General features: G+C 38.8%; 4 protein-coding genes across 4 annotated transcripts in view; 3 read left to right on the top strand and 1 right to left on the bottom strand.

Moving 5' to 3' along the window:
- The first annotated feature begins 45,811 nt into the window (after nucleotides 1–45,811).
- On the top strand, nucleotides 45,812–50,020 carry gjb9b (gap junction protein beta 9b). Its single transcript, XM_077196120.1, has 2 exons — nucleotides 45,812–45,874; nucleotides 48,468–50,020. Exon 2 carries the CDS (start codon nucleotides 48,483–48,485, stop codon nucleotides 49,275–49,277), a length of 795 nt encoding a protein of 264 aa, XP_077052235.1. The 5' UTR covers nucleotides 45,812–45,874; nucleotides 48,468–48,482; the 3' UTR covers nucleotides 49,278–50,020.
- A 1,906-nt stretch (nucleotides 50,021–51,926) lies between these two features.
- Nucleotides 51,927–59,224, top strand: pef1 (penta-EF-hand domain containing 1). Its single transcript, XM_077196119.1, has 5 exons — nucleotides 51,927–52,001; nucleotides 53,010–53,271; nucleotides 54,961–55,116; nucleotides 55,308–55,451; nucleotides 58,464–59,224. Exons 1-5 carry the CDS (start codon nucleotides 51,984–51,986, stop codon nucleotides 58,691–58,693), a joined length of 810 nt encoding a protein of 269 aa, XP_077052234.1. The 5' UTR covers nucleotides 51,927–51,983; the 3' UTR covers nucleotides 58,694–59,224.
- A 270-nt stretch (nucleotides 59,225–59,494) lies between these two features.
- smim12 (small integral membrane protein 12) lies at nucleotides 59,495–61,316 on the top strand. The gene is made up of 2 exons (XM_077196121.1): nucleotides 59,495–59,564; nucleotides 60,001–61,316. Exon 2 carries the CDS (start codon nucleotides 60,023–60,025, stop codon nucleotides 60,296–60,298), a length of 276 nt encoding a protein of 91 aa, XP_077052236.1. The 5' UTR covers nucleotides 59,495–59,564; nucleotides 60,001–60,022; the 3' UTR covers nucleotides 60,299–61,316.
- A 10,467-nt stretch (nucleotides 61,317–71,783) lies between these two features.
- Nucleotides 71,784–72,089, bottom strand: part of gja4 (gap junction protein alpha 4) — a 5,039-nt gene continuing 4,733 nt past the window's right edge. Inside the window, exon 2 of the mRNA XM_077196008.1 lies at nucleotides 71,784–72,089. This exon is cut by the window's right edge and continues 1,227 nt beyond it. The gene's annotated coding sequence lies outside the window, so the exon portion shown is untranslated.

Raw genomic sequence — 72,089 nt, 5'->3', positions numbered from 1 at the left:
ATAATTAAAACATAGCAACAAAACAATTATAAGTCTACTGAAAGTGACAATTTTACATGGAGGATTGAGGAATTCACTAACTCAGCTCTGGAAACACAGAGGGTAAATCAGGAAGCCACATGAGGATTTGCCACATGAGCCACACATCAAGCTTTTCACTTCAAAATTAATCCAATTTCTTTTTTAAGAAAAAAACATACATTGTATCATCATTTACAAGGGCCATTCAAAGCATGGTAGAACGGATTTAACACATTTCGGAAATTGCTATCAATTCATAATTCCTAAACAACACAGGAGTACAAAAAAGGCACATACTCACAATGTAATGTAAAATTGCCAAAAAAAAAAAAAAGTCCATCCATTTAAGAAAAATCCATTTAAGATTCAATAGCACCAGCTTTGTCTTCCATTCTACCATGGTTCTTAGCTGTAAACAGAGTAAAGTATGTTGAGCTGGATCACAGCCTCACGCTCATATCATTATACTGGAGCAGGACCAAATTTGCATCACAATTGCAACCAGCAAAATTTCTCAACTCCAGCTCTAGCATGTTTGCACTGACACACAGTCACACAACTAAATGCAGCCGCATAGAAGAGCACTTTAGAACTGAGTCTAAATCTTCTCTCTTGCGGCTGAATTTGTCCCTATTTCAGAGGCTTAAATGAATAGTTATCATAGCCTACCATCTCTGCATTACTTTGTTTCTTTGTGAAACACAAAAAGAGAACATTTGAGGACTTTTTCCACTCTCTTTTATGTAAAACACAATGGAAAGGGACTGAAGGTTTAAGTCTTCAAATTGAACTATTTAAAAAAGCACCATAGAAATATTATATCATAAAAGCATTCCATAAAAGCGTAGTCCATTCATTTAATAAAATTATTATTATTTTACAATATTTATTATTTACAAATTGCAATACCTTGTAAAAAAAAAGAAGTGTCCTTAAATTTATTAAATGTGTACCTGCAGTGTATGTCATAACTTAAAAGTATATTTAAAAAAAAAAACTGTACCTGCAAATAATAAAATATTAATTAAATGAAAGGCCATTGCATGTACATGAAGAGAATACATTTTCAGGACTTTTTTGTAACACACTTAAGTAGGGATGGCCCGATACCGGCATCGGGGATCGGGTCGATACTTTCCTCATATACTCGTACTCGTACTCATAAAAATTCGCCGATACCACGCCCCGATACCACTTACATTTTGCGAAACGAAACTGGCCGCCGCGAGTGCTTTGTCGAGGTGAACTGAGGCATAGGGACGCACTCCCAACGCAAAAGAGTGCGGCGCGGCACTAGATCTGATGGCCGAGCGCGAGCGCGAGCGCGGGCGCGGGCGGTAATGCACTCACTCTGTGTGTGCGGGTTCCGGGAGAATAAAACGATTCGCGGGACTCCCGCAAACTAGAAATATCTATGAATACAACATATTAAAACTAATAGATTTTCATTCCTCTGTTGCAGAAAAGCAAGAAGAACAACTAAAACAAAATAGAAACGATTTACAGGCCAGAGTTTCTATTCATAACATGTTTGCAGCGTTGAGCGATGTAGCCAATCACAGACATGTGTGTTGATTTCTTGAACGCAATGGCTTATCAGAAGCATTTAAGATAGACTCCCCTCACTGCTCAACTTTTTTGTTCAGTGCTGAATTTTGTATGCTGGCAAATCCTCTAATTATAACAAACAAAGTGTGGATATTATGAAAGATTCATTGTGCAGTCAGCTTCATTGATAATAACAGATGTGTGAGATCGCGATGAACTGTCAGCTTTTTAGGAATTAGACTATTAAGGGAGCGCACTTTGGGCGCATTCAGTCATGTCAGACCATGCACGCAGTAACTGCTTGCTTTTATGTTAAATTAACAGTGGTTTGTGTGTTAATACATTTATTATTTTACTCATTATTATTTATTTTTAGACTTGTTAAAACAAGCAGAGAAGAAAATAAAAACAGTCTTCTAACCTGTGTTCTAAAATAGTCTTCTGTCTTCTTTTCTGGGAGCCTATAGTTACTTTTGCGGTAGAAATATCGGTATCGGTACTCGATATCGGCAAGTACACAAATGTAAATACTCGTACTCGTATCGGTTTGAAAAAAAATGGTATCGGTCCATCCCTACACTTAAGTAAACTTTTACATGTTTTACTTTAATGTACATTTTAAATCATTGTTTTAGTAATTTTATCATGCTTTAAAAATGACTTATTTTGATGTATTGACTAACATACTAATGTACATATAAAGTATTTTATTATAATTTTAACTGTAGTGTGTAATTTTGATATGAAATATTTGGATTTAATGTTACATTTTAAATGTACTAAATTGCAACTTCATCATTACAAATGTGTAATCACAAATATATTTAAATAAATTATATTCATGTTTAAATAGAAATGACATTGAAGTCTATTTAGTTTAGCATAAATGCTTGTCAGAATTAGACAGTACACTTATATTACTGTATATAAGACAATATAAGTATGAAATTACATATAAATATGTTTTCATGTCTTACTTAATTCAGTCAAAAAAGCACCAAGTTCAACTAATTGCATTTCATATAATTTAAACTGTAACACATTTTATTTTATAGTAAATAATATACAATTAACTGTCATAACATTCAGTTCAAACTTGAAAATTGTTTAAAGTATTTACATAATAAGTACTCTTTTTTTTAAGTATGCAAACGTTTACTTTGTTCTCACAAGTATAGGCAAGAGACAAGACTGCAAACAATAAACTAGTGCTTCCATGTGCAGTCAATATTGAGTGTGAGAAAAAGCCAATGTGTCTGTTCACATTTAAATAAATTTAAACAAATGATTTATCTCTAAGAGCCAGGAACTGACATTCTTATTTCTTATTGCAACATTAACATTTGCTTCTTGTACTAAAAGGGTATTAAAGACTTCCTTATATAATGTAAATGGACCTAAATATACCCAAGCCTGCTCTCAGGGGCAGAATCGTTATAAATTGTAGATGACAGTCCTGTTCTGTATTCCAGATACCACAGTTACTTTCATTTGAACAGCTGACAAATAAAATCACACTTATTTTCTGGCCAGGACGTAAGTCTGTCATGTATAAAGAGCTTGGTGGATGCATTAAGGAGCTAGGCAGGCATTGCAGAGATGGAACTTTATTATATACCTTCACTTTATATACATACCTTCAGTTCCCTTTTCTCTTCTTTGATCACATCCATGTGTGTGTGTGTGTGTGTGTGTGTGTGTGTGTGTGTGTGTGTGTGTGTGTGTGTGTGTGTGTGTGTGTGTGTGTGTGTGTGTGTGTGTGTGTGTGTGTGTGTGTGTGTGTGCGTGTGCGTGTGCGTGTGTGTGTGTGCGTGTGTGTGTGTGTGTGTGTGTGTTTGCGTGTGTGTGTGTGTGTGTGTGTGTGTGTGTGTGTGTGTGTGTGTGTGTTTCAGTCATGAAACTCTTGAGCAGATGATTGGTTTTCTTAAAGCTGACCACTTCGGCCAATCAATCAATGAATCAATCAATGAATCAATCAATGAAAAAATCAATGAATCAATGAATCAATCAGTCAGTCTGTCTGTCTGTCTGTCTGTCTGTCTGTCTGTCTGTCTGTCTGTCTATCTATCTATCTATATATGTCTGTCTGTCTGTCTGTCGTGTTTCCAAATATTTGGAAGTTTTCTTAAAAATCACTGTGATATGCATAATATCTGATTCATTACATTCAAATTAGAATTAATTGGAAATTTAAAGGTGGTCTCACTCCAACCTCATAAAAGTGTTCGATGAGCTTATTCCTCAACACATCACACTATTACCTCACCTCACTTACTACAGGGAATCAATTTATCCATTTACTGTAATGGTGTACATCCCCCTTGAAATATTTAAACTCATACAGCACAGGATGACACCATTCAATCAAAGCAACAGGGAATCAAATTGCCCCACAAAATCAAAAGGCAAGAATAACGAGTGAAGTGGTATCAAACCTCCACGTGCATGAATTTCTCGATCTACAAGGCACATGACACACGGTTTTTATATATCATGTCATACTGTAGATTAGGCAAGCAAGTACATAGCAAAGAAAAAGCAGAAAAGAAGCCGTGAACGGACTGACAGACAGATGTTGAATGACACTAGGGCATGTAAGCATGCAGGGAATGGGTCTCTGATGACTGCTGCAGGTTCTCAAGGGGCTTCCTCTCCTCTCTTTTGTGAATAAACGCAAGCTGCTTTTCACACCAACAGTCATGACAACCGACTGTTATTACAAACGTGTGTATTGGTCTGTGTTTGTGGGTATGTGTGTGAATGGGAATGCGTTTGAGTGACTGCAAGGGAGAGAGAGAGCAGGATATAATTTCACACCCTGTGACTCAATAACAGGCCATCAGGACATCCACTGATAGACACAGAGCATCTTTAATTCTGTCAGACCTGAGCCCACGGCTGTCCCACAAATTACAGATTAATTTCAAGATTCAACAAAAATGCCTACTTTGGCTCAATCTTTTCTTGATGTAGAATCCTTGCAGATACTTAAACCCATTAATGAATTCGGTAGCACTTTATTTTGCAGTCCCGTTCCACATTATTCCAAATCATAGTAATTATAATAAATGGGTAATTAAACCTAACCTTAACACATGCAGTTATCTTATAGCCCACTATACTTTCCTACACTGTAAGTACACGTAAGTTAAAGTACAACCATAAATTATCTCAGACTAATGTACACATTCTTTTTTTTTATGGTAAAACACTTTACAATAACATTCCATTTGTTAACATTACTTATGATGAATGAATTAAATATGATACTTATAAATCATTTATTAACGGTATATTAATGAGTTAATGTTAAAAATACATTAACATGTTAATACTGAGATAACATGAAATAGCAATGAATGAACAGTTGATTTTTTAACCAACATTAACCAACACAGATTATTAATATTATTCTATCTGTTAATGTTAGTCAATGCATTAAATAATATGTTGTAAAGTGTGATCTTTGTCATTATTTGTCCAACAATACAACTCACTAAATACCACACGAAATTAAAAACTGGTTTTGGAATATATGTGACCCTGGACCACAAAACCAGTCACACGTAGCACAGGTATATTTGTGGCAATAGCCAACAATGCATTGTATGGGTCAAAATGATTGAATTTTTCTTTTATGCCAAAAATCATTAGGATATTAAGTAAAGATCATGTTAAAAATATATTTTTGTGAGTGGATGCAGCAAAATCGTGCACATAAATGGACAACTTTAGAGGCGATTTTCTCAATGTTAAGATTTTTTTTTTTTGCACCCTCAGATTCCAGATTTTCAAATAGTTGTATCTCGGCCAAATGTTGTCTTATCCTAACAAACCATACATGAATGGAAAGCTATGTATAAATCTCAATTTAAAAAAAAATTTACCCTTGTGACTGGTTTTGTGGTCCAGGGTCACATATTTAATACATATTGTATTTACTTAGATATAATGAAGAAAGTATCAGGTATAATTCATAATTGAATTGAAGAAATGTTTTCCTGAACTAACACTGAACAATTATTCTAAAGCATTTACTAATCTGGGTTAATCTTAATGTTAACATTTACAAATACATTAATAAAAAAAAGTTGTATCTGTAAAATATTGCGATAACATGAACTAACAATGCAGTTGTATTTGTATTAACTAACATCAGTAAAGATTAACATGTGCATGTCTCTAGGCACATTTTTGCAATGTTACTTATGTTTAGAAAAATATCAGGAATAAATAAACTGCCATCCTGGTGCATCATACTGTACAGTACATTGCCGATATGGAATATATTATTATGGTCAGTAAATATTGTCAATTCACCTGCTACTGCCCAGTGTTTCATTTAAGTTTCATGTAGATGCTGTTTGTGTGAAGTCTGGCAGAACAGCTTTCACTGTAATTTCTGCTGATTGTGAAATTCATATATTTCTTTTAAATTGTAAAACAGCAGCATGTCGTAGAGGGAAATGCTGATATCTCAATGAAAGAAACTATGAAAGAAACCCCCATTTTAGCAGTTTTGTAGAAACATCCTCATGTAAATCAAGCAACCTCTTAATGTGTTTCAGCCTTTGATATTTTCTCATTTCCCCTCAGCTCTGAATCTTTCACACAGACAGAAAAAGTAATTTAATCCCTTCTCATCATTTATATTGTGCTTTCGCTGTTGTACATAATCTCTGCTTGGGTAATGCCTGAATATAATGGGTCAGATTAATCTCTTTTACACCTAAAGACAAATGTCTGTTTCTTTTGTGCATGGAACAATAGTGACACAAATACTTAACAAAAGCAACAAGCTCTATCCTCAGGTGAGATTTTGTTTCATTAAGCTTGCATGATTGACAGTTTGTAGCTCATTGTGCAAGTTCTATAAATGGTGCATATTAATATTATGTAAAAAAAAAAACACTTGTTTCTTCTTGACAAAGAGCAATCTCACTTTATATCTCAAAACTAGTATTTTTTAACATAATATTTTACAATTTACAGAAACAGTGGAATAGACAATTTGAGGGCACAGTGATTTCAAAAAAATAATGTAGTCTCTAAAATGGTACAAAACGAATGTTATAACTCAACAACAACCTGTAAAAACAGGTTTCTGTAATGCACTTATTTTCCTGTGAGAGGAAATGAACAACAGGTATTCAGTCCAACTCCAAACTAATTCTGCTGTAACAAGATTAACAAGATTGTAAATATATATCTAGTTCAGTTATGAAACTCTAGAGGGTGCAGTCTTATTGTCCTTTACATGCAGTCTGCAAGCAATCACATCAATACCGCATGGTACAAGCTGATTGGCCTCTGCTGATCCTGAAGCCAATGAGATTGCTTGCTCAACATTTAAATAGTCTGCTTAATTTGTCGCTGTAATCTAATCTGGCAGTGCACCATCAGATTTCCTCTGAAACCATCCTCCTCCCCCAGCTCCACCTGCCTAGATTTGCTACAGGATGTATGTGTATTTATGCAGCAGAAGCATATCTTACATGCTCACAGCGGCGTCTGTGTGTATCTATTAACAGTAGTGATTCCATACTTGCTCTGCAGTATTTGAATTAAACATTCATGTTTATTAAAAGTACATTTTAGATTTGTGTACACACTAAAACCCTAATCAAGCCCTTTAACAATAAAATCAGGCAACTAAATATTATGATGTAAAGATGTATAAAAAAGATAATTGTTTAGAAATAGAAAATGAACACTTAAATTTTAATCTTGTTATTGGATCCTGATATGGACGTAAACAGAATAATGCTGGAAAGTTTCAATTACACAACCGCAGTATTTCAAATGGGTTATGCATCCTGACTATATATTAAAGGGGACATGTTTCTTCTCAAAGATGACAGTTTGTTCTAAAGAACTGTGCATGTCAAATCTTTAAAATATATAAAACATATCCAAAAGATCCGATTGCAATGATTCCAACCAAATCTTATATTCTGTATCTAAAAAGTTATTTCAGTTGAAACTAAAATCGATGTGTCATATGTCCAACTGCTGTAGGAGAAAAAGTACATGCATAGAGGATGTCAGGGATACCGGTGGTTTGAGTGACTGCTGCACGGTATCGAAGCGGAATCATTTTCTAATGAGACATTTGGCAGTCAGATATTTTGCTGAAATTCAAATGAAACTTGACACATTCTGGGCCAATAACTGTCAGTTTGTGGGCCAATAGCATGGCTGAATGGAATAACTAAAGGCAGACTTACAAGTCAACTGTGCACATGAAATTAGTGCCGTATTCCTCCAGAAGGAGTGAGGAGATCGTTGAGGGTGGACGAGGGAGAATGACTCAGCCTTGTTACTCAGCATGCATGTTATTTGCTGACGCCAGTAGGAATTATACTCCACGATACCTGGACCTTTCAAAAGCCTGAAATATTTAACCAGACAACACATTCATTGTCAGATGTTACTGGTGTTTTTTCTGTCACTGAGGGTGTACAAACAGAAGACAAAAGACCGGGGTAATAAGGTCTGGATCATGTAAAAAGCACCCATCAAAGACTCTTTTGTCTCTGAAGCGAAGGAGATTTGCATATGCCGGACGCTGGAGTAAATCAGGCCTCAAAGCTATTGTTTTTACTCTGAAAAAGTGTAATTATTAGTTTAAAACTTTTTTGTAGTCCAACAACACTGCAAAAGATAGGCTAATCTTGATGAGCCTGTCAGCAGTAAAAAAAAAAAAAAGCAAACATAAAAGTTGATTTCTAGCACATAATATCAAAGCACAACCCACCAAAATTAGCATAAAAAAGAAGCATATCCAATAAACACTGAATTTAAATGAGAGCATGGATAATTGTACTGCTTTTTGGTTTTTGCTAATTTATTCTTTAAATGTTCAGCATAAAGCTGTGAAACCATATTTCAAACATCTATGGCATGTTTGAAAAATCCCTTTAAGGTCAGAACACTGTAAAACCCAATAAGTTAACTCAACTCAAACTGATTGAGGAAACTGATTGCTAAAAACGGTTTAAGTTTAAAAACAAATACAATTGAGTATTGTGGACTTATATATATTGAGTCATATTAACTCATAATTTAGTGTCTTTTTGGTCAATCATTTAGAGTATAGGTAATTAGTTAATATATTAACAAAACATTCCTACTAGATGCATCTTAAAATCATGTAGCACAGGTTTTGTTTGCAATATTAGACCACATGAAAACACACAGCAAGCAAGATAATGATGATATGGAAAATTATTTAAATTAACTCAACATCCCTAATAAACATTTTTAAAGGGTCCGGTTTTATTGTTAGTAAAGTTTATGCACCAAATTAATTCAGCTGAATATTTGGTCATAATTTAGTTTATCTTAATATGGATTTTTTTCCACCCTCTCTAACAGCCCCTTTCCAAAGCCTGCATTAGATTGTGACTGGTTCACAAAAAAATATTCACTGAAATTTGATGCATAAACTGTTAAAAGTTAGACTAAACTCCAAAATTACAGAGAGTAAGGTATTTAGTTTCACTTTATTTTCATTCTCCTTTTAACACTTTCTGTTGACTATGAGTAACATTGTCTGTTAACTCCCACAATAGTATTATAGATTGGTAGGGCTAGGGTTATAATAAGTTGACAATGTTCTTGCAAAGTTACTTATAGTTAGTAGTAGAATGTCTGTTGAGGGAGTATCACAATATTTAGCAGATATTAAGCAGACAGTCTACAGTTGCAAAGTTATTTATAGTCAACGGACTGCTCAAAAGGGACCATCAAAATAAAGTGTTACCGGTCATTCTTATTCAAGTGAAAACAGGTTGTTGTTGTTGTTTTTTAAACTGTAATTGTCATTATTTTGGATTAAATTGCAACTGTACAGACCTTAATGAGTACAGGATGAGTACATTGTGCATTAAGTTATTACCAATGTTACCCTATATGTCCCTATAGCAGCTTGGTATTTGATGGTAGGTGGTATTTTAATGAACATTATTATTTTAATTATTTTAATTATGCAACCACAATACGTTGTCAATACGAAAAACCTTAATATTTGCAATCATTCTACAGTAAAAAAGCAGTTATCAACCATCACTGGTGTGGGTCTGTAACTTTAGTAAAACACACACACACACACACACACACACACACACACACACACACACACACACACACACACACACACACGTTCTAATGTGCCTTTCTTTCTAGGAGCTACAAAGCCACTAAACACTTAATGTAGAGTCACAGATGTGCCAAGCCCGTGTGAGCAATTTATTTTGAACATATGTCATGGAGCTTTTTTGATTATGTGACATTTTCCTCATTGCTGAAGCCATGTAGCCTCGTTTCATTTGCTTCCTTTTTGATAGTGTGTAACGCTGTTTCCCTTGAGCTTGACTGGCCCCTGAACGATTCCACCCCCCTGGCACCACAGGCCTTTATTAGAAACTCTATCGGTGCTTTTAATGTGAAAATGCAATAAAGTCATTTCACGCCGCGTTGAGCAACCTCCACTTGTTATTGCGGGCCCTCTGTGTTATTGCAGGCCCTCTGTGACTTACTTGCAGGTTGAGAAGGGGGGGGGGGGGGGGGGGGGAATCGCCTCTTTTCTCTCTTTCTCTTATGAGTCGTCCATCAGTGAAGTAGAGCTAAGGTATGTTTGCGCAATTAATTTGAACCAAAAGAATAATCAGCTTAAACTTTACATTAAACTTAATGAGAAAATGTAGATTAGTCGAGTGTTCTCATAGCACTTGTGAAAAGTTGTTTTCGATCCAAACCAGAGTTTGACTCCTCCATCACCTTGTCTGCCATGGATGTACTGCATAATATGCAAAGACTGCAATAGCTTGAAGGAATTTATTTTTTGAGACAAGCAGCTGTGAGAACTGCACTGTGCTTAGTGTGAGAGGGATCACGCAAAGACGTAAGTTATACTTCTTCAATAGCTGTTCTGAAATTTGCTTTCATTCTTGCCTACTGTAAAAGAGTTCACATGAATTTACTAGACCACTTATTCTATAAAACAACAGGGTACTATTAAAAGAAAGGACTTTAAAATATAGATTTTTAAAAATAGACAAAATAAATTATTGTCATTTTACAATACATAAATTATAAAAAATATCAATATTATTTTTATAAATATAATATAATATACTATAATATAATATAATCATCATTACTCCAGTCTTAAGTTACATGATCCTTCAGAATTAATTTTAATGCTGATTTAAATCGTGCTAAAGAAACATTTCCTATTATTATTTTTTTTTTTTATTAAAATGGCTGTGCTGCTTACTATTTTTGTGGAACCCATCATGCCCTATTCAGGATTCCTTGATGAAGTGTAAAAGAAAAGCATTTATTTGAAACAAAAACCATATAAATGTCTTTACTGTCACTTTATTTCAAATGAATGTATCCTTGCTGATCAAAAGTATACTTTCTCTTTTCTTTTTTTTTTTCTTTTTTTTTAAAGCTTACTGCCTCGATATTTGCGGTCTACTATTTTACGGTAATAAAACAAAATAATATGAGCAAGTTGTATCCGGTTGTGTGGATGAACATACGGTGTGCGTACATGTACACAAAAACTCGAGACAGAGGCAGATTTCTGCTGCAGTACTCTTTACTTATCTCACTCACTCTTCTCAACAATATAACACTCTTTCCTATTTCCAACCCGTCAGATATCTCTGCAAACTGCTTCAGTTTAAGAGGAAGCTACTTATAAATCATGTTTATAAACCACAGAACCAACTGTAATAGCTAAAAAGAGATAAAACTGTAATATTGTAATGCTATGCTAATAATAATCATTTTTTTTATTTTTTTTATTTTTTATCATGTCCAGTAATAGAAGTTGAAAAAAGATCAGATTTCTGGTTTGGAGACAAAGAATGACATCTAATGGATCTATAAGGGCATCTAAGGTTGCCTACAAACAGACTATGTGAAAGTGCCCAAAAAATAATCAAGATTCCAATTCTTTTCCAGTTCATTATTTTATTAATCGTAACAAATGTTGAATTGCTATCTTTTCTCATTATCTATTTTAAGTTAAAAGTACAGCACAGCCACAATAAACTGATTTCCTCCTTGAACAGCCTTTATCTATTTCCTCAAGCTTTAAGTGTGTAGATAATTCTGTGCTTAACACTATCTGCATTCAGCACTTTCAACAGTCAAGGCAGTTTGCATAATTTGGTGACCAGTAACTGCTGCACTCTCTAGAACTGACATTAAGAAAGGTGACAGAAAAAAAAACGAAGAATCTGCATAAAAATACACTTCATCAATGACCCTAATATAGCAAAAAGGTACAAAATAGGTCATCCTCCATGATTGTGCACCACAGTGGAGTTCTTTTAAATTTGTATTATTATCTCAGGACATGGTTATCCAATGTGACATTTGAGAGCTCCCCACCTGTTTTAGTATTTGAGCAAGCATTCTGCTCAACACAAGATGTCAAAATCCTTTAGTCAGTAACGTTGACATGTGATAGCAAAAGCTACAGTTTCGGACCCAGAAAGCTCCAGCCGTCTGAGCTGACTGCATGTCTTTTTGGCCGTTGCATCAGACAGGACAAATAGGACCGAATTTGCTTGGTTTGAATGTTCATGAAGGACTAAAGGAGGGGCAGAAACTGATGTCACCAAGTGCAAAATTTTTGTTGATCCTGGAACAACATTCTAATCAACCAATCAAATTTGCGAGACAAGATTACAGTTTATGTCAAGTTTAGTCTTATAAATAGGGTTATGTGCTTCTACATCAGTGCTATTCACTTATCATTTCCCTCTGAGTTTAGGGATAGGGATACGTTTAGGACTACATTTTTGGACAGGAAAGTTGTTCCAGGATCCTGTCCCAGGAACGCGTCTAACTCTGCAAAATCAGGACGTGCAAAGAAGGGCATGGTATGAAAAATGGCACCAACAGTTGAAATGCTCCTTACAGAAAGCTGTAAAACTTTTATGGAAAGAAACAAAATACAACAATAAAAGACACAAAAGTCATTACCGAAAATGCTTTAATTTGTGGAAAAAGCCTTCTGTTTAAATACAATATAGACTTTAGGGGACAAAAAAATCACCTCTCTGGACCTTGTACCCATAAAGTGGATTGATCAAAAGAGAATTGACATTGAACACCAGCATAAAGGTCATCAATTTGTTCCTAAGTACATCAATCCATTGTTCAACTCCATGTAAGTATATAAATACGAAGCCAGCAAAGTCCCAAAGCTTTTCAGCTAACATTAGAAACACTATACTAAATATCATTAATGAAATGCACTTTTTATTGATTTTTACTCTCAGACTGCGCTAGATCGTAAATAGGGACCCGAAAAACAAGCATATTACATCTAATTTGATGAAACTGCTCCTTGTGACCATTCAGCCGTGTCTGTCAGAACTGATTTCAAAATTCTTAAATTGTATGCACAACTTTTAATGGTTTATGAAATTCATGCATCTTTTATTGTCTTCAAACTATTCATATGAGAATCAAGCTTATTGGAAATCGATGGAGCTGAGCAGAATTTTTTCGCATCAAAGGGAACGTAAACCAAAGGTAAACTCGCAATCATTTCATTTTTAATTGACTTGATATTGTCATTTTATTGTGCTTTTCAATGCTCTCTCAATATGCTTTTGTACTTTATACTTTAACATGGTTCTTAGGGCTGTTTTATCAATTTCTATTTTAAATTATTTACAAATGCTTCTCTTGTTGCTGATGTTTTTAATTCAATAATTGTGATTTAAGCCTTGTTGTCAGCACCTGAAATTAACATCTACCACTGACCATTAATTATAGCAAGAAAAAGATGTCCATGATTAAATAAATTGAATAGAATTTAATCATCTCTTATTATTGAACGGCCTTGATTCGGAATGATGTAGAGAGGGAAAGTGAATGACAATGGGAGAGGTGAGGGGTTGAAAGCTTCTGGAGAGGGAGCAGAGGCTCACATCAGTATCGTATCATGGCAACAGAGACAGATGGAGAAGGGGTGGAAGACGTGGGTGTCAAAAAAGTCCATGCTTTTCACCGAGCCTGGGTTTAGTCAGCAAAGAGACACTGCGACGGATAGACGCACATACGCCCAGAGAGACACACGCTCATTCGCATTCAACACGACACAAGCCGCACGACCAACTTTGAGTCACTGTCTTCCCTGACCATCACCAATTCTTGGAAACGTTCTTAAGAAAAATAGTGACACGAAGAATGAGTAAGAATGCGCTTGCTGTTGAACCCCCCACTTTAAAATTCTCCACAAAACCCATCTACATTTACAATTAAAACCCAAGCAGCATTAATTGTTCCTACAAATTGTTCCTAAATTTGTTCCAGTAAATCAGCGCCAGACACGGAACAAAAAAGCAGACTAGATGTTTCCACTTTCGCTCTCAAAGATTTTAGGAAAAGAAAATGCAGAAAACAACATCTTGCATTTTAGAAGGGCTCGTTTATTTAGAAAGGACTGAACGCCAGTGGACGGGGTCTATGATGCAATAATGTTACTATTCTAGTCTGCTTATAAGGGTTTTTCTTACAACTGTACATTCATGACTGATTTTGTTATTATGTTTTATTATTTGTTTTAGCAGATGTGTGCAGTGTTCAGCTATTTATAGATGCAATCATTTATATACTGCATATAGAACATACACTATTAGGTAAAGGTGTTTGTACAAAGTCGTGTATGTGTTTTTCTCTTTTTTTCTGGTATGACTGTTTGCGTGTTCCTTCGCAGCACTGTTTATGGAGACTGTTTGCTCGCTCATATGTGCTGTTCCCTGCATTTTGAACCAGCGGTCCCCTTGTGGAAGCATGTCTGAGGAAGCCAGAGAAAGGAAAAAAATAGAAAGGCAACTAGGCCTGTCAAAGTTAACATGTTGGCGTATACGATTAATTACATTTGCTTGTCAGGTGTAATTTAACCATCATCAAAGCTGAACAACAATGAAATGTCAGATATGAGTCAAACACAGCAGGTCAGCTGCAAAAACAACTTGTCATATGCAAGTCCATAAAGTGTCGGAAAAGTACTTGTTATGTTCTTTAATTATTGGTTTGATGCAGTGGCATCTTTATAGACATACATTTAACACATTTATTTTACTTTTACATTACTGTAAAAAGTAACACAGTACAAAAAAAGCAAGTTGAATCAGTTATAATCAATGAAGCTGTCTACTCTGGATAGAGTATACAGATGCCGATTCAGTTTCTGACATACTCCACGTACTTGAGTCTGCTGACAACAGGACAAATAAAAGAGTAAAAGTCTTTATTTTGACAAGTCTTGTTTAAACAGCTATTTGCATCTCACTCTGTATATATTTTTGAAGGACCTCTGTGTCAGAAACAAGTGCATGGTTTAATATGAATTGAAAGAAAAAGCCAACGATAAATCATATATAATATAAATCAACTTTATAAATCATGCTAAATTATGTTTTTTGAAAATGTAAAATGAAGAAAGTTTTCTGTGAGGGTTTTGTGTGTGTGTGTGTGTGTGTGTGTGTGTGTGTGTGTGTGTGTGTGTGTGTGTGTGTGTGTGTGTGTGTGTGTGTGTGTGTGTGTGTGTGTGTGTGTGTGTGTGTGTGTGTGTGTGTGTGTGTGTGTGTGTGTGTTTATATAAATATATATTATAAGCACACACTACTCCGAACAATTACATTTTAACGGGCCTTTTTTAATAATAAATATATAACAATTACTGAACCAAACTTTTAAAGGGTGGACCGTTAACATTTAAAATCTTATAGTAAAGTGTTACCCTGAAACTATTTGCACATATTATTTTGTTTTTCTTTCATTAAAAAATCTAAATGTGTTAACACATTAACTAAAAAAATTGTTTTAATAGACTGACGGCCCTAAATAAACACTATGCATCTAATATCAAATTAGCACTGTTGCACAAAAATTCAGGCTTTTCCTCTTCCAGGTTTTAAAAGCTCATTACAGCTCTTACAACTCCACCACCCCGTCTCATTTTCTCGAAAAACTATGTTGAGTCACATCTCACAAAATGTGTCTGAAAATGAGAAATCATTTAGTTCATAATGAAAACCATTTCTGAGCCACATAATTAAGAGGGCTCTCTTTTAAAGGGGACACATGATTAATTTGTTTCTCAGAAAGCATGCAAAGGTAATTAAAACAATGACACTTTTGCCCCGATGAACTTGTAAAAAATTTCCTTGTACATGGCTTGAGGGAAGATGTGCGCTGTCGGAGCTCGGGGCTGGCCGGTTTGATATCATTCTTCGCTTTAGCTATGACCTTACGCTCATTTAATTTAGCTAGATAATATTTATGAAGCATGAACATTTCTGAGGATTTTTTGCTTGTATTCAGCGCCAAAGTCATTGGTGGTCGTAAGTTTTTGAACGTTACCTTAAATTACATCACTTTTCCACTGCCCTGTGAAATAGGATATGAACCAAGACAACTGCAGTGGTACTTCCAGTAGTATTTCAATCCATAATGAAATTATGATTTGATAATGCAAAGAAATGTTTAATAAAAATGATGCAGTATCCTCAAAAATACATGTTAATGGAACAAAATTGGCATAATTTAGCTACTCACCCTCATGTTGTTCCTAACTTGTATGAGTTTCTTTCATCTGTGAAACACAAAATATAATGTATTCTTGGCCATACAATGAAAGTCAATTGCAATAATTTTTTTACGACCCATTTACTTTCATTGCATGAATAAATATATTCATACATATATTTACAAATGTATATATAAATAATATATAACACAGATCTGCAGATAAAAATTCATACAGGTTTGGAACGACATGAGGAGGAGTAAAAAAAATGACATTATTTCATTTTGGGGAAAACTGCGCTTTCAAACCTACGCTTTCTGCAGATTTGTCCCAGAATTTGCTGTATGCGAGCAACTAGAAGACAGGAGACATCACAAGCGAACCATCAAATGTCTCAAGAGTGAAAATGAGAGAGTGTGGACATAGATTTGTGAGGACAAGCAAGATGAATTAAGACTGGGAAGGGCTGAGATCCCAATAAGATCCTTCTGTCGTGTAATTACATGCTCTCTGCTTCTTATGTAGTGGATCCAAAGACTCTCAGGCCCGGTGGATTTATGAGAGGCCAGTGTGGCAGTAAGAGGCACATGTCATCCCTGCTTAACAGCTGCGACCACATCCACATCTGGATTTATGAGAACGGGCCAGCGTCCTTAGGGCTGACCCCGGAGGAGGGAAATGCAGGTGAGCGGAGACAGACAGGAGAAGTCATGAGGAACCGACCCCGTGCTACGATGCACATTCCGATGATAGCTGTCTCCCCGTGGTATGTCGGGGACTCGGCTGAGAAATCAAGCTCGATGATGATGACGAGAAGTGGTTTGGCCGGATATTCAAACATACTCAGATGCAACAAGAGGAGAGGAGGAAAGCGGTTTGAGAAGTGTGAAATGGAGGTTTAAAGAGAGGTTGCTATTCCAGGGCCTCAGCGTGGATGTTTGCGTGGTTTCCTAAGATGCCACTTTTGAAAAAGCCATCCCTGAAGGGCTTTGACGCCTCGTGCCTCCTATAGACTGAGGCCAAGGAGAGGTGTACGGGGTCCTGGACATCAGAGACAGTGGGAGAGGACGACTCTGAGACATTTGGCTGAAAAGATAGCTGAAGATAGACAAGAGAACGGGGAGAGATGCGATGAGAGAATGGGATTTCGTGAAACATGAAAACTGCTAAAGGGAACAGATATGGTGTAGGTAACGAGATTTGGAGGGAGAGAAATGGAGAGTCTCACAAAACGGATAGAGGCAAGAAATGCGAATCTCTTCCATTATAATAACCCACCTCTGACTCTTGGTAGTGAGACTCCTTGCTTATCTCATCTTCAACCCAGAATAAAACCCATTTTCAAGCCTTAGAAACAATATAAAAAAAGGTTACCCTGCCCAACATCCGTGACACCCCAAGTTAGAGCGAGGCGGAGGAGGAGTATAAAAATGCATGAAGTGCCACGGTCCCGCGTGTACCATCCTGATTGTCGGGCAGCACAGAAGAGCAACAGATATCAAGCTGTGTCACAGTAATTTGGCGCAACAGACATGGCGAAGGATAATCATGTTCACAAATCCATCTCATTTTAGTATTTGATTTTATTATGTAGGTCTTCCTTTTTGTCCCCGTTCTCTTTTTCTTTCCTGGATTACAGGCATTTTTGACATTAATGTCTCTTTAGGCTAAACAGATTAAGGGCTGTAATGATTCTCGACAGTGCCTGGGAGCACGTGAGTCACATATTTGAGCAGGGATGGCAATTTTGGTTGAAATGTTCCTACGACGCCAGATACACCGCAATGATAAGTGCCTTGTCTTTTCTCATCCGAGCTGGATATCAAGGCTGCAAACCCTCTCGCCCCAGGGGAAGATGTTCAAGCATTGACATGGGGGCTGTGGCTTAGACGCCTTTGCTCATCTATGCCCACAAGTTCTCCATTTTCTAAGCTGCTCACAGAGAGTTAGAAAAGAAAGTGGTGTACATGCCAAACAACTCTAACTTCCAGGCACAGAGCCTGCTAGCGCTGATAATTCTGCCCCTGAAGTGCAATTGCCATTCAGCACCCTTTCTCTTCAAAAACCAGTCAGATGAGAGCAGCATCACGCCAGCCAGTAAAGCAACCAGATCTTTGGACCACTATGTTAAAGACAATTAGTGCAGAAGAGATTGGTTACGCAAAGAAGCGACATTCACATTGAATTGAAGTATGGCTACTTGCAAATATGAATAGGAATAACTATTATTGCTAATATCGCTAGAAGAAATGGAGCTGGTCATAAAAATGTGAGTTATGTTTTAAATGTGATGTGTCATTTCTACACTACTAGTGCCATCAAATGGATGTCACACTGTGTTTACACTTTTTGGAAGAATGAAAGACCTATGAACGGCTTACTTTTAGTTGTCTTTGTTTATTTAATATCAAATCCTAAAAAAAATGTATCACGGTTTCCAAAACCAATATTAAGCAGCACAATTTTGTTTTTTAACTTTGATATTAATGAGAAATGTTTCTTGAGCAGCAAATCAGCATGAATGGTTATTGAAGGATCATGTGACACTGACGACTGGAGTAGTGGTGCTGAAAATTCAGCTTTGCATCACAGGTAATAAAGAGTTATAAACTGTAATATTTCATAATATTACTGTTTTTACTGTATTTAAAATCAAATAAATCCAGATTTTGTGAGAATGTTAGACTTCTTTAAAAAGCAAGAGAAAAATACCACCAACCTCAGACTTTGTAAAAGTAGTGTATAACTGGTTAAAAACCTACAACAATTTCAAAAATGTACTCAATAAGAATCTAAAGAACATTGCAAACTATATGTTTTACTATCAGCCAATTGCTTGGAAAGAAGAAATTAAAATCCCAAGAATAAATGCATAGTTCTTTGAATTTTACATTGTTAATGTAACAATACTTTAAAATCAGGGACTTTATTTAGAGATTCAATAATGGGGCTCTGTGTTTTCCCACAGGCTATAATTGTGATCACTTATGCATGTCCTGATAGCAAGATCGATATAAACCAAAACAATATTAAGATTGATAATAAGAGAGATAATAAGATAATATTAATATTTGTTAAATAATACTAATCTAGAACAGGAGAAAGTATAAGAAATAAATAAAAGATACACTTCACCCTTAGAAGATTGACTTTTTACAAATTCTAATTATGTCTCTGAAACCAACATTATTTAACTTTCAAGGAGAACATCAAATTATTTTATTACTAAGTGAAGACTGTGATAATACAGTATATGGAGTGTTATTGGACTTGTGATTTCACAGTATGCCACTGGTTTAACAGAAACCTTTTAAACCACCTTTATGTTGAAATAATCAATGACATTTTTAACAACAGCAGGAAATAAAAAGGCACTGAAGAAATTATTACTTTTTACTGTTAGGTAAAAATAGGAAGGCTGAAGAATATGTTCCTCTATATTTCAAGAGGAGAGGCTTGATACACTCTCATTTGACTCCTCTTTACCATGTAAAACAGCAGCCAGACTTCTGTAAAAATCTAAAATTGTAATGTCAAATTTAATTTACATAACCTAGTTCCTTATTTCTAGATAAGTTACTTAGAAATCACAATATCCCACTTAGTCCAGGCAACACATTTTCCGTTTTGTGTCAAAACAAGCAACAGAGGCCTCTATACTTATTTTGAGTACACCATTACATGAGTATATCATTACTGTGAATTTGCCAGGGAACATGACAGAATTCTATCAGTAAAATGCATTTTGTGCTGTGGGGAGAATGCCTACAGTATCAACAGCAAATTTCAAGAAGAACCTAGAAGGCAAACATAACGCCACTGATACCTAAGGATCCACATGCTAATGATCTGAGCCAGGTCGGTACACCAGACAAACAAGCACCAGAGACCGTCTTATCATCCTCCAAGGCATTAACCCAGGACAGCTAAACATACTTATAGTTGGGTATGTGGTGCTACCTATTTCTATATTTGAGTTTCATTCTTTCTACATAATAATTGACAGAATCCAAATGTACAAATAACAACTTTATTTCGATAGTCCACTTTAGACATTCTACTAACTATAAAAAAAAAAATTGCAATGTCAAAATATTCTACTAATCCTAACGCTTATCCTTGCCTAACAATTTACTAATACTCTAATGAGAGTTTGTTGACATGCAGTTGAAAAGTTACTTATAGTAAGTATAATGTCTAAAGTAAATTATCGAAATAAATAAAAAAAAGAAAAAAAAGAAAACATATTGCATGATGTAAAAATATAAGTGAAAAATATATACAATATATGTGAACAGCTTTAGACCTAGGTAAACACATGCAAAAAAGCTAGCTGTCATCACTAACATTAACTCAAATAAATAGCTAAAGCAATTCAATAAAAATATTATTTGCATGCATAAAAATGTTCCCCAATACAGAATTTTTTTGGCAACTGAAAAATAGCAGAATTTCTTGAGACATTGGCCCTCACATCAAACCACTCATTAAAACATCTACAATATGTGACTTGACGAGTGAAATAATGAGAACTTGCTAATTATTGGAAACGGCTGACCTTGCTGTCCTATTCTTGAAGTCTCTTTTCTGACCTCCTCACGTTTGATGACATGGGAGGATGAAAAAATAAGGAGGGAGAGAGAGAGAGAAAAAAATGCATTGCAGAAACTGCACGTCAACTGCTTCAAGAAGTTTTCGACAGAATAGATGATATTTAATGCCTCCCAGCCAATGCTAAGAATAATCACTTCCAGACAACTCGTAAACATTGAGCTCGAAAGCAGCCGTAAGGGCTGAGCCATTCTCACCCCTTCGTTCCCTCCAGCCATGAAGATCCAGACCATGGGCTTCTGTCTCAGCTAATCAATCCACACGGTAAGCAGTCTTTTCAGGCTTTATAGACAAGCTCCACTCATCCGTGGCTCAAAACCTCAGGAGGAAGATCAACAATCAGCGGGTCCTGAGTGTTAACTGTTAAAAAGTCTCAACTCTCTCTCTCTCTCTTTCTCTCTCTCTCTATCAAGAAGGAGCTTGTGAATGAATTAATCTTGTTTACAGACTGTTACCTTGCTAAAAATATTTTACAAACACATAGATGCGTCATATCTTAACACTGAGATATAACAGTCTTTCACAGCCTGTTCCAAAGTGCTATTTGCTCCATTTGGGTTTTTCTTGTAGCTCTTGTAGAAGAGAGGGAAGAGAAGCTTTGATCCACGCTTAGCGCCCTTCCTCTGCATTTTCATATAATCCCGGTAGCTAAAGCCAGAAGCCCTTTTATCTGACACTGCCAGTGCAGGTGGGATCGATAACGCCTTGGCCTTCAACTGTGAGACAGTTCCTGGATCACAGCCCCCTTCCATCCTAACTTCTATTGATCTTCATTACTTCCAAAGTACCTCACTGGCTTTCCTAAACCCTGACCAGCCACTTCAAACCAGCCCACTGTGTCCATCCCACAAAGTTACACCCATAATATATAATACACTAGTGATCGATTAGATGGTTACATTGTCTAATTTGGGTGAAATCTTGATGAAAAGCTTAGATTACATTTTTCAAGTTTGGCCAATAATGCCCCTATCTTCAATATCCAAGTTCACAAATTGCGACACACATGCAATAAATAAATAAATACATACTTTTTGTGTGTGCCACATTTTATATATTACATTTTATACATTCCTAGATTTAATAAATGTCAGCTTATTTATTAAATTTAGGAATTACAATTAGGATATCAAATACTCATTGTATAATACAAAGTAATTTAACCCCTAAACACAATATCTTGGATACCTTTATTGACCCGGAATGTCATTAACAACTCCCTCCCCCCATTAATTTTTTTACAGCTAGACTTCAACCTTCTTAGAATTCAATATTCATTATTAACAATATAACAAGAAATATAAATAATTGGCTATTTTCTAGTTTTCAATAAAAAAAAGTGTATAGGGTCGCAATAGCGACCCCAGGTATGCAGTGTAAGTATTTTTTTATGTATTTTTTAATTGAATCTCTGATGACTCAAACAGCGCAATTCACCTTTATTCCTCAAGGTGGCAATGTCTGATACACAATGATGGAGAGATGTTTAGACGCTAAAGACCCGAATATGTAATAATGATTGGCGAAACATTCATGCATTTAAAGATTAATAATATAACATAATTTAATATAATAAAATATAAACACACTTTACTTTGTGAATGTACATTACAGTGAATATCTCGGAATTTGGCTTGATAGCTCTTTAACTTTCACTGATCATGAAGTGAATTTTCAGAAGAAAGTTAAATTTAGACTTGGTTTCGAAATAGATCTATGTTTACTACATCAGCTAAGAAATATCTTGTTGAAAGCACTTTTACCATGGTGATGTAGGAATGCACGTAAAGGTGTTTTAGACGAATTAGATGTGTTATCTACATTGTCAGCTCAGCCAAAATAATCCGGCAGGCAGAGAACTGCTAAATCTTCCTCAACTTGTCCAGCAAAAAGAACCTCGCTGTCTGCACGGGTGCCATTTTTTCCAGAGATCACCGATCCCACGACATGAATCAACTCTGCAAATCACGAGAGGAGATCTTCTCACACTGGTTTTCAAGTTCAAGCTTCACTTCCAATGCTTTCAAGTTGTTTTTTCAAGTTTTGGTAGGGACTTCCACCAGCCACTGTTAATATGTCCCCTCTACCATTTAACTTGGCTACTCTGCTGCTACTGTACCTACACCAGTGGCAGAGTTCAACTTGGTGACTACGGTGACGTGGCGTGTTCCTAATAACTGCTGATCTGCAGACTGCAACGCTTTAAACAGCAGGGCCGGATAGCTCGCCTTAATGTTTGAAACAAACTGCAAAGATTTGCATTACTGGTATTCCACTGTGCAGTGGTAATCTAATAATATCAGCGTCGTATATTCCACTCTCACATGGGCAGTTTGCAAAATAAAAATACTCACCAACAACTGCGTAACTGAATAGAAATAAAATAAGCTTAAGAGTAACAGAATATCAAACTGGCTTTTTATGCATATGCCATATTCACAGGTCGCGCTCCTCATAACGTCTGCTCACTCACCACTGTTCGGTAATGTAAACATTTATAAATAAAAAAAGACCATATCTGAAAAGGAAAGAAGCAGAGCTAAAAGAGAGCAAGTTGGTCATTGGCTGTTATGCATAAAGCCGTAGTAGATATCTCTACATTGGCAGCACATTTTTACATAAATGTTGTAATTTCACAAAAAACTATTTTACACCATATTTACTTAAAATTCATATTAAGGTCCTTTTATACTTCAAATTTAGATCTACAATATTAGAAAATGTGTACAATAGCTGTAACACACAACCTTTCCTGGTGACTACTTTAATCCACTGATATGTGTGATAGAAATATTTGATGTGGTGGGTATTTCCACATTAAACGTACAGAGAAATGCAGACTGAGGATGCTCCGGTCAAAGGCCACATATACTTATATATACTTATAGGCCACATATACCAAAAATTGCTCAACACAGTAAATGGATGGTGAATGGAAAAAGTGCAGGTACGCTTAAGAGAAAAATGTAGAGGTGCCGGTACTGCGAATCCAGCGTATCCAGCTAGACCGTACTTCACGAAGGCACGGCTCCCTCCACCTTAAAAGCTCATACTTCTGCTTGGTCTCAGTTTATAACGTTTTGCTTTTCTTCCAGATTCCTCTATTTCCCATCTTGATCATGGCCGGTGGTTCCTTCCTTGTCAACAACTACGGAAGTCGTAATTAAATATTTATTTATTTTGTAGATTGCTTGCAGGTATTTAATTTTACGTAAAGTTATTAATCCTAATTCCCAATTCCCAATTAATTATTTTCACTGCAAAATTTTGTTCGCTTATTACTCAAAGGCATAGCTAAATCCTCTAGCACAGGGGTGTCCAAACTCAGCCCTGGAGGGCCACTGTCCTGCATAGTTTAGCTCCAACCCCAATTAAACACACCTGGACCACCAGCTAATCAAGGTCTTATAGGCTAGAAACTTCCAGGCAGGTGTGTTGCGTCTGGCTAGAGTTAAACTCTGCAGGACAGTGGCCCTCCAGGACTGAGTTTGGACACCCCTGCTCAAGTAACCTCCAGTTAAACGCCTGCCTATTATTACCTTGCTCTTTTGCAATTATTAATCATCTCTATCCACTATGATATCTTTTCCTTATATACATATTCTGCTAAAGGCTGTTCCCTTTCGTTGTCACTCCGAGTTACGTCGGATGACGACGAATGGGGTTTCGCTTAGAAAGCCTATCAACTTCCAGTATTACAAAACGAGCCAATGGCAAAGAAATGCCATGGGTCTGCGGAATTTGCATGGCGTAACTCCGCCCCACCTCGTGGGTATAAAAGGAGGAAGCCGGCAGTAAGCAGATATGTTTTTCGCTTCGGAGCCAAGTGTATTCTTCTCTCCACAAGCCATCTCTGAATTGTCAGCTTTACAAACGAATACCTCGAGTGTTGGTGTGACGGCGATCTACGGCGAGAGCGTGCTTCCTGCTGATCTGTTGCAGTGGTCTGCCAGTCGGTGCGTTTCTCCCCGGGTGCTTCAACACTTGAGTTTTCTCTCACTAAAAGAGCTTACACGTGGCACGTTTTTTTAAAGATGTCTCGCCCGTGTACTTCTGGTTGCGGCAGATTGGTATCGGACTCTGATGGGCACGAGCGTTGCATAGTATGTTTGGGCATTGATCATGCTAGAGCAGCGCTCGTGGATGACTCATGTTCTCTCTGTGGGAACATGACCATCGCGTCATTACGGTCGAGACTCCGTGAACTCGCAAGAGTGAGAGTCCCCTCATCCACCCCCCGTCCTGCGGCTGGTGGCCAGGGTGACCTGAGGGTTACGGTCTGGAACAAGGCGCCGACTATGTGTCCGCGACCCCAGCCCCCCTCTTCAATGACGGTGCCCGCTAGTGAACTGCTGATTCCCGCGGGTCTACCCTCTGGTGGCCCGCGTGTTTCAGTTGAAGCTACAGAGGAAGATGCCATGTCTGTTGCAGCATCACTAGGCGGGTTCGACTCTTCTGGAAGTGAGGGCTCGTCACAGCTGCCACCTTCCGGTGTGCATACGGCTGTGCTCGAGTCTGATCCGGAGATGACGGCCATGCTTTCCCGGGCAGCCGCGAGCATCGGACTTGAGTGGAGGCCTCCACCCTGTCCTGAGCGCTCGCGGCTGGACGATTGGTTTTTGGGTAAGGCCGCCGACCCTCGTCCTCGGCAAACCCCAATACCTTTCTTCCCGGATGTGCATGATGAGATCTCGAAGTCCTGGAAGACCCCCCTGTCTTCTCGGGACCGCTCGCTGGTCTCATCCGCCTTTCCTCCCCTCGATGAGGCAGCTGCCCGTGGGTGCACTGGGCTTCCCCCGGTTGAACGCTCTGTTGCCATGCAACTATGTCCTCAGAGTGCTTCTTCTCGGGGCGAGCCTAAGCACCCATCCAAAGCCTGTAGATTTTCGTCGACCCTGGTGGCGAAGTCTTACAGAGCGGCGGGACAGGCGGCTGCTTCACTGCATGCTATGGCCACTCTGCAGGTCTACCAGGCCCAGATGCTCAGAGACATGCACGAGGGTAGGACAAACCCAGGGCTCTTTGATGTTCTGCGCGCCGCGACCGACCTTGCTCTCCGGGCGACGAAGGTTACCGCGAGCTCCCTGGGTTTGGTGATGTCCACAGCTGTGGTCCAGGAGCGACATCTGTGGCTGAACCTGGCTGACATGCGGGACGCTGAACGGACCCGTCTGCTTAACGCCCCCTTGTCCCAGGCCGGCCTCTTCGGCAGTGCAGTTGAAGACTTTGCCCAACAGTTTGCAACTGCCCAGAAACAGACCGAGGCCATCAGACACATTCTGCCCCGCCGGCCCGCTGCTGCCTCCACCTTGCCGGCCGGGCAGACGCCTCGACCTGTTTCCCGCCGAGGGCGCCCTCCTGCTGCTCCCGCCCCTCCCGCCCGGACCACGCAGCAGCCTCCACCCAGGGCCGGTCGCGGAGGAAGCCGTAAGAAGGCGCCACAGCCCTCTCCTGCCCCGCCCCCCGCTAAACGCCGGGCCAAGCGGCGCTCCTGAGACGGGCTGCTCAGGGATGATGGTTGTTTCTCAGGAGGTGGTAGCAGGACCACTCCTTCCCCCGGTGGAGGGCCGGGGGAGAATCTTTTGTTCTCCACTCCCCGCTGCTCACCCACGGGTGGGCAGCACCCTAATGTGGTTAAAGTCAGAAACAATCCCCTCATCCCTGAGCTCACAGAGTTCTCGGGCGACACAGAGCGCCGCCCACAAGCCGTGCTCTCCTCGCCCCCCTCTGTCCCAGAGGCGGTTGGTTGACACAGCGTGCCATCTACGGACCGCTTCGCCCCTGTCCCCCTCTGTCGCCAGACCCCTGGCAGAGCAGGCCCCCGCGGGACGACCAGCCTGGTCCTCCCCTGGCCCCCTCTGCCAGGGCGCGGTTGCTAACTGTGCCCCCTCTCCGGGCCGCTATGCCGTCCACATCTGGGCCAGTTACTCCACTTCGCTGCCCTTCAGGGGGGACGCCTGTGGCTCGCATGATCCTGTTGGTTCAGTTCCTGGGAGCCTGGCTAGAGCTTCCCCGTCTGTCCCACTGGATCGCACGTACCGTCAGGCTCGGCTATGCGATTCAGTACGCACGGTCTCCTCCCCGCTTCAGGGGAGTCAGCTCCACTTTGGTCGGTGGCAATGCCCCTATCATGAGAGCAGAGATTGCCACCCTGCTGGCGAAGGGTGCAATCGAGACTGTCCCTCCAGCCGAGATGAGGTCCGGCTTCTACAGCCCCTACTTCATTGTCCCCAAGAAAACCGGTGGGTTACGGCCAATCCTGGACTTGCGCGTGCTGAACCGCTCCCTTCACAGGATGCCGTTCAAGATGCTCACCGCCAAACGCGTTTTCGAATGCATACGGCCCCAGGATTGGTTTGCAGCGATCGACCTGAAGGACGCCTACTTTCATGTCTCCATTCTTCCTCGACACAGACCGTTCCTCCGGTTTGCTTTCGAGGGGCAGGCATACGGTACCCAGTACGCGGTTCTCCCTTTCGGGCTAGCCCTGTCTCCTCGCATCTTCACGAAGGTCGTCGAGGCGGCCCTTGTTCCCCTTCGAGAACAAGGGGTTCGCATCCTGAGTTATATCGACGACTGGCTGATCCTAGCTCACTCTCGAGATCAGGTTTGCGAACACAGGGACCTAGTGCTTCGGCACCTAGCCCGTCTGGGCCTTCGGGTCAACTGGGAGAAGAGCAAACTTTGTCCCGTGCAGAGGATCTCTTTTCTCGGTATGGACATCGACTCGGTCGCCATGTCCGCGCAGCTTACGAGCGAGCGCGCGCAGTCACTGCTGACTTGCCTAAGACAATTCGAGGGCAAGAGTGCGGTTCCACTGAAACTTTTTCAGAGGCTCCTGGGGCATATGGCATCTGCAGCCGCGGTCACGCCGCTCGGATTGCTTCATATGAGACCGCTTCAGCTTTGGCTTCACGACCGAGTCCCGAGGTGGGCATGGCAACACGGCACGTTCCGAGTACCAGTTACTCCGACCTGCCGTCAGTTCTTCACCCCGTGGGCGAACCTAGGTTTTCTCAGGGCCGGTGTCCCCCTGGCACGAGCTTCCCGGCATGTTGTTGTCTCAACAGATGCCTCCACCACGGGCTGGGGCGCCATGTGCAATGGACATGCTGCTGCGGGCTCCTGGACAGGACCCCAGCGGCTGTGGCATGTCAATTGCCTTGAGTTGTTGGCAGTACGCCTTGCCCTGCACCGCTTCCGGGCGTTGCTCAGGGGTCAACACGTACTAGTCCGTTCAGACAATACCGCCACTGTAGCGTACATCAACCATCAAGGTGGTCTACGCTCCCGCCGTATGTCACAACTCGCTCGCCACCTCCTCCTATGGAGTCAGAAGCATCTGAGGTCGCTTCGAGCCATCTTCATTCCCGGAGCGCTGAACTGTGCAGCCGACGAGCTCTCATGGCTTCAGCCCCTCCTTGGAGAATGGCGACTCCATCCCCAGTCGGTTCAGCTGATTTGGGACCAGTTCGGGGACGCGCAGATAGATCTGTTTGCCTCTCACGACTCGACCCATTGCGCCCAGTTCTATTCCCTGACCGAGGGCACGCTCGGCACGGATGCTCTGGCGCACAGCTGGCCGCAGGGCCGCAAGTATGCGTTTCCCCCAGTGAGCCTTCTTGCGCACACTTTGCGCAAGGTCAGGGAGGACGAGGAGCAGGTCATTCTGGTTGCCCCTTACTGGCCCAACCGGACCTGGTTCCCCGAACTAGTACTCCTCGCGACAGCACCTCCCTGGCCGATCCCTCTGAGGAAGAACCTTCTTTCTCAGGGACGGGGCACCCTATGGCACCCTCGTCCCGATCTTTGGAACCTCCACGTGTGGCTCCTGGATGGGACGAGGCAGGTTTGAGTACCCTACCACCAGCGGTGGTGGCTACCATCACTTCCGCTTGAGCGTCGTCCACGAGACACGTCTATGCGTTGAAGTGGAACCTCTTCGTCAACTGGTGCTCTTCTCACCGAGAAGACCCCCGGAGATGCTCGATCAGTGCTGTGCTTTCCTTCCTTCAACAGGGGTTGGAGCGAAGGCTGTCTCCCTTCACCCTGAAGGTCTATGTTGCCGCCATTGCCGCACATCATGACCTCATCGAAGGTAAGTCGGTGGGGAAGCACGACCTGGTCATCAGGTTCCTGAGAGGAGCGAGGAGACTAAATCCTCCTCGTCCTCCTTTCGTTCCCTCTTGGGACCTCTCAGTGGTTCTAACTGCCCTGAAGAGTGCTCCCTTTGAGCCCCTGCAATCAGTCGAGCTTAAGTTCCTGTCTATGAAGACAGCGCTCCTGGTTGCACTGGCCTCCATCAAGAGGGTTGGGGACCTGCACGCATTCTCCGTTGACGAAGCGTGCCTGGAATTTGGGCCGGCTTCCTCTCACGTGATCCTGAGACCCCGGCCTGGATACGTGTCCAAGGTTCCTACCACTCCCTTTCGGGACCAGGTGGTGAACCTGCAAGCGCTGCCCTCGGAGGAGGCAGACCCAGCCTTGGCACTGCTCTGTCCAGTACGCGCTCTCCGCGCCTATGTAGACAGAACGCAGTGTTTCAGGACCTCAGACCAGCTCTTTGTCTGTTATGGTGGGAAGCTGAAGGGAAAGGCTCTCTCCAAGCAAAGGTTGTCTCACTGGATAGTGGACACCATTGCTTGGCTTACCAGCAGCAAGGTCGACCGTGCCCCCTTGGTGTGACTGCCCACTCCACCCGGAGTGTGGCGTCCTCTTGGGCTCTAGCGCATGGCGCCTCGCTAACAGACATCTCAGAGCTGCAGGCTGGGCGACACCTAACACATTCGCCAGATTCTATAATCTCCGAGTGGAGCCTGTGTCCTCTCGTGTACTTGCTTCAACCAGCTAGTACCGGACCCGCTCAGGTGTCTTCGCTTGCTCGCCATTCCACTCCACGGACTGGATACGTGCGATATTTTCCTCAGGTGAGCTTTTCCGAAAGCCCTGAGCTCCTCCAGCACTCCTGACGTCGGCGCCAGTGTCTATTGCCTGCGCGTCGGCTAGGTGCCTCCCGTGTGCATGGTCCCTCCTCTGAGCGACCCCCACATGTGTATTTCCACTGTAAGCCTCTCTGAGCGTGTGTCTTTCCCTTGGCAAGCCACCTTGCCACCCCTGGGGTTGAAATATTCCACCTGCGGCTGGACACCCCAGTGTTTTCCATATGCTTCCTTCGGGTCATATGTGTATTCTCTAAGTCCCCCCCCTCTGGGCTGGCATTAATTGCATACTTCCCCTAAGCTTGGGATATGCTTCCCAGTGTACCTTGGTATTCCTGTGATAAATGGAGTCCTTTGTCCAGGCTGACAGGGATCTCGATTTACGCAGGGCACTGGAAGACAGCTGAGAAGGTGGCGTGATTAGACTGGTAACCCCATTCGTCGTCATCCGACGTAACTCGGAGTGACAACGAAAGGGAACGTCTACGGTTACGTATGTAACCCTCGTTCCCTGAGTAGGGAACGGAGACGTTACGTCTGCCTGCCACTTTCCGCTGTACCGCGGGGATCGCCTGAGCTCAGTCTTGGCTCCTCAGCGAAGAAACATATCTGCTTGCTGCCGGCTTCCTCCTTTTATACCCACGAGGTGGGGCGGAGTTACGCCATGCAAAGTCCGCAGACCCATGGCATTTCTTTGCCATTGGCTCGTTTTGTAATACTCGAAGTTGATAGGCTTTCTAAGCGAAACCCCATTCGTTGTCATCCGACGTAACGTCTCCGTTCCCTACTCAGGGAACGAGGGTTACATACGTAACCGTAGATGTTTTTTATCTGCTTTTACAGCTTCATGTGTCATGGGGATTTCAACTCAGAAATCGATCCTGCCGGTGGTCTTTCCTTTCTATTTACGCTTCTCACCTAATTTCTTTACTCTTTCTTTAGCACTCTAATAATGACGCTCAAGGCTACGGTGTCACCCAAAGAATTCAAAAATCAATAAAAAATTTTGTCCCTTCACATCTATGTTTAAAATTCTTAAAATCTGTCCTAGAACTTTAAATCACACCCCTCTATTCATATTACCTAACGGAGAACCTCTTTCTAAGGCCTGGTTCAGATCTCATTTAACAGTTATCAAAAGCTGCAGTCTATCCTCCTCTCTCTATACCGACCATTCCTTCAGAATTGGGGCAGCTACTACAGCAGCTGAACAAGGAATCTCTACGCCAGCTATCAAGATCATGGACAGATGGTCTTCCTCTGCATTTGAATCATATATAAGACCTGATCAAAAAACCATTCTCGAAACTCAGCAAGCTCTCAGTAACAAATCAGGTAAATACCTATGCAACTACTGGTGGTGGTGTTATGATCTCCCATTTTCTCATTATTCTATCAATAGTCTCTAACTTGCATTCTATAAATGGCCAATGAGTCATCTTCTATGTGTGGTCTAGTGGCCTTGTCTCAGTGTGGCCTTGTATCTATGTGGCAGTAGTAGCCGTTGTGGTCTTGTCCCGTGTGGCCTTGAAAAAAATGATAATGCAAGGGTATGATATATGTTCAGTGTGGTCTACTGTGACAGTGTAGCCTAATGTGACCTTGTCCCGTGGTCTTGTGGCCAGTTATGGCATTGGTTCTGTGTGGTCTAGTGGCTTCGTCTCGTTGGCCTTGTATCCGTGTGGCATTAGCAGCCTTGTGGCCCAGCGGGCGTCTCTGTGTAGGTCTCAAGACTTTGTGGCACAATGTTGCCTTGTCCTTTGTGTGGCCTAACGTGGCCTTGTGATTTTACCTGGTGCCCCATGCATCACAGCCCATTTCGCCCTGTCATTGTGTTCATGATTATTTATCCTATATACGTATATATATATATATATATATATATATATATATATATATATATATATATATATACACACACACACACATTACAGCCTAAACACAAATAGCAAGAGCATTACACCTAGCATTCAACTCAAGTCCCGTTTATTTTTATAGCGCTTTTACAATATATATTATTTCAAGCTGCAGTAGGGAGTTTTGAGAAAATGTTGACTTAGCCTGAAAATTTTAACAAGCACAACTTACAGGTCCAACCCGCTTGCTCTCTGCTACGCTACAGCCCTCCCTCCACAGCTCCTCCCCCACAGCGGAGCCTGCCGTGAACGCGCAGGCTAGTAAGCAGGACCACCGATGACGGCGGATTATAAACAGTTATGGAACATTCACTAATAGGGACGAAACATCAACAATATGCTTTACATTGACTATGGCCTGCCCATACTTTGACTACAAACTTGGTCCTCAAATCATTATGTATTTTGCAATACATGTAACTTTATAAGGTTGCACTCTTTCTATAAGTTATAGCTACTAAGATAACGTTAAAGGATTAGTTCACTTTAAAAAAAAAAGGTTTGCTGATAATTTACTCACCCCCATGTCATCCAAGATGTCCATGTCTTTCTTTCTTCAGTCGAAAAGAAATTAAGTTTTTTGATGAAAACATTCCAGGCTTTTTCTCCATATAATGGACTTCAATAGGACACAAACATGACCAAATGACAGTTTCAGTGCAGCTTCAAAGGGCTTTAAATGATACCAGACGATGAATAAGGGTCTTATCTAGTGAAACGATCGGTCATTTCAAAAATAAATAAAAAACTTTAAGTTTTATAAGCACAAATGCTCGCCTTGCTCTGTTCTGTGATGCATGTTCTTGATCCTGTTCGAACTCGTTCATCCAAATGAACAAATCTTTTTTCGAGTCATTCGTTCATTGAATGAATGAAATGACTCCGAAAAAGACTCGTTCAAAATGAACAAATCTTTTTTCGAATGACTCGAAAAAAGATTCGTTCATTTGGATGAACGAGTTTGAACAGGAGAGTCACGAACGTCACGGGGTGATCAGCGCGTACACGAGCGTGATTGACACTGCTAAGACATTCCTCCTGGCTCTGATAGGTTGTTTCTGACCGGGAGCGGTGTATTTCTGCAAATGGCAGTAGGACCACAGGGAGGAGCCAGAGGAGCTTGATTTTTTTCACAGATTATCTGTCTCATATTCTACTTTCAGGACATAATGACAGTTTTAACAAATATTTGTTTACAAAAGCTACCTACTGGAGCTTTCAAGGCAGATTTACAGCTTTACAGTTTAGTTGCGTTTATAATTTTGTTCAGTATATATAGCCGCTCTGGATAAAACAGTGATGTCATCGTCCAAATCTCATTCATGCACAAAATATTCATTGAGCGCTAGCAAAAGTGTTTGTTTTGCAGTTGATGGCAGCAATCTTCCACTAAACTATGGCACGTTTCATGTTTTCACCATGAATGAAACTGTGAAATGTCTTCTTTAATGTTAATTTCACATAAAACGTTGCTACTTTTAATAAACCTGTAGCCTATATAAATATCATTAATAATTTTGGCAAATACATTTTAAAAATGCCATATATCCCCCTCAAAACTGCACAGCTGTAGAGTAAAACATTAATTAATAAAAGTGATAGTGAATGCGTCTAAAAAAACTGACGTGATTGTTACAAATCAAACTGTCTGGGGCCTCTGGAGAACTCAGAACAATTGTTAGCTTAAAGTTTAAGGTAAAAATAACAGCCATTAAATTATATATCTTACTACTATGCAATTAGATAAACTGTTCATTCATTACATTACCTCTGTCTTTATCCACTTTTATCCTCTTCTCTTCCGTTTGGCACTGTATCTATTGCAGAATATAATGCTAAGCTAAAATATGTCATGTAAATTTGGCCAACCGTCACAATCAGGTAACTTTCACCATGTCTAGACCTGGCACGAGCTGCCAGGCCCGTTTCTACGGGGTGCTTGAGTGTGTTAAGTGCCCTCAAACAAAAGAAATGCTGTCTACATTGGATGCAGCGAGGGGCGACGCTACAAAACAAATTACCAACAGTAAACTGATCGCGCGCGCTCTGTTTCTGACCATAGAGTTTCTGACGCACTTCAAGCACTCGCTGGGCGGGGGAAGATTGATGCGCCCGACCGGAGTCGGGGGAATTAGTTACGTTTTTGTGGAGTTTTTTTTTTGTTGCTTTATTTTGTAGTATTTTGAATTAATGTTTTTAAAATAGTATTAGTAAAAAAAAAATCTAAAAAAAAATTCACTCGTTCACTCATTTTGGTGCCCCTATTGAGTGGCGCCCCTACCATTTGCCTATTCCGCCTATGCCACGGGCCGGCCCTGCTTGTGGCCCTTAACGGCTTCGGTTCTGTGTAGCCTAGTGGCCGTTGTCTCTGTGTGGTTTGTCTATCTGTGGCCTTAGCGGCTTGGTCTTGTCCTTTAAATGATGCCTATAGTTGGCCAGTGGCCCTTCGGGGCAAAGGTTATGTGTGGTCTACCAAGGCCTTGTAGCATTCATTGCTTAAAAAGAAAGAAAAAAAAAGGCTGGGTGGCCTTTGTTTTATGTGCTCATCTAGTCCTACCTTGTCTTTTATGTGGCATTAGATGCCTTTGTGGCTCATCGAGGCCTCGTCTCTGTGGTCAATCATGGCCATGTGGTCCAATGTGGCCTGCTCTGTGTGGTCCAATGAGGCTCTCTATGAATGGCCCAATGTGGCACTGTTCTGTGTGGTCCAATGAGGCCTGTCTATGTATGGCCCAATGTTGCACTGTTCTGTGTGGTCCAATGAGGCTATCTATGTATGGCCCAATGTGGCACTGTTCTGTGTGGTCCAATGAGGCTCTCTATGTATGGCCCAATGTGGCACTGTTCTGTGTGGTCCAATGAGGCCTGTCTATGTATGACCCAATGTGGCACTGTTCTGTGTGGTCCAATGAGGCTTGTCTATGTATGGCCCAATGTGGCACTGTTCCGTATGGTCCAATGAGGCCTTGTCTCTGCGTGTCCTTAGGAGTGGAACTGGTAATCATGTAAAAAGAACATAAAATTCTATATAAGTCGTTTAGGATAAAAGCCCTACTAAATGCATATTTAAAAAACAAAAAACAAACAAACAAAAAAACACTTTATTCCATGTCTCCACGTAGTACCTTACAGGTCAATGTTTTTACTAAAACTAAAGTGGCTTTCTTGTCTAATTAAGCTATAGGCCTACGAGGTATCCACATCTAACGCATTCTCATCCTTTGGCGTCATATGTGACGCCATATGACAAAACGGCGAAATACTATGCACATGGCACCCTTTATCGTCAATATAACACGCACTGTGATGGGTAGGTTTAGGTGTGGGGTAGGGTCTGCGTCTCATATTCACGCTAAAGGATGCCAGTCAACTTTATGATGCCTTGGGTTCGCGTGTTATATTCACGCTAAAGGGTGCCATGTGCGTAGTATTTCGCCGTTTTGTCATATGGCGTCACATATGCCGCAAAAGGATGAGAACGGGCTCCCACATCCTACGTTCATCATGCTATTTTATGGTAACTCCCTTTCCTATTTTCTGGAACCACAGGATTCACGACCATTGGGTATATCCATAATTCACCTACTTTTGGGGGTCGGGTGTGCCCCTGCCTTCGTCTTCGGGTAGGAAATGCGGATCCGCTACCCTCGGATTATGAACTACGACCAACGAACTTCATAAATAATCACTTGCTGGGCTGTCAATAAATGTATGCTTTTTTACATAATTCTATCTCCCGAGTCTTTCTGGTAGAGCTGTATTCCATTTTAAATTGGTCCTCATTACATAATAGACAGGAAATACACTGGTGTATTTTTATTTATAAAGTCCTGTTAGGTCTATTACACAAATATCTGCAAGAGTTGCTGCAACCACATGTTTGTACGTATTCAACCCGATCATCTAATCATATTCGTTTGATTATCCCTAGAAAGAAAAAAAACTGTCTATAGTCGCTCTGCTTTTGGTTTCGCTGATCCAAATTAATGGAATGTGCTACAAAAGTCATTGAAATTGGAGTAATTCATTACAATCTCTGCATTTAAAAAGCTATTAGGGAGTGTTTTTATCACAGCCGTGAATGTTTTAAATGAATGTATATGTGTGTATTGTAATAGGTTGATGTCTTTCAGGAGATTTTAATTCTCCTGCCAGGCTGTTGTTGAAAATAAGAACTTGTTGTTAAGTGACTTGCCTAGTAAAATAAAGAATAATAATAATAAAATGTAAACAATAATAAACACACAAAAACAAAACATTGACCCTTTGTGTTTAGATTTTTTCCTTTTAATTATATACCCAAACGTTTTATTTTTAATAAACTGATTTTGATCAATACATTTTATCATGCCACTTCTGGAGTGATGTATACCGGGTGTCCCTGAGGTATAATCATGTCGACAAGGTGACTTTCAATATGTAAAATTATTTATACATTCACACAGTGAGCCAAATATGAGATTGTCCTGCACATAAATCTTGCTTAGTGAGCCATGACTGTCTGGATTATCACACTCATTCCTTCTTTCAGCGTACATTCAATACACTGGACCCCCCCAAGTTCAGAGCTGACCTTATAGTTGTATCAAGGCATGATGTATTGCCAAAGAACCAGCACAATGTGATTTGTTTGCCAGCATTACCCATATGATAGCACGAATGATACCTCAGTTGCATGTGGCACCTGGAGACCCTGATAAAATTATGATGACTTGCACCTAATAATTGATGATAAACCGGCATCTTTATATTAGTCCACGACTGAGACTGCAAGTTATTTCCACCCCTCTCTTCCATCCCGAGACCGCTGCTGTGAATGCACAAGGTGAAATAAAAAGGCTAGTTAAGAGAGAGTGTGATAAACAGAAGGCTCTGCAAGTAAATGAGAGCAGTTTATTGAATGGCAAAGCTCTAAGGTGCCACTCTTCCTCACCGAGTAAGGCTAATTCAATTCCCTCCCATGTCCCATCAAAGAGTGCTTAAGAGTGTGCCGTATCAAAGTCGTGCCGGAAAACACAGAATGATTGTAACTCAATTGTTGCCGGCCCGTCATTGATTGCACACTGGCATAAAGTCGAGTATGGAGACAAAATACTTTCCTGTCCTTCCCTGGACTTTGTAATCACCTTTCTGATGTTTCAAGACAGTGAATCATCCAGTAATGCTAATAAAGCCTGAGAGCAACTCGACGCTGGTCAAAAACGCCTCTCAGATATGAAAAGTAACCAGACATACTAAAAAAGCTCACAGAGCAGCTCATGTGAATGGATGTGGAGAAGTAAGGCAGCACTGCAGTAATTGACATCTAGTACTATGAATAGTAGAGTATAGCATTATTTTTAGTGGTTGACTAATATATTGCCAAAGCCAGTATTTCCCTTTGGTTAAAGTTTATTTCAATGGTCCACTTTAGACATTCTACTAACTACTAAGTAACTTTGCAACTACCAAACATCTCTCATTAGAGTATTAGTTGACTGTTAGGTTATGTGTTAGGGTTCAGGTTAGTAGAATAAGTATTTGGTAGAACAAGGAAAAGGTATCATGTTAGATCCTCTGAAGTGAGCATTTGTAGACTGACAAGTGTACTCCGTGCGCAACGGTTGGTCTGTGCGAATTGGATGGGAACAAGAGCTGACAATGTACACACACAGGTGACATACGCTGAATCCTTTCGCTACTGTATACAGTATATCCAGTTGGCCGCTGTCACATGTCATTTTTAAATAATTTTCAGATTATTTATTTTTAATTTAGTAAATATTATGTATGCAAATGCAACACATATACATTTCATTGCAGCATGTTATTTATTCTCTTTAAATAGATATTCCAAAAATGAAAATGAGAGAACGCAAAGCAAACAGACTGTAAACCCGAATAAGTTTGCAAAACTCAAAAAAAAGGCAATCAGTTGCCTCAAATTTTTGAACTTAAGAAATTCTAAATTTAAGTAAGCAGCAAGAAATAAGTACTTATACATTTTAATTGTTCTCAACTTGAAATGTTTGAGTACACTAATTCATACATTTAACTTAAAACTTTCATGTAATCTCACTGTGAACACTTTTATCAGTATAAACTACAAAAATTAAATGTTATAATTCCGACTGTACACCTCATAATTACGACTTAATATAACATAATATATACTTTTAATTACAACTTATTATCTAATAAGTTTGACTTATGTCATAAATGAGAAAAAAATTCAACTTAACATTCAACCTAAATTTCATAATTCTGACTTTATATCTCATGCTATTTTAGTAATTATATATACAGTATATATGTATACTCATCGAACTAATCTTTTTTTTTTTTTTTTTTTTTTTTTATACATGACAAGCATCTTTGAAGTGGTTTGTTATTGCTTTGTGATTTGGTGTGCAATCCCTATAATCTATAGCTTGCATTTCTCTCTTCTATCCTCCTTTTTGGTCTGGCCTCAGCCAGCAGACAGCAATCTGTGGCCAGGATTGTAATTGTCGTGGCAATCAGAGCGACACGGTCAGCCAAGTCAGCTGATTAAAGAACTTCAGTTCGTCTGCAGCCTTCGAGGTTTAGCTGTCAAAGAGAGGACACCGATAGAGAGTGACAGACGGTTGAGTCTGAGTGTTTGTGAGAGAACTTATAGGTTTTCTCTCCTCATATCAGCACACTAGTTATTGAGACATGGAGCAAAACAGGCCGGAAATGATAAAAATATATATATATATTTTAGATCAATGGTAGACATGTTATGTTCAAAATGTTTAATTTACAGTTTGGCACAACGTCCTGCAAAATGTGTTTTTTCTATGGTCTCTCTGTCAACATGGAACATATGAAGAAAAGAACGCGTACTGTCATGTCAAACATTTATTATAAATATTATCAAATGTACCATTCTTTTCATTTCCATTTATTGAAATGTCACTATCAGACAAAAAATCTGTTGGGTTGACGGCTTATGGTGTTGACAAAATAATCATATTTTTCATTACAATTGTGTGTGTGGTCCTAGTAAGCCCTACATTATGGGGGCAAAATGTCCCCACAAAGATGGCAATATCCGAAATCCTTGGGACATTTTTGGTCCCAATGGGGAAAAAACTTTATAAATCATACTGAGTGATGTTTTTTGAAAATCTAAAAATGCAGAAAGTTTTATGTGATGGGTAGATTTAGGAGATAGATTATACAGTTTGCACAGTATACAAATCATTATGTCTATGCAATGTCACCATAAATGAATTAATTATGCTGTTCTTTTGAACGTCCTATTTATCAAAGAATCCTGAAAAATATAGCACACCTTTAACACAAATATATTAAGCAAATCCTATTTCAACTTTAACAACAAAACAAAACAGATCAGCATTTTAGAATGATTTCTGAAGGATCATCTGACACTGAAGACTGGAGTAATGATGCTGAAAATTCAACTTTGACGTCACAGGAATAAGATAATTTTTTAAAATATATTCAAAATAGAAAACAATTATTTTAAATTTAAATAATATTGCACAATACTGTTTTTACTGTATTTTTGATCAAATAATTTAAGCATTTTTTATCTCTGCATTTTTAAAAATCTTACATAAAAGGGATACATAAAATTAATATTTTAATGACTGCTGCAAACGGGGTTCAATGTCTCCAGAAACAATGAACAGTCTAGGTTGAGTAATTTAAATTCCTTTAAAAAAAATGCTGTCTGATTACCCCCCACCAACTAACACACTGCCTGATGCAACCTCTAGAAAATCCCTCACATTGACTATGACTATTAATGAACTATGGGCCGTTAGAGAGTTCTGGTTGTTTCTGACCTGTTTTTTTTACATGCCCATTCAATACATACATTACTGCTAGCATAGCCAGACAATGATCCTCATTTAGGAGTCAGTGCCATTAATTCTAGGATAAGCCACATTTGTGTGTAGGTTCGTGGGCATGCATTGTAAAACATAAAAACTTATTAACTGGGATCTCAATATGGAAAACTCCAAGCAGATCAATTGGAAGTGCAAATTTAAGAGTCTGAACCACTAAGCCGTAATTTTTCAAATTGATATTAAGCCAAATGGATTCTTTACTTTGGTTCCAAAAAATCTTGCACCTCTTGAGCGGCTCAAAATATTTATATTTCAAAAAGTACTTTTCTCACACACACACACCTATTGTTTTGCTTCAGAAGACATTGAATCATCAATTTGGATCACATGGACTGTAAACCCTAACGCTCAAAATAATGGTTTGAGTAGGACAAACTTAAATTAAACTAATTAGTTCAGTTAAATTAACTTTTATGAGTATTTAGCACTTTCTTTTTTTCAAGTTCACTGAAGTAATATATTTTAAGTAAACAACTGTTTCTGTCACAGTGTCTGGTTTGTGTTCCCTGGGTTGTCACTAGAGGTCCTCGTTCTCACGGTGTCTTTCACGTTTGCTTCATTTCATGCTTAAATTCCCAGCATTCTGTCTGTCACTCATCAGTTCATTGCACTCAGCTGCTTCCCATCACCTTGTTAGTTCTGTGTGTATATAGACCCTGTCTGTTTTAGTGTTTATCACGGAGTCGTTGTTTTATGTCGCCACTTCTGAGGTCTGTTTCCCTGCTTGTTTTTGTTATTATGTTTTGATTGATTTTTGATATTTGACTCCTGCCTGGATTACTATGATTTTGGATTACCCTCATTATTAAACTTACTGCTATTGGATCTTTTGCTCCCCGTGTGTGGTTCGTGACAGATCGCCTCCGCACACTCACTCTGCCCTTCGACGGAAGCAGGTACCTGTTGCACCACACACTCAGACCCCACTCCGGGCCGCTATGCCGTCCGAGTCGCGTCCCTGCATTCGTCCGTGCTGCCCCACCCCGGGTATGTCTATGGTGCCGTTGGTCCCGCTTGCGCGGTATCTCGGAGCCTGGCTAGCACTTCCCAGCCCGTCTCGCTGGCTGATCCATACTGTCATACTTGGCTATGCGATTCAGTTCGCCCGGCATCCCCCTGTGTTCAGGAGCATTATGTTCACCCGTGTTCGGGCGGACAGTGCCCCTGTGCTCAGGGCAGAGGTCGCAGTCCTACTGGCGAAGGACGCGATCGAGCCGGACCCTCCAGCCGATATGAAGATCGGCTTCTACAGCCCGTACTTCATTGTACCCAAGAAAGGTGGTGGGTTACGGCCAATCTTGGACCTGCGTGTCCTGAACCGGTCCCTTCACAGGCTGCAATTCAAGATGCTTAAGCAGAAATGCATTTTCAAATGCATCCGTCCCCAAGATTGGTTTGCAGTGATCGATCTGAAGGACGCGTACTTTCATGTCTCGATTCTCCCTCGACACAGACCATTTCTTGGTTTTGCGTTCGAGGGACGGGCATATCAGTACAAAGTCTTACACTTTGGGCTGGCCCTGTCGCCCCGTGTCTTCACAAAAGTCGCGGAGGCGGCCATTGCTCCCATGTGCGAGTATGGTGTTCGCATTCTCAACTACCTCGACGACTGGCTTATTCTCGCCCAGTCGAGAGCAGTTGTGTGAACACAGGGACATGGTACTCAGTCACCTCAGCCACCTAGGGCTTCGGGTCAACTGGGAAAAGAGCAAACTCACCCCCGGGCAGAGGATCTCTTTTCTCGGTATGGAGTTGGACTCGATCAACATGACAGTGCGCTTCACAGAGGCCCGCGCCCAGTCAGTGTTGAACTGCGTGAGCACGCTCAGACGCAGGACAGTGGCGCCACTGAAACTGTTTCAGAGGCTCCTGGGGCATATGGCATCTGCAGTCGCGGTCACGCCGGTCGGCTTGCTTCATATGAGGCCGCTCCAACACTGGCTCCACGATCGAGTCCCGAGATGGGCGTGGCAGAGCGGCTCGTGCCGGGTCCAAGTGACTCCGCACTGTCACCAGACTCTCAGCTTGTGTTCGGACCCTTCGTTTCTGCGGGCAGGTGTTCCCCTAGAACAATTCTCCAGGCATTCTGTTGTCACCATGGATGCCTCTGCCACCGGCTGGGGGGCCACATACATTTACCATTACATTCCCACGCCGACGTCACGTCTCCCGTTCCCTCCTTCAGGGAACGAGGGTTACATTAGTAACCGAGACGTTTTAGGCCTAATTTTTTAATGAAATGCTGCATCTAAAAAAAAAAAACTATGTCAGTCAATGAGAGATTATCAAACTTGAACTTTAAATCAACCAAATAAAAAATAAAAAAGTTAACAGAGTCTGCACATGGAGCGGTTTGGGCTGAATTCATCGCAGAAGTGTAATACTTGGGCTTAGAGGTACAGAACAAACCGTAACCAGAATGTCTGAGGAATATCGATACAGGAACTCCTTGCAAGCACTGTTAAAAATATATCCATGTTCCTAAAAGCAGCAGAATCAAAAGATAGTGCTTCAGCTTCAACAATCAAAACTCTCTCAGAGTAAAAAGAAAAACTCCAGCAACTGGAGTCGAGTCCAAACACTGTTCAGTCTAGGTGATGTCCTGAAGGCTAGAGCAAAAAGACACTCTCACAGTCCGTGCCTCCTGCAAAAAGTGAGCAACAGAGCTGTCACAACACAGGCCTGCAGAGACATTACCCCTTTGTCATAGCGGCTCAAGAACACCTCAGTGTTCCAGCTGGCATTTGAGTTGCCAGGTATGACAAGCGGAAGCTCTGCTTGAGCAGGACACATCTACATTCACCCGAAGTCTGGCTGAGACGCTTCGTGACAGCTCTCCTTTCCTCACCCCCTCGACACAACCCCATCCTTCCCCCGGTTCAGAAGAACACAAGTCTCGACTACTAAGTGTCTCTCTCTCTCTCTCTCTCTCTCTCTCTCTCTCTCTCTCTCTCTCTCTCTCTCTCTCTCGCAATCTGTTTGCCAGGTTTCCCCTTTATATCTAGTCATCTTAACTCTTTCTCCCACAGCTACGACCTCTGGTAAATCTCCTCGGTGACAGACACTGAGAATTCGGTACATAGAGACCATCGCATGGTCTGCAATGTGCTGCCTCTCCTGAGATATTGTACTGTATTCATGTTTACATTTATGTTCCTTAAAGTTGATTTCTTACTCAAAGCTTCTTATATAAAGTAAAGCATGGTCTATTGTGGGCAGTTCAGTAGGAAGTAAAGACTACAAGTCACGTAATGCAAATGAAACACTGGGAAGATTAAGCCGAACATGAAATAGGTTAGGTTTAGTTCAGACGACGTGGTTTGGATTATGAATATTTACGTCTAGTTGACAGTTTAATTAAAAACGGAGTCACAAATATAGAATTACTCTGCAGCTGTGTTGCTTCTGTTCTCAGCATGAGGCTGAGTTGTAAAGCTCTTTTCCAAAGCTTCAACAATAACCTGCCGGCTTCTGAGAAAATGTTGATGGACGATAGTGGAGCTTCAGCCCTCCCTAGTGGTGCCTGAGTGCAATGTTCAAAGACTTCCATCTTTATCTCCTCCCTCATTCAACCAGTACCATGATCTCGTAATAGTGGCATGGCTTTTTCATGAAAATCTCATTCAATCAAGAACATTTTCAGATTATATTTGACCAAACAAAATGTTTTTAGAACCCTTTAGAAGTTATTTTATTGTTACATTATTTTGAAGTACTCTTTAATGAAATGTAAATAAGTAAATAAATGAATACATTTAGATTATATTAATAATTTATATTAAGTACATAATTAAATACATGTATACACTGCCATTCAAAAGTTTGTGGTCAGTATTTTGTAAAGAAATTAATAGCGGGTCTATACTATATATTCAGCATGGACACATTACATTGATCAAATGACAGTTAAGTTTTTCCACTGTGACAAATTATTGTTCTTTTGAATTTTTTATGCATCAAAGAATCCTGGAAAACAAGATTATCAATTATTATTGATAATAATAATAAATGTTTTGTCAGCTCCAAATCAGCCTATTAAGATGATTTCTGAAGGATCACGTGAGATGGATTTTTCAACAGCCATTGCTTTATTCTTTAGCTTGGCGTCCCATTTTAAAATCTATTAAAAAAAGTTATTTTTACATGTAATATTATTTCACAATAATACCGTTTTTGCTGTATTTTAAAATTAAATAAATGAAGCTTTGGTAAGCATAAGAGACATCTTATTTTGAAAACATAAATCCCCAAACTTTTGAACAGTAGTGTGTGTAATAATTGTTTAACCACTTTCTGTATTATAAAGAGAATCACCACTAAGTATTAGAACATAAAAGGAATTAGCAATAAAAAGGATTTGCTTAAATGACTAAACATATTATGATAATGGGAATTGGTGGTTAGGGAAGTGCTTAATTATCATTTAAAAAAATAAATATAATTTTTTTTTGTTGTTGTTGTTTTACTCTGGGTTGAAATGCGACCTGGACATGTTTTTGTGAGATTAAGATTTCTGTCAAGCAGAGAGAATGATTGACAGGTTTACAGACATGAGGGCAAAGAGGACAAAGCATTACAGCTTTTATAATATACAATGTTTTATGCATCACTGTATAAACAAGCAATAGGGGTAACATGGTGCTAACAATGTTTATACCTGGGTTATGAAAAAGTCATGGTAAGTCCTGCTCTGTATTCAAAATGTTAGAAGTTTAATCTAAAATACTTGACATTTTATAGGACTTTGGATTATCCTATAAAAATCCCATCGGGACTATCCTCCAGAGAAATACAAATCTGTACAAGGATATCGATTTTAATCCAGCTGTTATGGGCAAATTTGTGGCAAAAAGTAGGTGTGGGCGATCAGGCCATAGTTTGAAAATACATACAGTATAAAAATACATTCCAAATCACTGAGGACTTCGAGAAACATGTTCTGCATAAGCTGTTATGTGTTATAGGTAAACAAACTTGCAATACTGTATATCTGCATGCAAACTCTCAAAGATGGGTATGGGGTATACAAGCTGACAGCCCGAGGCATTATATTTGAAAACAAACTCCGTTTGACAGCATGGAGGTGAAAGCTGTATCCAATTACTCTCGGAGAGCGTTGCAGAAAAAAAACATGACAAATATTCGTTCATATTCACCCACAGACACACATGGCAGTACCAGCCTAAAGGAAGAAATAGCGGTTCAGCCCACTGCACCCTCAGCTACTTTGTCCTCATGTCCGTTGTGAGTCTTTGAAGTAGATACAAAAAGTAGTTTTCCTGCTCCCATCTTCTCCCACTACTGTATCTACCTGCATATCTGCACGTAATCATATCCAGCTGTATGATATTCACCTGGTTCAGTCCAAAACTAAAATGTATGTTTGAGCTGATTTAACGTGAAAACAACTTGCACTGATATATCTTAAAATACGTCAGTGCCATTCTTTTGTCTCCAGATACACAGCAGTAATGTTTTTTTTTTTTTTTTTCTAAGGCATATTTATAAAAGATAGGCTACCTAAATATCCTAATTGATCTAAGGATTTATCTTGACTTAATCTAAGTCCCGTCGTGAAACCAGGCCATCGAGTGTCATCACTTTTCTAATGAAAACACATGACAAACATGAAGTGATCCACCCTTATGGAATGTTGCTTAAAAACAAAACACAAGCTAATAATACACACTTTCACTTTGACTCCTGTTGTTTTGAATTTTCGGTTTTGTTTCCTCTAATTCTGCTGCACTTTATACCCCATGGCTATTTATGTGTGACAATATAAAACAAGAATAACCGACTTTATTCAAGATGCTCCATAAATGTGGCATGTCAAATATCCAATAAAAAGGTATTGGAAATGTTGGCTAGCTTTATGAGAGTTTAGTAATCGCAGCAACATACAATGGTGACTCTGCATTTGTTTACTAGAGCCATTTCATGCAAAGAAGCACTCGTACAGTATAGTGAGCAAAGACACAGACCAACATACACCCACAACAAACACACCCACACCCACACACACACACACCTATAAGTAAACAGAATAATTGACATCTAATGTACTGCTTTAAAGTTTGTTTAATTTTAAACAACCTTAACTAGCTCTTAAAACTGAATGAGTTACTTTATTAAATCCCTCTTGTTTTACACAAAACTAATTACAATAGCAAACCCTTTACTGTAAAGTGAAGTAGACACAATGATGTTTCATTAAAGTTTCATTGTTTCATTTTGGTTTCATTTAAGGTTAACTCAGGTGAGTCATAGACATACTGTAAGGCACAGCTATCCAACAAAATCAAGTCTGTCCAGAATGTCAAACAGGAAGAACTTTTCCTTTTGATTCCAGTGAAGTCCAAAAGCCTCATAACTCTCAAACCCCAAAAGGTAAGGACATATATGATGTATTTCGCTCAAACTAAATAGGTTGTTTGTCGCTATGATAAGGATCATAACTCACATCAGTTATATTTGCCTAATTGCTGGAAAAAGAAAATAGGTTGTTTGTCGTTATAATAGGAATTAACTCACATAAGTTATATTTACCTGATTGTTTAAGAAAAAAATATTTGCATTAGTAAGTTCTAAATTATACACTTTAACTTAAAGTTAAACTAACGTGCATTTTGTTAGTTGCTCTAGACAGTAATATCTGCTAACTGTAAATAGTAAGACTCGTGGCTATACAGAGTTTTCTGAAATAAGATTATGCATTAAGAATACAGCAGGTTATCCAAACTATGTAAACTATTTTAATATAGAGTTTTGAGCATAATGGTGTTGCAAACTATAACATTCAATGGTAAATACATTATTGTAAATGCTATGCAGACCTTGAATGACAAATAATGATAATTAACTAAGTGTACAACTAAAGTACAATTAAATACATAAATTGCAAATGTATTGTTATTGTTTAAAAACACTGCTTGATGTTAGCTGCTGGAGAAAAAACTAAACAAATGAAAGCCTCCATAGATTTAAATGCATCTCACTGCTGCTTTTAGAAACTATGTAATTGTATCTTCTTGACATGGAATCATCGTCATGTGAATGTCTTCATGTGGGGAAAAACACAATAGTGTTAAATATTGTTATTCACGGCTGTTATTTCCAGCAACTTAATCCTCAAAAAGCCATTCTGATTCCGAATAAAAATTTGAAAGTAAGAAAAAAAGAAGAAAAAAGTGGATATTTTGTAGGGAGATTTTGGAAATGTTCATAGCTCATATTCTTTTTATAAATTACCAAAATGAAAGATATTAGATAAATACAGTGGTATAAGTGAACACACCCATGCTAAAGTTGACTCTAAAAATTGACCTAGAGATTGGCATGGTGTTATTTCAGTTAGGCTAATAGCTGGTTTGATTTGCATTGAGAGATGATCTTATGGAAAGTGCCCCATGCCAGTCTCTAGGTATGGTGAAGGGTATGTGATGATGTGGGGCTTTTTTAATTCCAAAGGCCAAGGGAACTTTATCAGGATGCATAGTATCCTGGATCCATGAAATAACTGGCCTTTAAAAATAAAAATCTGCTTGCCTCTATGGGAATTAACATGGGGTGTCCTGACTTATGCAACCTATATTTTAAGGAAGAACATTTATTTATTTATTTATTTATTTATTTATTTATTTATTTATTTATACATTATTCATTCACAAAGAAAATCGGTGTCCTTAAAGGTTGGATTTTTCATCATTTTGTAAAATTAAGGCATTCAGATCAATTTCCAAAAGATTATTTTTTATTCCTCTTTTTAGTCAACTTATTCACATACATACTTTTAATTTGTTAACAGTAAGCAAAAACTCACATCACAGGAAACAGATATTGGATGGATTAGTGATGGCCGATATATAAACAAGGCTGATTTATTTTCCAGTAATTGGCCATTTTATGATTACTGGAATCGTCCAATAATCTTATTTTATTCTTAAATGAAAGTTGAGTAAATAATGTCTAAATCAAGCATTCATTTAATTAAGACAACTTTGAAATAATCAGATTTGCTTTCGTTATATTGTATTATACAATGTATGTATGTATTATTATATATTATCTGCATTAAATCAGTCAACCTGGTCTCAGATACTGATATGAACTGATATTAAAATTCTGGCTAATACCAAATCATTTTTAAAACATTGTTATTGAATATAATGTTTAAATGTCTGATTATATTAAGATTATATAACATTTTATTTAAATGAATTAAAATTAAAATTAAAACTAAAATTTTAATTCATCATGCAATTTAAGCATCACAAAATATATGAAAAAGTGAATTTTGAAATTTGCTAAAGATTACATTTCACAGTATTTTACAGTAAACTTACCTTTGAGTGAGCGTTAGATGACGGCAAAGGAAATCTAAATGTTAAAATAGAGAAAATGAGAATGCAAGATTAAATATTTGAATGAATGAGGCATTTATATAAGTCCTAAAATAATAGCTTAAAATGTAAAAAAAAAAACAATATGTGACCCTGGACCACAAAACCATGGGTTCAATATTTTGAAATTGAAAAAGATGAATAAATAAGCTTTCCGATGATGTATGGTTTGTTGTAACAAATATTTGGCCGAGGTACTATTTGAAAATCTGGAATCTGAGGGTGCAAAAAATTCAAAACATTGAGAAAATCGCCTTTAAAGTTGTCCATGTATGTTCGTGATTGTGCTGCATCCACTCACAAAAATAAATATTTTATATATTTACGGTAGGACATTTACAAAATATCTTCATGGAACATGATCTTTACTTAATATCTTAATGATTTCTGGCATAAAAAAAAAATCGATAACTTTGACCCATACAATGTATTGTTGGCTATTGCCACAAATATACTTGTGCTACTTGTGACTGGTTTTGTGATCCAGGGTCACATATTTTGTAACCATAACTGATATGGTGCATTCAGATATTGCCACTGAAAAACCTGCTCTTTTTTATTATGTATTTATTTGTTTGTAGGACTCGTATCCTGGTATGAGTAAGACACCTGGCGAAATGAGCTGGATGTCTCTACAAGTCCTGCTTGGCGGGGTCAGCCAATACTCCACTGCGTTTGGCCGCGTCTGGCTATCCATTGTGTTCATCTTCCGAATCCTGGTGTTTGTGGTGGCTGTTCAACCGGCGTGGAATGATGAACAGAAAGACTTCATCTGCAACACTGCCCAGCCGGGCTGTGCTAACGTCTGCTACGACAAATTTTTTCCCATTTCCCACGTCCGTCTATGGGCTCTGCAGATCATTTTCGTCACGTGCCCATCACTCATGGTGGTGGCTCATGTCAAGTATCGTGAAATGAGGAATGAGAAGTACACCACTCTCCATGAGGGTAAACACCTGTACGCCAACCCAGGGAGGAAGCGTGGAGGCCTGTGGAACACCTACATACTCAGCCTGCTGTTCAAAGCTGGCTTCGATGCAGGCTTCCTCTATATTTTGTACTACATTTATCATTTCGACATGCCAAATGTTACCAAATGCACTGAAGCGCCTTGTCCAAATACTGTTGACTGCTACATCTCCCGTCCTAGAGAGAAGAAAATCTTCACCATCTTTATGGTGGTCTCCTCTTCTGTGTGCATCTTCATGTGTATCTGTGAGATATTCTACCTGATTAACAACAAAGTTCGCAAATGCATGCGCAGACGGAGAGACCAGAAAATAAACCCTGTATACAGAAGAGTGGATCCAACAGCCTCATCCACCCAGAACATCATCAACTTGGAAAAGGCAAAAGCCGGAGAAGATGAAAAGGATTCAGGGCCGACCTAATAATGATCTGAACTCTGATTCTGGAACAAGCAAGTGTGATAAACAGATTTGGACATGTTGGATCTTGGCCAATATTGTAGATAATCCAATCATGCCAATACACCAAAGGAAAATTGCATTTAAAATATTTTTAGGACTTTTTCCTCTTACAATGACTTATCTATGATTAATTGGGAGTGTCCTTTTTAATGAAATGATTTGAAATGAGAAGGTCATTAAGATGGTATTCTTGAGTCTCATTCACTGAAGGAGCACACTGCTCCCTAGCGTACATAAAATATAACAACGTAGTGGGATGAGAACACAGTAAGCATTCATTCCTGTCCCTGGCCCTATACAGTAAATTAATAAGTGCCCACACTTATTTAATCTGAGATGAACTATAAAACATTGGCATTACAGCATTCTTAAACTCAGACACTCTTAAAAGCCGGACAGAAGGCCTACTAACCTTGGGATCTGGGATGTCTTTATACTTTATACATAAATACCTTCATGATTTTCTCAAAAAAATACTTAATGTACATTGTTTACAGAAGCCATGCTTTCACATCTCCCAATTCAACAACACTAGCAGCACACACTTAAAGGTAAAGCAAACATAGCCTTTACTACGAAGCACTAAATTGCATCATTATTGTGTATTGGTTTGACTTAAATCAGCAATGTCTCTTAATTTAGAGGGTGTATGAGTACTTAATTACTTTTTTGCTGTGTGAATTGTTTTGTGTAATAATTTCATTGTTATAATGGCTGAAAAGCATAGGAAGCATATGTGGATGAAGCTTTCAGTTATTCTTAGCTCTCACAACAAGTAATGTGAGAATGAAAATAATCGTAAACGTCATGAAAATAATCAATGACGTTACTAAAATATAATATATAACATAGCACCTATTTTGTTATATATTATATTTTAGTAACGTCATTGATTATTTTCATGACATTTACGATTATTTTCATTCTCACATTACTTGTGAGAGCTAAGAATAACTGAAAGCTTCATCCACATTTAATACTCAGAAGTTACGATTAATGGTGTTAAGATTGTAGATCATTTCACATACCTTTTTTAAAACTGAAAAATGAAAGTATATAATATGTGTCCATTCACTTAATGTTATTCCCTAGATAATTTGTTTGGTTTATTTAATTTAATGCTGCTATGACAAACAGTGACTATACTGTAAATCCTCTGTATATTTTGGTATATGATGTTCTTGTAGTGATATAAAAAGACAAACGATTTTCTTTTTGTACTATTGGAAAAATTACATATTTTATATTAAGTTAAAAAATCAAGTCGTCTAAAAGGAAACCCAATAAAATTCAGTTGATTAATAAAGTTATGATTTATTTTGAAACATTGCATTGCATTTTCAAGACATAGAACTATGGGCATCTACAATTACTTAAATTCCTCCTTTTAATTTAAATATGTCCTCTTCTTTATTTGTGAATTATTGTTAATTAATGACGACCATATTGTATTATCGTTATGCGATATGGTGTCTTAAAAAAAGACAGTAATGTGTGCGTATAACATTAAAAAGTGCTGCATACCGTATGCTGTTAAACAACAAAAGAAAAACAGAAAATCATTCACTGCTCTTGACTGAATTAGTAGCTTTAATAAGAATGCATTTCTTACTTGAATGCTGCTGTTAAATGCTCTGGCAAGGAGATTAACTGGTTTACACACTTAACTGGTTTGGGCTCTAAGGAGGTTAATTGGTTTACCCACTTAACTGGTTTGGGCTCTGGTGAGGAGAAACTAGTTAAACTGGGGGAAAAATCAGGGTGTAGCCTACAACTCATTCAGCGGAGGATCTAAGCTAATAGGTCAGATTCCGATGTCAGTCGTGGGCGGGGCCTGTTCCAATGTGACATCACATTGGAGCACATTCCTAAACGGCTCATTTTGAGATATAGTTTCAATAACAAACGGAGTGGATGCATTTTTACCTCATAGGGTGATTGTGTAGACACTGTGGACACATAAATTTGTTCGAAAACAATATAAAAGTGCATTATAAGTCTTTTAATAGCATGTGACAATATTAACCCTAAACAGTTTAACTATTGGGGCATGTTGTAACAAATGATATCCCTTGCATTGGCATTAAAACGACATAGAAAATAGTTCCGAAAAAAAAAAATAAGGAAAATAAGTAATTGGATATTTATGTACAGAAATCATGAAATAAGTTAACTCTATAACTAATGGCCTAATTATAATTCAACATTATCTACATGCGAGTGTAACAATATCGAATGTTCATTTCTCTATGTCCAATAATGGAAACTTTAGTTATTGTTGTAGCCGATTCGGTAGGCTATGACTGTATAGAAACAGAAATGAAGAAATATTCACGAGTACAAATTGTGACAACTCCAATAGGACTATGGAGACTAGAGAATACCTAATGGTATTTTACAAATGGCCAGATAAATCACGCTCTTACCTCAATATAACAACTCTATCCACCCGAATTCATAAATATGGTTACTAAAACAAAACACCATGTAAACAGTGACTCAAAGTTTCTACTATGATGAGCAGTGTGCCATTGTTTTAACCAATCTGATGGAAAATATGAGGCTGGGCCTCTGACAAACGTGACAGGGAACCAATCAGCTTCACGAGGCGGGTCTTAATAAATAAAGCCTGATCGCTCCAGTTGCTAAAGAAAGATTCTCCGCGGAATGAGTTATTACGGACAGGTAAAATCTTTCTTCCGGGTTTAGCGTTTTTTAATATTTATATGTATATTTAATGTTTATATGATTCTTTCATATTTGTCTTACGGTCTAAACTCTTAGTGTGTGGTGTACAGGGAAATTATGCATAACTGTGATCGCGCAATCGCCTAAAACAGGCTTTTTTACAGGCTAGTCAGTTAGCCCTGTAGCTAACCTTACTCTGATTTGAAATAGATTAAAATTATGTTTTTGTGTGTGTTGATTGCTTGTTGGTCAGTAGTTTATCACATTAAATGAAATGATTATGTGTTTTACATCTTTATCTTTATTAATGTCATTCAACAAAGATGCTAAATAGAAATGTGTCACTTTTGGGACTAACGTTAGCCACTGTAAACGTTACTTTTGCCATCATCCACCATAACCCGCAGTGTAATGCTGTAAAATCTAACTAAAATAATGTGAGATTACCAGTATGACTCAGTACCATGTTATGGTCCGAACTTTTCATCCGTAACAGAAGAGATGATGTTAGACAGTCTCAGTCACCAATCACTTTCATTGAATGGAAAAGCATGCATTGGAAGTGAATGGTGACTGAATATCTAATAATTCCTAAAATAGTTCCAATGACTCTGTATTTTAAGGTTACTAAATGTACTTACTATAGTAGTAAGCGTAAATATGTAACCCTAAAACCTAACTCTAAACATAACTCTATAGTAAGTACTGTACATGAAGGCCTAGTTCATTAATATTACATTAATATGACTAAAGTGTAACAATAGTTCCTATATTCATATTATAAATATTATATAAGTACTGTATAATAATAATTGTATACATTTTTAGTGTTCCACCCACGTAAGAGATTTAGTCATACGTTACAACTTGAGGGTGAGTAAATGATGACAGAATGTACATATTTAGTGACATAGTTGCCTTTGTTATGGGCCACAGCTGATTCTCTGTTGATGTTTCATACAAACATTTCCCCAATACAAGCTTTTGCTTATTTGTTTTTCAAAGGGTTATCCGGGACCAGGTGGCAACGCTCCCCAACGCCACCCCCCTCCAGGGGCGACGTATGGAGGTGGTCCTGCTGGTGGACAGTATGGTTCACATTATGGCAGTGCCACTCCGGGGCAACAGTATGGTGGAGGGGCTCCATACGGGTCTCATGGTCAACCTGGACCAGGAGCGGCGTACGGTGGGGGCCAAGCTCCTGGTGGTCCATACGGAGGTTATGGACAACCCCAGAGAGGAGCATATAGTCAGCAGGCACCTGCAGGTTAGAGATGTGTAACTCTATTTCATTTTAGTTGGGTAGAGTATATTAGGAGCATATATATATATGTTACTAAATTATTTATGTATGCAAGTGTGTGTACAAAAAGGACACTCAAGCTTTTTTTTCAAAAAAATTAATCTTTCTATTCAGCAAAGATGCATTAAAATAATCAAAAGTGACAGTAAAGACTATTTCAAACTTCAAAGTTCTATTTCAAATAAATGTATGTTGTTCTTTTGAACTTTCTGTTCATCAAAAAATCCTACAAAAATATTAAGCAGCAACTGTTTACAAAATTAATAATAATGGCTTCTTGAGCATCAGATCAGCATATTAGAATTTCTGATGGATCATGTGACACTGAAGACTGGAGTAATGATAAGAAATTACATTTGAAAATGTATCAATATTGAAAGTTTATATTATTTAAGTTCATAAAATTTAAAAGTTGTAATATTAATATTAAAAGTTATTTTTTGTACATTTTAATTAACACTTATTTTAAAATGTATTAATATTCACAATATTACTTTTTTACTGCATTTTTATTAATTAATAAATGCAGCCTTTATGAGAACAAGACTTCTTTCAAAACATTAAACAAATCTTACCGACCCTGAACTTTTAAATGGCAGTGTATATCATGTTAATTTCTCACCTTTTGGTTAATAGACTGTAGAGGAATAGGAATTTAGTTCGGAATTTATTACTTTTTTTTATCAGTATGTTTTCCACAGCTTCATACATTTTCAAATGCACCGTAATAGATGTTGGTCCAGCAGGTGAATTTTTCAACATGGTCTCAGGAGTGCTAGGCAGCAGCTCTGGGCTGATTTGACTGATGATGTCTGAGTGTCAGGGTTGGCAGCTAAGACAGCGCGAGCCGCTGCCGTTCCATCAAGCATGCAGTGGCTGAGGGCTGTGAATAAAATACGAAAGATAGGAATTTATGAAGGTGCTGCAGACAAGGTCCTTGATCCTCCTGCACTGCAGCTGTGTCACATGCCCCTCACTGAATGACTGATGCTGAGACCCTGCAGGATGGCAGAAGCAGCTTGTACTGATCTGGTACAGAATGTGCCCACAGGAGAATTAGAGTGATGAGTGTGGTAATTCTTAGCGAAAGGGTTCGTGTGTATGTGTCCGTCTGCGTTTATGTCGGTAAGTATTCTGTAATGTCTTGTGGGAAAGGCTGTCAGATTCAAAGGCTGTCCTCTGAACAGTGCTTATCCCTCCCGAGGGATACAGTGACCGTCTGCGCTTCACCAAATTGCACAACTTATTCTTGTCCCTCATGGGACCAAGATGACATATCACTGACAACCTAGGCTTGTTCACACTGGGCCCATTTCCAATATTTTTTTCAAATCCAACCTATAGGACTGCTTGTTCTCATCATCGTCCTACTGTCATTGTGCAAGTAATCAACAATCTTTTGCACATTTATGCATATGCTGCATCTGAAACTGCTCCATTATGTAAATAGCGGATGCCACGTGTGAATATATATTTATGTATTTTCTTTGTATCTTTTTTGTTCGACCAAAAAATGATCAAAGGGATTTGAGTATACACCAAAGATAATACGAATATTTTTAATGCGTCATCTTTTTTGAGTTATACTTTCATTCCTATTTTGGAAATTCATTTGCATCTAACTCACTAATGTAGGCTGTTTTCATTTTGTAGGTAACATTCCTCCCGGTGTGAATCCTGAGGCCTACCAGTGGTTTTCTTCTGTGGACACCGATCATAGTGGCTACATTAACGGAAAAGAGCTGAAGCAAGCGCTCATGAATTCCAACAACTCCTCTTTCAATGACGAAACCTGCATTATGATGCTCAGTGAGTAATGCCATTGTTAGCATAACACTCCTGACAGCGGCTAAATTATTCAATGGATGTTTGTATCACCATATGACTAAATTCAGAATGCTGCAGTGTCAAAAAACAATACAAAAATAGAAGTCATCTGATGACATCTCCAGTGCCAAAGGAAGCTGCAGAAGGAATCAGTGCTTTGTCTTCATTTCCAGATATGTTTGACAAGACCAAATCCGGACGCGTAGATGTCTATGGTTTCTCTGCACTGTGGATGTTTCTGCAGCAGTGGAGGGTAATGTTCCAACAGTTCGACCGGGACCGATCGGGATCAATTAACAGCAATGAGATGCACCAGGGTGAGTAAAGTAGAGGTCAAAAATGACCCAAGACAACACATTTGCAGTTAAGGCCACCATGGTACACTGTTATGACAACAGTTGTAGTCACTAAGCACAGATTAGGATATTTTTTTAGAATAAAAGTATTAAATTCTTTGAAAAAAAAACGAAAAAAAACTTTTGAACAGTAGAGTATCTCCACATGGAATTCTGGATGCAAATCACCAACTGAATTATTATCTTCTAATTTACAGCAGTGAGCGTCAGATTGTCATTTTAACAATTTTATATAGACCACATATTGTGTTGTAGCTCTTAATAAACTTACCAGCCAGTGTCCAGTATTATTATTTGCTTGTGAAAATGTATTTATTACTCACATTTGGCACTTAGTAAATTACTGGTATTACTTTTAGATTTGGTGAATGTGTTAATCATAATCTAAATCTAACCACAGGAAGTTTCCACTGCTTTCATCAGCTAACATGTTTTTATGTATATTTTCTCGAAGCATTTTAAGGGATTCACATACAGTAGCATTTCACTTATTTGGTTTTTGCAAAGCAAAAAATGTGTTTAATGTGTTTACTAATCATAGTTAATCATAATTACAAATAACTTGAATTAATAACTTTCCAGGAATTAACATATTTGTTTGAATATAGAAGGATTTGCCATCTTTGTAGGGACATTTGTCCCCAATAATGTAGGTAGGGTATGCTTGAACCACACACATACACACATACACACACACACACACACACACACACACACACACACACACACACACACACACACACACACACACACACACTTGTTTGACTTATTAGTGAGGACATTGTATAGACTTCCATTGATTTCATACCAGTTAATGATATTTTCTATGGCCTAACTAACCCAACCCCTACCCCTAAACCTACCCATCACACAATGTGCAAAACTTGAATTTGAATAAAAACATTTTGGACTATTCATAAGCCTTTTAAACTAGTGAGGACCAGTAAAATGTCCTCACTAGTCAATTGTCATAATATTTCAGTATATAAGTGAGGACATTTGGCCCTCAAGTTTACCCAAACCTTTACACACACACACACACACACACACACACACACACACACACACACACACACACACACACACACACACACACACACACACACACACAAATTGGGTTTTCATGTTTTAGGGGTACATTCCATAGACATAATGCTTTTTATACTGTACAAACTGTATATTCTATCCTCTAGTCCTAACCCTACTCATCTTTCTGCATTTTTTGATTTTCAAAAAACATTACTTGATTGATTTATAAGCTGTTTTCCTCATGGGGAGCATACAAATATCCCCACAATGATTTCGGATATTGCCATCTTTGTAGGGATATTTTGTCCCTATAACGTAGGGTATACCTGAACCACACACCCAAACACACACATTGGGTTTTCATGTTTTATGGGGACATTCCATAGAGATAATGATTTTCATATTGTACATCTGTATACAACTGTATATAATTTTCCCTAAACCTATCCATCACAGAAACCCTTCTGCATTTTTAGATAAAAAAAAATAAAAATAAAAAAAACTTAGTATGATTCATAAGCTGTTTTCCCCATGGGGACCAAAATGCCATATTTTTGGGGACATTCTGTCCCTAACATAGGGTTTACCAGGATCACACACACACAAGATGTGGCAGTCACAGAAAGTTTGTAAGGAAAAGACAGTTAATGAGCTTGTGTTCTCTTCTGTTAACCCCTTTTTTCATCTAATCCTGTGCGATTTAATGCAGCATTATTGTTGGGATGATTTCATTTTTGAGACGTCATGGAAAATTGCTCTTAAAATAGCTGTTATCTTGCAGTGTCTTTTTTATCCTCATTGATTTTGTACGAACAACGCTATTCTATAGTTAGCAGAGTCAGGTCCTCAGGCTAACTATATAATGGATGCCATTATAAAGATGTGAATAAGCCTGAAAGTGCATGGTTGATTACTGGTGAGCGACAGTGTAATACAAGTGCATGGTAGATACAAAAACAACATTAGAATGGTTTAATTGAACCTGTATTGTCTTTGTTTAGCAGACGTCCTTTAAATTTTCAAAACTCTTCTACTTTTGTGTTGCTTACGCAATAAAAAGCATAAACTTTTGTGTCAAACCAGAGGTTAGCAATGTAATAATTCCCTGTTTTATGTACATTACTGTTCAAAAGTTTGGGGGCTGTAAGATTTTTACTTTATTATTGAATTTTTTTTTAAAGGTGCTCTTAAGCGATGTCACACATTTTTTAGGCCAAACATTTTTTTGTCACATACAGCAAACATCTCCTCACTATCCGCTAGCTGCCTGTCCCCTGAAAACACTGTAAAAAAACGTGGTCTCTGCAGACACCCCAGGCTCCAAAAACGGCAACATAAACAAACTGGGCTAACCCACACCATGAAACATAACAAACTGGTCCAGCCAATAACCCACTAGAAGGATTTGGGGGTGGGTTTTGGGGGGTTAGTGTGCGGATAAGGAGGGAGGGTCTAGCTAGCCTCCGTTTCGTTTGACAATACTTTAAACGTCAATAAGAAGTGGTCACCCGACATCGCTTAGAGCACCTTTAAAGAAATTAATACTTTTATCAAGCAAGGATGCATTAAATTGATCAAAAGTGACAGTTCATTAAAGAATCCTGAAAAAATTTCCGCAAAGATATTAAGCAGCACAACTGTTTTCATCATTGATAAAAATAAATGTTTCTTGAGCAGCAAATTATCATATTAGAGTGGTTTCTGAAGGATCATTTGACATTGAAGACTGGAGTAATGATGCTGAAAATTCCTCTTTGCATCACAGGAGTAAATTACATTGTAACATATATTAAAGTAGAACAGATTTCATAATATTACTGTATTTTTGATCAAATAAATGCAGCCTTGGTGAGCATAAGAAAAAAATGTAGACACTAAACTCTTAATGGGTATAGTGTAAATGTAATGTTTTTTGTATTTACCCATGTGTTTCTTATCTTCCAGCATTATCTCAGATGGGCTACAATCTGAGTCCTCAGTTTATTCAGGTACTGGTGAACCGTTACTCTGCACCCGGTGTGAACGGGGTTCTCCAGCTGGACCGCTTCATTCAGGTGTGCACGCAGCTCCAGAGCATGACCCAAGCCTTCCGAGAGAAAGACACCGGCATGACTGGCAATGTGAGGTTGAGTTACGAAGACTTCCTGTCTAGTGCCGTTGTCAGACTGATGTAAAGAACTGCATGAGCAATTCAGAAGATGACCTGACTCTGAATGTGTGGCACGACACTTCACCCTCTCAACAGTGCCTTTCACTGCAGCTCAGCCTGATTTCACCACAATGAGCTGAAAACTATGTTCATTGCCAACTAGCCAAATATAGCACTCATCGCAAAAGTCTACCACACATATGTAATCCAGTTATTCAAGACTAAAGTAATGCCAAAATTATCAGTGGTACATGTGAATAAAACGCCATTAGCTATCCAACAAGCACTATTTACTAATTAATGGGTGTTTGCCATGGAAGTATAAATATTTTTTATTTTCTAAAAATGAACAATTCTGTTTTTTTTATATTAGCCAAAATATGAAAACTTGTGATTATGAATGCTTGAAATTAAATGTTTAGTTCTCTCTCCCTTTTTAATGATATTTATGCTATGCTTAACTGTCCACACTCATTTATTTCTTATAAAACTTATTTCTTATATTTTGTTTCTGTTGTTTTGCTTACAATTAAAAAAACACAGTTGTATTTGTGAAGTATTCTCTCTTTTGTCTTTTTTTTTTTTTGTGCTTTTTTCTTGTTTAATTAAAAAAGAAAAAAAATCTTAAACATTATCTAAATTCACTTCACTGTATTCGTACTTATTCAAAAATAAGAATAAGCTTTAATTTCAGGACAAATCCACGCAGTGTGTTTAAGCATTGGTCACTTGGTGTCAGCATTGCTTTACAAGGACATCCTGCATTCATTTTTTTTTTTTCGCTCCCTGAACGAATTAGAGTTTAAAACGTCATTCTGACGTAAAGAAATAGCCAATCAGATTGTTGCTTACAGTGACGCAACGAGGCAGGAAGTGGAATCGCCTAGTGATTAGAGGTATGTAAAGTCATGAGATTTTATAAACGCACGCGCGAATGATTTAACGAATGTATGACATATTACACACTAAATCGTCAGCGGGATTCTCACTATGTTTTTAGAAACCCATCATGTCTTACACATTTATTTTTATAGCGCCATTTCACACATGTTTCTACACCGGTACCCTTGTAAACAGTTAACTTACACGATTAGTGTAATCATATAGGCTAATATAAATATAAATGTACTAGCAGCTGTGTTTTGTGTGTGTTTAAGTCATTAGATTCCTTCTACCCTCTAAAAACAATAGTTACAATATTGTTTCCTTGGTTGCATGAAAGCATATGTCTATTTGTAATCCTTTTATTTTGCACCGGTTACCAGAGTAATGAGACATTGTCAGCTTGCCAAAGGTAAATAACCTTCTAGAACTTGAAATTACTTTTTTCAGGTGTATTTCTGAGTCTGCAACCATGTGGCCATTGATCTGGACTGCCGTGCGCACTTATGCACCCTATGTGACCTTCCCAGTGGCCTTTGTGGTGGGAGCTGTTGGATACCAGCTTGAGTGGTTTATTAGGGGCACCCCAAATGCCCCAGGAGAAGAGAGGGGCATTGCAGAGCTACGGGAGGATAGAAAATTAGAGGAACTGACCGGTCAGGACAGTACACAGGTCCTCAGCCTGAAGGACAAACTGGAATTCACACCTAGGGCAGTGCTGGAAAGAAACCGACCGGAAAAGAATTAACTTTTATTAAATGTCATGAAGTCCTCCAAGATTACTATATAATGATGTGCAACTTCTCAAACATTTGGCTCATTTGTCAACTTCTACGGCCCCAGGGACGGGAGCTTCATCTGGAAACTTTAGTGTGTGTGTGTGTGTGTGTGTGTGTGTGTGTGTGTGTGTGTGTGTGTGTGTGGTGTGTGTGTGTGTGTGTGTGTGTGTGTGTGTGTGTGTGTGTGTGTGTGTGTGTGTGTGTGTGTGTGTGATTTCATGTCCACTTCTATGCTACTTCATTCTGCTGTCCTAATTAAATAGAGTCTTGCTTTATTATTTACCGAGCCAGCTGGTGGAACTTGACTGCTGAGAGAATATTTTACAACTTTCATTCTTTTGAGACTTTAATGTTCATCTTCTGCCCTTAGGCATGCAGACACATGACTATATAAGTCCTATCTTGAAAAGCTTTAATAATTTTTTTTAATTTGTGCTCACTGTCATATGCTCATGAGACTGAAGCTCAAAGAAAGACCACCTTTGTTAAGTTTGTGTCTGTGTGAATAAGAGTGTGTCTGTGTGAATAAGAGTGCATCTATGCAAGGCAAGACTGGAGTTAGGCTAGACATTGTTTGAGATGTTTAAACTTTGGGTGGCTAAAGTGCTTTCAGATTCAGAATGCTCAGAAATTCATATAAGCTCTGTTTTACATGGTCTTCGGCTAATTAGTAATAATGGACACAGTGAATAGTAAGGAATGAAAGCGCAGTTTTGCCCCAGTGTTAATCTTTTCGGTTAATGTAAGAACTCACTTTGGATATGTGGAACAAAAGGACAATCTCATATTTTAAACCAATTATCTGTAAGTTTTGAGTCCATTTACCTGTACAGTACAGTGAACTCATACTATTGCGGGGATCATTATGCATGCATGCAGTGCTTTCATAAGCATCATTATGGCTATAATGTCAGTGATAATTGCACAGCTAACTTTGTGGTGAAGTGTGTGGGAGGCTGTTCATAATAAATGTAAAGTTACACTGTACTTTTGGTACTGTTTGTCAGATGATCTTTCCAGCTAAAATGAATTTTGCGCAATGCATTGCATAACAATAGACCTTAGTCTGGATAGACACCATATTGAATTTAACACGGATGAAAATGTGGCGGTGAGGGACAGACCCATGCACTGTATAAAGGTCCTAGATCACGTAACACATCTTTTAAAACGGTTTTATAGAGTTTATAGTGTCAAGTTTTTTTTTTTTTTTTTTTTCAGAAAACATTCATCTGTTGAACAATTGAATTGTTGATAAACAACAGTACAATCTATTGAACACACTGATCCCTCACAGCATCGTTTTCAGTCCTGTCAAAAATTAAAATATGGCGCTACTGCTTCCCTGAATAAGGTCTATGCGAGAAATAATAAATAGTTGTCGATATAGATTGTATTAATTTCAATTCATGTTCACAATCTCTTGATTCCTTTCAATTCCATTTGAAATAATTTAGCTATATTTATGTTTGTTTATATTGCTTACCAATGGGGACAAAATAGTTTTGTTTCAGACCCATTCAAACCAGCTACTTTCATTTTTTTAAACTATTCATTAAAAAAGCCAGCTTGTAAGAGTCATTTGCTTCTGATGAAAAATTTGTAATTTCGTATTTTTTGTATCCAAAATTCGAAAGCAATTTATTTATCAATAAAATTATATTAGCTGTGCAGTATGTTGTTGCTTCCCCTAAAACAATCAACTCATACGAGTTGTTTATGAATTCGATTACCCTCATCAGATTGTAATGCAATGCAATAGACATTTCATACATTTTTATTTGTGGTACACAGCCTTTTTATTGCTTTGGATTACAAGCTATAATTTGACTTTCACAATAAAAGGTGGCAGCATTAGATTCTGTTCTGAGAGAGGGCTGCTGATCATTCTTCAGTATTCAGGATTATTGAAATCATGTGTATACAGGTCCTTCTCAAAAAATTAGCATATTGTGATAAAGTTCATTATTTTCCATAATGTAATGATAAAAATTTAACTTTCATATATTTTAGATTCATTGCACACCAACTGAAATATTTCAGGTCTTTTATTGTTTTAATACTGATGATTTTGGCATACAGCTCATGAAAAGCCAAAATTCCTATCTCAAAAAATTAGCATATCATGAAAAGGGTCTCTAAACGAGCTATTAACCTAATCATCTGAATCAACTAATTAACTCTAAACACCTGCAAAAGATTCCTGAGGCTTTTAAAAACTCCCAGCCTGTTTCATTACTCAAAACCGCAATCATGGGTAAGACTGCCGACCTGACTGCTGTCCAGAAGGCCATCATTGACACCCTCAAGCAAGAGGGTAAGACACAGAAAGACATTTCTGAACAAATAGGCTGTTCCCAGAGTGCTGTATCAAGGCACCTCAGTGGGAAGTCTGTGGGAAGGAAAAAGTGTGGCAAAAAACGCTGCCCAACAAGAAGAGGTGACCGGACCCTGAGGAAGATTGTGGAGAAGGACCGATTCCAGACCTTGGGGGACCTGCGGAAGCAATGGACTGAGTCTGGAGTAGAAACATCCAGAGCCACCGTGCACAGGCGTGTGCAGGAAATGGGCTACAGGTGCCGCATTCCCCAGGTCAAGCCACTTTTGAACCAGAAACAGAGGCAGAAGCACCTGACCTGGGCTACAGAGAAGCAGCACTGGACTGTTGCTCAGTGGTCCGAAGTACTTTTTTCGGATGAAAGCAAATTTTGCATGTCATTCGGAAATCAAGGTGCCAGAGTCTGGAGGAAGACTGGGGAGAAGGAAATGCCAAAATGCCTGAAGTCCATTGTCAAGTACCCAGAGTCAGTGATGGTCTGGGGTGCCGTGTCAGCTGCTGGTGTTGGTCCACTGTGTTTTATCAAGGGCAAGGTCAATGCAGCTAGCTATCAGGAGATTTTGGAGCACTTCATGCTTCCATCTTCTGAAAAGCTTTATGGAGATGAAGATTTCATTTTTCAGCACAACCTGGCACCTGCTCACAGTGCCAAAACCACTGGTAAATGGTTTACTGACCATGGTATTACTGTTCTTAATTGGCCTGCCAACTCTCCTGACCTGAACCCCATAGAGAATCTGTCAGATATTGTGAAGAGAAAGTTGAGAGACGCAAGACCCAACACTCTGGATGAGCTTAAGGCCGCTATCATAGCATCCTGGGCCTCCATAAGACCTCAGCAGTGCCACAGGCTGAATGCCTCCATGCCACGCCGCATTGAAGCAGTCATTTCTGCAAAAGGATTCCCGACCAAGTATTGAGTTCATAACTGAACATAATTATTTGAAGGTTGACTTTTTTTGTATTAAAACACTTCTTTTATTGGTCGGATGAAATATGCTAAATTTTTGAGATAGGAATTTTGGGTTTTCATGAGCTGTATGCCAAAATCATCAGTATTAAAACAATAAAAGACCTGAAATAGTTCAGTTGGTGTGCAATGAATCAAAATATATATGAAAGTTTAATTTTTATCATTACATTATGGAAAATAATGAACTTTATTACAATATGCTAATTTTCTGAGAAGGACGGTATACAGTACATACAAATGTTCTTCATCTTTAAGTCTTGCATTTACTTCTGATTTTGTTGGACTGATCCATTATCTGTTTTCTGTGCTGTACATTCTTTTTTCTTTCTGCACGCAGCTTGATTAATATATAACCAGAAGGGCAAGACTTCACAAATCCCCAGAGAGTACTTAATTGAGGTAAGCCAAACATTTTCCAGCAAAAGTTTTGCTTCACTGCTGCCAACAAGCTAGTGAAACTTTATGAGTGCTGATCTAGATTTACATCAGCATAAACGCTCATACCAGGCAGCTTGTCGGCCCGAAACATTTTTCTATAAAAGGTAAGAAATATTGCCATTGAACTCAGTGAATGGCCTCAAGTTGGTCCTAAAACTTTTACATCACCATAAACTTAATGTAAGTTTTGTACATTTAGCAGGTTCTGCCAGTGTTTTTTTTTTTGTTTTTTTTTTACTCCGAAGCCCCACAACAATATGTATAGGCCTCATGACTTTTCCTGTTGTCCGTGATTAACTGGATTAAGTATTTTAAAATTTCAGAGCTTTGCCTTTTTAGAGTAATCTTGTATCTTGATAATATAATGATATATATATATAATTATATATAATTGATATATATAATTGATTATGTATCTTTTCGTACATAATTTTAAGTCATCATGAAGCCCCCTTGGACGTTTTCTCCCTAGTGAGCCCCAGATCTCTTGGTGAAAACCACTGCTTTATTTGTCATGCATATCATTCTTGCAGCTTTTGACAAAACACATTTGACCTGTGAAAGTGAAGTAAGCTATAATTGGACAAATTAGAAACTGGAGAGTACTGTTTGGGTCATTCTGTTTTGAAATATATAGTTTTCCTTTGGCCAATGATTGTAATTGCTCAGACTGCATTTGAAACATACTCTATAATGTTAATTTTACTATGCAGTCTTACGAGAATGTCATATGGGGGTCAGATGCCCTGCTGTATTTGTACGAGCACTCCTATTCCCGTACGTCCAGTAGTTGTGTGAGAGAGGATGTCGTCTGGTTTGTTTGTGCCTAACCAGGTAGGAGTCTGTGGGTTTGGTGCTGGAAAGGTGCTAGTTTGTCCCAGAGGACAAACAGCCCTATTGTTCCTGAGTGATAGGAAGAAGGAACGACGCCTGCCAGCCTCTCTCAGCCCTTCAGTCAGGATGTGTACAGCCTCTCTGCACAATTACAGCATAATTATTCACTGTAGATTCCAATCAGCAACAAAAACAATGGAGAGACACTCTAAATCCTCCCCTTTCCCATGGGCTCAACTGTTCAGTTCCCACAACCAGTTTGCTCTGTCCCCCTTTGAAACTTTTTAGAGAGTTCCAAGACTGACTTCCATTTCCCTCAGTATGGCCCCCTAGGGTCTTCTACCCCATTGTCCCATTCCAGAGAATTTGATCTATGTTACTGAAATGAAGTTGATGTGTCATATTAATACTGAAACATATAAAATCACAATAATGAAATTTGTAAGAAAAAAGACTATAATTGGCAGTAAATAAAGTTCAAATATTGATAGTAATATTGATATTTGTGTGCTGGTATTAATCACAAAATGGCATATTGAAGGTTGGGGGGAAATGCCACAAGTGCCTGATTATTTTTGAGCATAAGGCAATATTTGTATTAGTTTCATTTGTATTGCTTTAAACTTGAAATCTGAGTCATGGTTTTAGTCAAGCTGTTGTTAAAAAAAAAGAAAAAAACGTCTGTCCTGTATGAATGTACAATTTGATCAGCTTCGTATCTAGAGATTAAGAAGCAATGTACTCTGACTCATCTGTTTCTCTCTGTAAGATTAGTTTATATGGTGATAGAACAGGTTTGAGGAGCTGGTCATGACATCCTGCAATGCTGCAAGTGGGGTTTCACTAAAAACAATGTAACAATGCCCACCGCTGGTCCATTGTAAGGGGGGACTAGCTTGTTAGCCATTGCCTGGAGTGACCAATGGAAAAATCAGGAAGCAGATAAGCTTATTTCCTCCAGGTTGTCTACGTTAAGGATCCAGTTAACTATGAGTTTATTTGACCACCTGACAGCTGGGCATTTGTTCAATAAACCAATATGCTGTAGACTTTATTTTTTATGGTTCTACTTAACAGTTTGTTCATTATTAGTTCCTAATGTATGAAAGGGCTAGTTCTGTCATTTTTTTACACCCTCATGTTGTTACAAACCCTTATGACTTTATCATTATTATTTATTTTCTCTGGGAAGGACAGAAAGTCATTGAAAGTCAGTGGAGTTCAAACAACATTGGTTCCCATGGAATTTTATTGTGTGTATTCTTCAAAATATCTTCCACAGAATAAAGAATGGCATATAGGTTTGGAACAACATGAAGGTGAGCAAATAATGACAGAATTTTCATTTTTGGGTGAACAATCCCATTAACTAGTTGAACCTAACTGAACTTTTACCATGTTTTAAAAGACACTGTAATCTGTACTATGTTCAAAAGTTTGGGGTAGGAAACAATATTTCTTGAGCACCAAATCAACATATTAGAATGATTTCTGCTTGTCATGTGACATTGAAGTCTTGAATAATGGCTGCTGAAAATTCAGCTTTGCCATCAGAGGACTAAATTACATTTTAAATTATGGAAACGTTTTCAATCAGTTTAAATTGCAATAAAAATTTCACAGTATTACTGTATTTTTGGTCAAATAAATTAAGTCTTTGTGAGCCTAAGATACTTCTTACAAAAACATTTAAAACCAACCTTAAACGTTTTGAACGTAATTTCTTTATATTCTGCGGAATCACAAACACACTAATTTTCAATGGCAATGCTCTAACTAAACATTCTTATTTTTAGGCCTCTGTTTTCCTTCTGTGGAGTTCTTTTGACTTCTTGTTGTGGCTATCACTGAGAAGACATGGATTTTAATCAGTTCAGCTGGCAGGAAGTACATGTGACCGATTTGCACCGCATACACTGGCATATTTGCCTGATACTGCGGCCTTCAGATCCCCTACTGAAAGAAGTTTGGCAATCAGTTTTAAGTCCCCATGGGAAGCAGGTTGACTGGCCACTTGAAGCCACCTCTCATCCAGAAAACACCCACACACGGTCCAAGCACAGCACAGACGGCAGCTTCTAAGGTACGTACAGTTCATAGGAGTACTTTAAAACCAGTTTGTATGTCCTGTGTGAAGTAGGTAAGCAGGGAAAGGGAAACGCATCAACGGTACTTGGAACAACAATATCTGGATGCAGGAAGTGGCCGCTAGAGTGGCAGCTCATTTTCATTGCCGGTGTTTTTTTCTTATCTAAAATGACAGACATCTGTTTGCCTAGTTTCAATAAGTTTGCTAGTCTGTGTGATGCATGTGTGGGCATATTAAAGTGCAGCTGGCAACTCCACAATTCAGCTTTTGTAGATGGTAGGCTGAAGAAAAACAAAAGGAAACACTCCATGAACAAGGGCTTTTTTTCCCCACCCAAAATGGCTCTGTCAGAGCAACATGACATCATGACTTTGCGTAAACTTTCAAGTCAAGTGGCGTGTTATCTATACGCATTTTGAGCTATCCGCGTGTATGTCCACGCCGTAATCTTTTGCGTGTATGTCTACGCCATTAAATGTCCGAGTGATTCCGCGTCTATGTGCACGCCGTTAAATGTCCGAGCGAAACGAAGCAAAATCTATATCTACATCTGTGGAGCGATCTTTTTTTCCTAGGATGGTAGGAGAACACTCATAAATGGTATTAACCCCAGTGACGGGTAGGTTTAGGGACGGGGTTGGGGTAGGTCATATATCTATATATACATAATACAGTAATATAACGTTAAGTCAAAGGCGTTGATAAACACGCTGAAAAGCGATTATGCGTGTTGATAGCACGGCAAAAATGGAAATACGAATTGGCGTGTCATACATACGCCATTTCATGAGATCAGTCTGGTCAGAGAGAGTTTGATAGTTCACCAGTCAGTCTCTTGTTCGCTGTCTTTCTCTTTTTGCTTGAAAACTGAGAGGAACTAAAGAGGTCAGTCCTCACCAGCTGTTTGCTGACCCACACATCTTGTGTTGCACCTCTGATCCCTTGTATTGGCAAGAGATGACAGACTAACTGTTCGTACAGGCCAGCTGTGGTAGAGAGATGCATTGGGCAAAGACTACAGGTTATGGTTGGCAAACCCACAAGCACAAGACTCATTAATCTTTCATAGACTAGATTCTAACAGTGCAGATAACACCCTCTAATAAAACAGAGTTTCCATTAGCCAGCAAAACATACCTTTTTAGGGGGGAAAGCACTGTTCTTATAATTGTATTGTTTTGATTCTGCCCTTTCAGGAAGAAACTGTCCCAACTTGTAATGTACTCATCATTCCCCTTTTCCTGCTACAGATTAGTTCTTATCATTGTTCAGACTGCACAAAATTGCTAAAAATGACTGCTGTGGAATGTTCTGTACTCACGGCAAGGCAGGAAAGTGAAGGCCTTGATGATATAGGAAGGCTATCTACACCAAAAAGTTTGGAAATAGTTTGAACCACGAACAAATAGCATCAGCGTGAGGTAATGAAGCAGTTTCCCCATTTGTTCATATAAATATTAAGCATTTTTTCAATGTATTCATGGTAAATGGACTGCATTTAGCGCTTTCACAGACCCAATGGCCATCAAAGCACTTTACATTTTGCCTCACATTCACCCATTCACTCACTCATTCATACACCGACGGTGGTGTCAGCCATGCAAGGCGCCATCCAGCTCATCGGGAGCAGCTGGGGTTAGGTGTCTTGCTCATGGACACCTCAACACTTGGTCAGCTGGAACCGGGGATCAAACCACCAACCTTTCGGTTTGTAGACAACCTACATGAACCACTGCCGCCCCTCACGCCCCTTCATGTTTAATAGGGAACTGCTCACTTTGTATTTATAATTTGTAGGTACTTGCACAGTTTGTGATTGTTAAACTACAGTATGCTAATATGTAGTTCTATGTAACCCATGCAGTCTCATTGGGAAAAAATCTGCCTGTGGTGAAATTTTTGTTACGTGTCTTTTCAAAGTGAAATATCTAGAGAGTTGCATAGCAAGGAAAAGCAAGTTCAGTTTTATCCAAATGAATGTGAATCTAGCAACTGTTTATTCTGTTGGTTTAATGATTATAAGGCCTATAAATGTTTTGGGGTTTTTCAAAGATTTAGAGGCACATTTTTCCATTGAGCTTATCTTGGTTATGGTCATGTGGACACTCAAAATGGCAGTAGCTCCAGCATAGTATTATTTGTCATAGTATTAATATTTCTGTTTAATAATTCCTATAATTGACTATTGTTAAACCCAAAAATGAAAATTCTGTGAATTAATGAATTAATTACTCACCCTCATGCCATTACAAACTCGTAAGTCTTTTGTTCATCTTTGGAACACAAATGAAGATCTTTTTAATGAAATCTGAGAGCTTTCTGTCCCTCCATTGAAAGCTTACGCAACTACCACTTTCAAGCCCCAGAAAGATAGTAGAGACATCATTAAATTAATCCATGTGATTCCAGTGGGTTAACCTCAGTTTTATGAAGTGACGAGTGCTTTGTTTGAAAAAAAATAAAATAAAAAATAAAATAAAAAATATTACGTATTGTGTTGCCGTGAGAGCATACGTTGTTCTTGCGTGAACGCGCTTTGGAGATTAATATTTTGTTAATAAAGTAGTAAATTTTTTGCACAGGTAAAGTACTTTCATCGCTTCATAAAACTGAGGTTAAACCACTGGAGTCACATGGATTACTTTAATGAAGTCTTTACAACCTTTCTGGGGCTTAAAAGTGGTAGTTGCGTAGGCTGTCAATAAAGTGACAGAAAGTTCTCGGATTTCAGTTTGTGTTCCGAAGATGAGTAAATGTCTATCGGGTTTGGAACGACATGAGGTTGAGTAATTAATGACAGAATATAATTTTTTGGGGGAACTGACCCTTTAACGTCTTAATAATAAATAATAATTTTAAAAAATAAACGAAAGACATACAATTCATTTTAAACATAGCGTAGAATAACGATCTAATATCCCCATCTAATAATTCATTTGAATTCCTTGTATTCATAGGCGGAGGGTTAACCAACACCAGGATAAAGCTAAGGAGTTTCCCTTAAATAACACATACATTTCCTTGTAATAGTTTCAATTTGCGTGTTGGTGCACAACCTACACATCCCAGCATAAGCACTCCTGTTAAATTATTTGTTATTAAAGCATCTACATTCACAAACCACTGTTTGACACCAACCATTTGAACATAAAAGCAAGTATACTGTACTGCATGGCAGAACGCGCACAAAAACCCTTCCCACTATAATCACTAAAAAGCTGCATCTTAGTTGGTCGCAACCTCACAAAGCTATCAATAAAGCTGACTGCACAATGAATATTTTATGTACATAATGTCTACATTTTGTTTGTTCTGATAAGAGGATTTGTGAGCGTGCAGAACTCTGAATCCACTCAAATATTTTACTTTAACACCTCTGATTGGCCATTGGGTTCAAGAAATCAACAGATATGTTTGTGATTGGTTACATTGCTCAATGCTGCAAAACATGTTGTAAATAGAAATGCTCGCTGACGCTCTTTAGAACGCAAACACAGATACTCACTGGATCGTTTGGCAAATCTGTTTCTCGAATAGGCTATTATGAAAACTAATTCTAGACCAGCATTCATGGGCAACTTTTCCCTCTAAAAGCAATCAAAAGCAGCAACAGGTAGTGGTTTGAGTGAGAAAATTCCCCTCTAGTCTCTGTTCCGTGACCAGAGGAAAGCTGAGCTTTGCCAAGCCTTACACATGCTCCGCCTATGCTTGTATTATGGTTTTGACCATTTTACAGTTATTTTAGCTGTACAAAAACACACTACTTATGTGTGTTTTAATATTAATATTACCTATTAAGTTACGTATCAATTACAAAGTATTCCTACTGACCTATGAAGCCCTAAATGGTTTAGCTCCTGTGTATTTAACAGACCTTCTATCGCCATACAATCCATCGCGCTCTTTAAGATCACTAAATTCGAGGCTTCTGGTCATTCCTAGGATATCTAAGTCCACTAAAGGAGGGAGGGCGTTCTCGCATTTAGCTCCTAAACTCTGGAATAGCCTTCCTGATATTGTTCGAGACTCAGACTCGCTGTCCCAGTTTAAAACTAGATTAAAGACGCATCTCTTTAACCAAGCATTCACTTAATGCTTAACCTTTAATACTACTGCTGAATCAGTTCGAATGCATTAACAATATGAACATCAGCTATGCTAATTATTTCCCATCTGCCTTTCTGCTGTTATCTCGGGACGCTAGTCCCGAGGTAAATAGCGTTCGTCAGCTCCAGTTTGTATCCAGCCTCTCACGGAGACTTTAGATGCCCCAACGCCTGTGAAGAGACGACTCGACGCCTGTGAAGAGACGACTCAAAGCCGGCGATATGTTATGCCATAAATTAATACATGATTAACTAACTGTATTTTTCTATGTACATTACCGAAATGCACTTTTTGTAAAGCTGCTTTGAGACAATGTGTATTGTGAAAAGCGCTATACAAATAAATTTGAATTGAATTGAATTGAACTACTTGATGTTATGTAATCAAAAATGCACTGGTTTTTAGCACACATAGTTTTACTGTTTACTGCACTTTGTTCTTCTATTTATTTAGTGACTAATCGGAAGTCTCGGACATTCACATGAAATATACTTCCTGTTGAGAAATAAGATTACTCAAATGACACTATTGTTTGTATAGTGTTGCCATAGAAAAGCATAATTATCCAATCATAATTATCATAATTAAGAGTGGTTCCAAGTGGAATTGGCATCAATGGAGCAGGTATATCAACCTCTCTAGCAAAGAGCTAAATCATATTTAGTAGTCAAAAAGTGGATTAAAAAACACAAATATTTTAATGAAATTAATACAAAATAAATATTAAATGAAATATAAAACAATTCTTAAATACATTTTAAAAATAGTAGTCCTACATACAGTTGGTTGGTATAGTTAGACTTTGATTTTGGTCTTAGTTACAGAACATTATTAAACTACCTTATCTGTACCATATCAATCATAGAGTTCAGCACTTAACTTAAACCCACCCTTGGCTTTGGCATTTCTTTGACATTGTGCTTGTTTCTCTTAAGCTCAGTGGTTTGAGTATTTCCTGACCTTGAGCCTCTCAGATCTAAT

Source organism: Siphateles boraxobius, unplaced genomic scaffold, assembly GCF_051911475.1.
Source record: "Siphateles boraxobius isolate OS27281-9 unplaced genomic scaffold, OSU_SipBor_1 35, whole genome shotgun sequence".
NCBI classification, from domain to species: Eukaryota; Metazoa; Chordata; class Actinopteri; order Cypriniformes; family Leuciscidae; genus Siphateles; species Siphateles boraxobius.
Note: the sequence above shows the minus strand (reverse complement) of the source record. Positions and strands in the feature narration are given on the sequence as shown.

Bases quoted from the DNA above. Each gene is read 5' to 3' on its own strand.
- smim12 (XM_077196121.1), top strand. From the start codon at position 60,023: ATGTGGCCATTGATCTGGACTGCCGTGCGCACTTATGCACCCTATGTG.
- gjb9b (XM_077196120.1), top strand. From the start codon at position 48,483: ATGAGTAAGACACCTGGCGAAATGAGCTGGATGTCTCTACAAGTCCTG.
- pef1 (XM_077196119.1), top strand. The intron at 53,272-54,960 runs GTTAGAGATGTG...TTCATTTTGTAG, and splicing joins TAGTCAGCAGGCACCTGCAG to GTAACATTCCTCCCGGTGTG. The intron at 55,452-58,463 runs GTGAGTAAAGTA...CTTATCTTCCAG, and splicing joins CAGCAATGAGATGCACCAGG to CATTATCTCAGATGGGCTAC.